The 54,502-nt window shown below is 40.6% G+C and overlaps 2 protein-coding genes across 7 annotated transcripts; one reads left to right on the top strand and one right to left on the bottom strand.

The window, feature by feature from the left end:
* Positions 1-36,654: 36,654 nt before the first annotated feature.
* On the top strand, positions 36,655-39,209 carry LOC131011392 (uncharacterized). Of its 5 annotated transcripts, none has more exons than XR_009096884.1 (5): positions 36,655-36,981; positions 37,317-37,416; positions 38,630-38,699; positions 38,772-38,879; positions 38,963-39,209. XR_009096884.1 is itself a non-coding variant. In XM_057939202.1 (5 exons), exons 1-5 carry the CDS (start codon positions 38,275-38,277, stop codon positions 39,041-39,043), a joined length of 378 nt encoding a protein of 125 aa, XP_057795185.1. In that variant the 5' UTR covers positions 38,206-38,274; the 3' UTR covers positions 39,044-39,209. The 5 variants fall into 5 exon arrangements, 3 of the variants coding, with proteins under 3 accessions (XP_057795185.1, XP_057795184.1, XP_057795183.1); XM_057939202.1 differs by lacking the exons at positions 36,655-36,981; positions 37,317-37,416 and adding exons at positions 38,206-38,357; positions 38,434-38,541 and having other exon boundaries at positions 39,035-39,209; XM_057939201.1 differs by lacking the exons at positions 36,655-36,981; positions 37,317-37,416 and adding exons at positions 38,206-38,357; positions 38,434-38,541.
* Positions 39,210-46,052: 6,843 nt separating this feature from the next.
* On the bottom strand, positions 46,053-48,946 carry LOC131011393 (exonuclease V, chloroplastic-like). Of its 2 annotated transcripts, XR_009096886.1 has the most exons (6): positions 48,455-48,946; positions 48,344-48,376; positions 47,989-48,206; positions 47,639-47,686; positions 46,982-47,058; positions 46,053-46,631 (listed from the first exon to the last, which is right to left on the bottom strand). XR_009096886.1 is itself a non-coding variant. In XM_057939203.1 (2 exons), the coding sequence occupies exons 1-2, from the start codon at positions 47,074-47,076 to the stop codon at positions 46,373-46,375; spliced, it is 354 nt and encodes a 117-aa protein (XP_057795186.1). In that variant the 5' UTR covers positions 47,077-47,617; the 3' UTR covers positions 46,053-46,372. The 2 variants fall into 2 exon arrangements, 1 of the variants encoding a protein (XP_057795186.1); XM_057939203.1 differs by lacking the exons at positions 47,639-47,686; positions 47,989-48,206; positions 48,344-48,376; positions 48,455-48,946 and having other exon boundaries at positions 46,982-47,617.
* Positions 48,947-54,502: the final 5,556 nt, after the last annotated feature.

The following is a 54,502-nucleotide window of genomic DNA, read 5'->3' as shown; positions in this document are numbered from 1 at the left end:
GCGCCGACTGTGGGAACGAATCAGAGCTACGTCATGAGTGCCGGATAGCTTATGTTAGGAAAAGTCAGTTCGTGTTGTTGGGTTCTGTTTTTGGTCGAGCATATCTCCCGATGATCTTCTCCGACGAAAATTCTGGCCGGCTGTTTCTCAATCCATGCCATCAGTTCTCCATTTGAGAAGGAGATTTGCCAAATCCAATTCAAAATTCTAGTGCTAGTGAAAATCCCTCAATCCACGTCCTCGATTTACAATGTTGGAACAGCCACACCTTGGCTGCGATAGAAGAATCAGGCAGAATTCTCTGCGCACGCCATTTGCTCGACAAAAGTCCTAAACCTGCAAAATAGAATAGAAGAAGAGAAATGGAAAGAAACTGTGCCGCGGCGCACCGCTGCCTTAAAAGCTATCTCAGCAGACCCTCCGGTGTCAAGTCTCGTTGCCGAGTGCTTCCCAAGGTTAACACATAAGTCCGTCAAATGTGCACTCACAGAAGACGGAGCGGAGACGCTTTACAATTCAAGAAGAGAAAGAAGGTGAAAATATGATCTGAAAATCAAAGGAAATTCGTGGGAATTGTGTAGAGAAGAAATTGCGGCTGTCCCCTGTTATGGAATGGAGCAGCATGTTTAATTTTTGAAGAGAATAGGTGTATGAGCTTCTATTTTCTTGAAAGAAAAGTAGCATATTTTCTGTCTCTTGTGCCCACGAATGGAGTCGCTGCACTCCCCTTTTTATTTGGAGATAAGGGAATTCAAGATTAAGAGGCAGCCCCCACCCCACTCCCCTAATCGTATGTTATGTTACTAATCATAAAAGAAATGGTCAAGGGCACAAATAAGCTCTACATTGAGCCACAATAAAGGTCCAAAGGTAATTAAATAAATGGGCTGTGTTCTATTCCTACAACAATCCCCCACAAATGGAACATAGCAGAAAAGAAGGAACATTGATGCATACATACAAATAATCTTGCGATTAGAATTTGTATATTAGTGTCGTGAGAAAACATGTGAATCTCATAAAGTGTATTTCTACTTGAACTTTCTAAAAATCTCATGTTGCCCCCCCCACAACACACATCATCCCTAAAGGTTACGTCTCCGCGATAAAACAAATTTGGCTATAACAACACCTTGGATCTCGTGTGTGCTCTAGGAAATAATTCCATAGAAGAAAGCCACCTCTTCACACACACTTAGGTGATTCTATGATAGTGCAATCTGACTCATCCAAAACACCTAGCGGATGGACTTAAATTTATACGAGGTCGTTCTAGGGCAGTAAGGTGATTCAAGTCGTCTCACACGGAAGGCTTAGCAGGGCTTTAATTGTATTACTCACAAAAAACGAAGGAAACCTAAACACTCTAATCGGGTAGTTGGGTCTGGCACTATCTCACTCTCCTAATCATCAAGACATAAATGAAAGAAAACAATAAGCATTAACTAGGCAATAGGCATGTAGTAACTAAGAACGTAGAGATTGAGCATAAAACCTATCAAACTAGGGTTATAATCTAGTACGCCGAACCGAACAATCATAAACCCATAAACAACGGTAAATTACTACCTAGGCATGAAGACAAATCGAGCATCAAACTTAAATTCAAAACGAACTTTAATTGCTATTTAGAAAGATTCCTTAACATTCAATCAAAGAGCATTCGCAGCGATCAACAAAGAACAACCAAATATTTAAATTATCAACGATCATCCACGTTATAGAAAATAATCTAAGATCTATCAATCACCAAAAGCATAAACAAATACTGAGACAAGCCAAAAGATTCAAATAAACTAAAGAGAAACAACTGAGTTCTTACAAATCGTACGATCCAAGTAAACTAATCCGATGGAATGTAAATTGACATAAACGATGATCCAATGAATCCAAGAGCTATTGTTGATGTTTTGAATCTCTAAAAACTAAGGAAAAAGTGTGGAAATCGCCCTAGAGGCTGCTGGGATCGAGAGTGGGGTCCAAAAACCTAAAAAATGGGTTTTAAACCCTAAAAAACGTAACTGCAGACCGCCCAGGGATGAAGGCCGCCGTGATACGGCGCCGCCGTGTATGCCTTTCGCAGACTGCAATGCGCAGCATTTTTGTTTTGGTCTGTTCTCCCTCGTTTCAAGTCGGATTTTAGATCCGTTTTTGTCTACGAACTCGTATCGAGACGAACTTCGATTCTTATTCAGACCATTCAACTAAATTCTGACTTTACTTTTGTCCACATATCAATCAATGTGAGCACAAATCCTGAGACAACAAAATTAGCACAAAAGCTCAAATCATTCAACTCTTAAGTGAAAGAGTGAAGGAATATTAAATTGAATTAATACTCGATTGCCCGATGATCGTTTCTTGGATTATTATTAATTTATCATACAACGATTAATCCTAACATGCTCCTATGAATTTAACAGCTGCACGTTGGAGTTCAGAAATACCTGAAGAATTCCTAAGAATTCGTCAATCTGTCGCTGAACAGGTCAGCCAACTTCAACGCTCCGTTTGACCCCTGAAACGACCTCCAATCGTATTTTGTGCAGAAATACGACTTCTTCGTCTTCGAGAGAGCTTTCCGTGGCCGCCTGATTCGTCTAAATCGGAGTTTTGTGGAGGAAGTTATGGCCGTGTTACGGAGACTGCCAGAACTTGGTTTCCTGCGAAAATCTGACTCCAGCTCTGATCTTCTCGACTGTATCCCGCTCAATTCCCAACGTTGGATGGACAACGAGCTATGGAAATTCCCAAGACAGAATGGCCACACACGTTTCCTGCGCCTCTCTCTGCTCTCAAAACCCTAATTTTATCAGTATGTTTTCCTGAGAGCTAACAGCTGTATTTAATAATACAGAAAACTGAGAGGGGGCGCCAGTTTCTATGTGAGGGCCGAAAATCTGCCCTACTTGGGCTAGGAGACATTGGGCCAGCCCAGGGACCAGATACAAGGAATAAAGATGGGCCTCAAATAAATTAATTTATCTATGGTCAGCCCAGACCATAATTAATTTATAAATATCAGTTCATTCCACTAGAGAACCGATACTGACTTACCCCTTTATTGCCGGTGATGAGTCGGGGCTTGTATTTAGACTTATTAAATCTCCGTATTTAAAATATCCGACATCCATTAATTAATTAGAGCTCTGACAGCTTAAATTAATTAATCTCTTAATAATTCCTTAAGCAGTACCACTCAAACTTTATTATTACGCCTGAACTTAATCAACCTGCAGGGTTTAGCGTAATAAACCTTATTGAGCTCCTTAAGGGGATGTCATTATCCTATACCGGATACGGGTACTAATACAGATAATCAAATATCATATATTAACCGCTATCACCCAAGATACAGAGTACTCGAGTTAGTATATAACTTTCACCCATAGTAAGTCAAAGTGATATACGAATTAATATATATATATCTGAATACTTATTAGTATTAAGATTTATAAGTCACCGAGATCTTGATTCTTCACTTAAGTCAGATAGAAGAATACATCTCAAACTGTGGTCCTATCAATACGTAATGACGTACCAGTATAGACAAGTAGCCAAGACAAACTACTTCCATCTATACTGCAGCCTAAACCAATAACTTGTCCTAGAGTTATTTCGGCTGTGATCATATTATATCTCTTAAGGTTATTCCAATTATATGGTCTTCTGTGATCTACAACACACCATATAATCTACTTATATAGAGATAAAGAACATACATATGCAATCATGAACACAATCAGATAGGAGATTAGATAGTGAACTTAGGAAACATTGTATACAAGCATAAAACGTTCTTGCTTTCAGTATACAAATCCAACAATCTCCCACTTATACTAAAGCAAACTTTTAGTATACAATGCGTCTATTTACCAATCACCTAACACTTCTCCCACTTATACTTAAAGTTTCCTAAGTGGGTGGCATCAATCTGGCATCAATCGCATTCCCATCTTTCAATGACCATTTGCGATAAGCCTTTTGTGAATGATCAGTAGGTTTCTCCAATATGTGAGAATTTATTCTTTGAGCACAAAAACCTCGATTTACGAATAATCGTATAACTTGGTACTTACTCTCCATGTGTTTAACCGCTTGTGGTTCTTGGATTCCTTAGAGTTCGCAACTGCACTTGAGGTATCACGAAGGTGATGCTCCCACGCAAACTAGGAATTACCCTTAGATCCTGGAGGTAGTGGTCAAACCAAAAGGTTTTACCTCCCAAGAAAAAAACACATAGCTCGAGGTAATTATTCTTTGTTCCGGTCAGCCTGGAAATCCGAAATCATATAATCCAAAAAGGAACTAAACTGTCTAATTGGTAAACTATCCTTATTCTCTAGTCAGGGACTTGAGAATATAATTTACCACAATTCAGTGTCCTTAACTAGGACTATACTGATATCTTACAATCATGCTAACTGCATAGCAAATATAAGATCTCGTACATAGCAATCCATACATGAAGCTATCTACTGCGGAAACGTAGAATACTGCCTTCATTTCCTCAACCTTAATAGGCATCTTAAGACATAGTCTTTAGATAAAGGAACGACATATCTAAAAGTTAGCAATCCTTTCTTGGCGGTATTCATACTACAACGAGTATTCTCAGTATCAATGTAAGACACTCGAGATAAGCCCAACATCCTTTTCTAGTGATCCCTTATTACTTTGATCACAAAGATGTATACTGTACCTCCTTAGTCTTTCATATGAGACTGTTCGGATAACCATTACTTTATGTCTTAACAATAGCTCCATATTGTCGCCAATTAGGAGGATATTGTTTACATAAAATGCAAGATAAACCACATCACCGATGACACGAGAGCGATTGACACGAGATGTTTCTCTCCCTCCCTCACGTAACCTCGATGGTTTAAGTGAGCTGCTATGGGTAAAATGATCCGAATGTTCTGAGCATGGTACTTGCGAAAATATCATCATAACCTATACCCTTACACTGGGCATAACCTTTCGCCACCAGTCTAGCTTCGGAAGCTACGACCTTGCTCATTCGGGCCTGTCATTATCTTGCATACTCACTTACAACCTAAGGCATGACTGCCTCCTGGTAGCAAGATTTTCTAGTATACACCCATATTCTTAATGGATTGCTCCATTGAGGTGTGCCAAGAATCTACATTCTCGTCTTCCACTAATTCCAAGTAGATATCTGGGTCGATTCTCTTATATTCACTACCAGGGATTGAATCAAAAGATTCTCCCAAGAACATAAATCGATCGAGTTGTCCCACAACCCTCCCACTACAATGGATCTGTGGTGGCACATGTGTGTCAACAGTGCGTGCAGTGTCTTGTGGTACAAAACTCTTGCACACTTGGCTTGGGTGATGGAATCGCCTGTCTAATGTTTTTCAATTTCTTGAAGCACACTATCTGACTTGGATTAGTGATTACTCCCATAGTCCACTTCTAAGAATCGTGTGTCATTGCTAATAACCACCTTCTGATTCTTTAGGACTAATTGCAAAGATACATTACTCATCATCGAACATATTTTTCCAAGAGTGACCTATTTCTTCTCTCCACCACACCATCTTATATAGGGATTACACGGTGTAGTAAGACTGGGTTGGAATCCCAAACACTGACAATGAATCAGAAAAGATCATTCCTAACACATTATTGGCCCTTTATCCCCTTTGTCATGAATGACCCGGTCTCCATCTTTTCCTCTATACAGGATTCGCAGGTTCCAAATGGTACAACCTGGATTAAATCCAATATACTATTTAGACACGAGCCTTTGGATCCTGTTAAGATAGATGTGACCTAATCTAGGGTATCAATATATGTGTAAGATCCTCATGAGAGATTAGCCTTAACTTTTCTCTTTCTTTTGTTCGATGATGTAAATGCAATATAAAGGTATTTTGTAGACAAGTTATAGTATGAAGAGAGATGTTCAAAATACCAGAATAGACAACTTTGTCATTTCTTATGATAGAAACACCACTATCAAAAATGACATAAGATCCATCTATTCAAAATTTTGGAACATGATAAGGAACCCTCAAAAACTAAACTATGTCTTTAGAACTTAAAGACAATGCTTCAATTGCAACAACTGCGACTCTAGTCACGTTGCCTATGAAGACAATCATCTCATCACTTCTCAGCTTCCTTGTCAGCTTAAAAGGCCATGGAAGGTGTAACAATCATTATCAGTTTCTCTCGTTATCCACTACTCACAACTGAGTAGAAAATGAGCTGATATGTCTCAGTTACTATAGCAAGTGAAGTACCTTAACCCTTTGCCTTGAGTATTGAATGAAAAAATCTTCAATACTCAATCTTATCACACCACTACTCCCACTATTTCCCTTGTCTTTCTTGCCCCTTGGACCCTTCTTCTTCCCGTCATTCGACGAAGAAGATGGCTCTCCTTTGGCAGTAACAAGTGCTTGCACATCTCTTTCCCACAACTTCCTTAGCCGTAACTAGAGCATTCAACAACTCAAAAAGAGTATTATCTTTCTTGCTCATAACAGCGTTGAGGCGGAAGTTCTTAATTAAAAGACTTGGGAAGAGAGTTCAGGATAATATCGACTTTTGCCTCACCGTCGATACTCCCACTGAGCAAGTCAAGTCCGTCAAGAATTGCATGACATGCTCGTGCACTGAACTGTGCTCACTCATAAAAATAACAAGATTACTCTCATCAAATTTAAATGAGCAGCTCAGTCTGATTCTCCGAACACTTTCTTGAGATTCAGCATGATGCTAATAGCATCGTCCATGCCCTGATGTTGGAGCTACAAGGTTTGTGACATTATACTCATAATATAGCATATAGCCACATTATTCGTTTTATGCCACCTTTTATGTAATTCATTTTTCTCATCAGTTGACTCATTGTTCGGACTATAAGAACGTGGAGTAGTAAGCAACACAAAAATTGTGTTTAATTTGTGATAAAGATAAAAATCCAAAACTGCGTTTCCATTTTATATATATGTAGACCGGTTAAAAGACTTTGTGCAAGAATAAATAAACAATAAGAGACATAGACATATCTGAAAGTAACGAACATAAAGCACATAGTTCGTAACAATAATATTGCAACCTTTTGATAAAACAATATTAATGAAACCTCCAACGGCTCAAAGAATCCCATGTGCAAGCCACGTTGGGTGGACGTTTACACACGAACTCCTCAACCAGACTATTCACCTAGTCATTTAATTTCCATGTCAACTTAACCTTTTGACAAAAGAAATTAATAGTTGGCACCTTAACTAGACCATATCATCATCAAGAAGGGACTCCTTTGGGAGTTGTACATTGTACTTGATATGATATCTAAGCAATGACCACATTTTAACCTTGAAAATTAAATTCTCGAAATTGACATACTCACTCGGACCATGCCGCTTTCAATTTAACTTTCTTGGTTATCTTATTTAATTCCATTCTCCAAAGTACTCGTGAAAATTACACAAGTAAGCCACGTTGGGTGGACGTTTACTGCATAACTCCCACTACTTGAATGGATTAAATATTTTTATAGAAACCTCTTCTGACAAACTTATGAAAAACAAATATGAAGTAAGCCACGTTGGGTGGACGTTTACTCACATTGCTAATCACTTTGTCTAGAGACCGCATGTGGAGGTCTACATAATTTTAAGAATAAAAATTAATAAGAAATAACAACAATTTAACTTTGAAATTAAATTCTTGAATTTGACATACTCACCCGGACCATGTCGCATTCAATTTAATTTCTTAGTTATCTTATTTAATTCCATCCTCTAAAGTACTCGTGAAAAATTATACGAGTAAGCCACGTTGTGTGGACGTTTACTGCATAACTCCCACTACTTTAATGGATTTAAATATTTTTATAGAAACCTCATCTGACAAACTTATGAAAGAACAAACATGAAGTAAGCCACGCTGTGTGGACGTTTACTCACATCGTCAATCACTTTGTCTAGAGGCCGCTTGTGGCAATCTAAACAATTTTTAATCATCTATAAAATTATTAATACAGCTTAGTCTTTTTCTTTCAAAAGGTTTGATCATGCTCAACACATAATCCTAAACATGCTCATCTAGAACGCAACATGTAAAACATGCTCGCAGAATTCTAAAACATGCTTAAGAAAACGATAAACCTAGCATGCTTGTCTAAGCGCAGTTAATAAACACATATTAACAAGCAAAGACAAAAACAGCATGCAACGAGCATAAAGGATTAACACCACGACATGCAAAGAACAGAATAAAAGAATAAAGTTCTTCGTGACCCATTTGTGGAATCCCAAATCTAATCTATTACATTTAAAACAAAAAAGAAAAGGCTCAAAAACGTAAAACTCGGCCCGAACAGCTTCATCAGGCCCGTCTTTGAAATTAAGGTTTGGGCCCCCTAGGGTTTGTAACACGCAGCTAGGGTTTGGAAACCCTAGCCGCCGCCGCCTCTATGCACAGCCGCCCCGGCGCGCGCGGCAGACCGGCGTGTGCCGCACCAGCAGCCCGGCGAGCGGGCAGCCCAGCGGCAGCAACCTCTGCGCGGCACCGGGCGAACAGCAACAGTCGACAGCAGCCTCCATCACGCCTCCAGCGCGCCTCCAGCGCGAGCACAGCAGCAGCAGAATCCGGCGATCTCGGCAGAGGCAGCAGCTCCAGCAGGCCTCTCGGCGTGGACAACAGCAGCGGCAGCAGCGGCAGTGCGTCGCCCGCTGGGCGCGCCGCGCACGAAGCGCGCAGGCGCGGCCCTGGGCGCGCACAGCCCCTGCCGGCTGCAGCCTTCTTCCTCGCCCGACCCGCATAGCAGCAGCCCGCCTCGCCTCGCCTTACCTGCGCACGTCCAGAACCGAGAGCAGCAGCGGCCGCACGGTCGCCTGCCTGGCGCGCTGCGCGCGGTGTGCACGCACCCGCGCGCGCGCTGCCCCATGGCGCCCGCAGCCCCTCGCTCCCAGTCACGTACGCCTCCTCCTTACACCGTTCTTCGTTTATTGATTCGTCGTCATCCTCGTTCCGTTTCTCGGTTTTACAGATTTACAACGGAAAAACAAATACAATTGAAATCCTAATCTAACCACGGATTTTCTCGTGGTGAAAAACGATTACAACGTCAAACGACGTATTCCACGAATCAACAGACCACGAAGAACAACAGCAGTTTTAAAAACAACGCACATTATTAATCGTTCATAAATTAACAATAGAGCCAAGAAATTAATCCTGGGCTTTGATACCAATTGAAGGAATATTAAATTGAATTAATACTCGATTGCCCGATGATCGTTTCTTGGATTATTATTAATTTATCATACAACGATTAATCCTAACATGCTCCTATGAATTTAACAGCTGCACGTTGGAGTTCAGAAATACCTGAAGAATTCCTAAGAATTCGTCAATCTGTCGCTGAACAGGTCAGCCAACTTCAACGCTCCGTTTGACCCCTGAAACGACCTCCAATCGTATTTTGTGCAGAAATACGTCTTCTTCGTCTTCGAGAGAGCTTTCCGTGGCTGCCTGATTCGTCTAAATCGGAGTTTTGTGGAGGAAGTTATGGCCGTTTTACGGAGACTGCCAGAACTTGGTTTCCTGCGAAAATCTGACTACAGCTCTGATCTTCTCGACTGTATCCCGCTCAATTCCCAACGTTGGATGGACAACGAGCTATGGAAATTCCCAAGACAGAATGGCCACACACGTTTCCTGCGCCTCTCTCTACTCTCAAAACCCTAATTTTATCAGTATGTTTTCCTGAGAGCTGACAGCTGTATTTAATAATACAGAAAACTGAGAGGGGGCGCCAGTTTCTATGTGAGGGCCGAAAATCTGCCCTACTTGGGCTAGGAGACATTGGGCCAGCCCAGGGACCAGATACAAGGAATAAAGATGGGCCTCAAATAAATTAATTTATCTATGGTCAGCCTAGACCATAATTAATTTATAAATATCAGTTCATTCCACTAGAGAACCGATACTGACTTACCCCTTTATTGCCGGTGATGAGTCGGGGCTTGTATTTAGACTTATTAAATCTCCGTATTTAAAATATCTGACATCCATTAATTAATTAGAGCTCTGACAGCTTAAATTAATTAATCTCTTAATAATTCCTTAAGCAGTACCACTCAAACTTTATTATTACGCCTGAACTTAATCAACCTGCAGGGTTTAGCGTAATAAACCTTATTGAGCTCCTTAAGGGGATGTCATTATCCTATACCGGATACGGGTACTAATACAGATAATCAAATATCATATATTAACCGCTATCACCCAAGATACAGAGTACTCGAGTTAGTATATAACTTTCACCCATAGTAAGTCAAAGTGATATACGAATTAATATATATATATCTGAATACTTATTAGTATTAAGATTTATAAGTCACCGAGATCTTGATTCTTCACTTAAGTCAGATAGAAGAATACATCTCAAACTGTGGTCCTATCAATACGTAATGACGTACCAGTATAGACAAGTAGCCAAGACAAACTACTTCCATCTATACTGCAGCCTAAACCAATAACTTGTCCTAGAGTTATTTCGGCTGTGATCATATTATATCTCTTAAGGTTATTCCAATTATATGGTCTTCTGTGATCTACAACACACCATATAATCTACTTATATAGAGATAAAGAACATACATATGCAATCATGAACACAATCAGATAGGAGATTAGATAGTGAACTTAGGAAACATTGTATACAAGCATAAAACGTTCTTGCTTTCAGTATACAAATCCAACAAAGAGACCAAAATAAAAGTCAATATAACATGTAAACACCCAGAGATTCATCACAAAATAGGGCTAAACAACCCCCCCACACTTGATCATTTGCTTGTCCTCAAGCAAAGTCACAACACTAAATGATAGTTCGCAAGAAAACCTTCCTCACCATTCACATCTCCAACCAATCAAAGTCTCTTAGCCATTACATTCCTCACGAGATGTTCATTGTTAAGATTTTAAGAAGCAACAACCACATGATATAATTCAATCCGATCAGACCCGATTCTCCGCTAGAGGTGAATTTCCTAATGTGATTGCCTTTATAATCAAATCCCATTTTCCTTGAAGATGATAAACAATCAAACCAAATATAATTTTATACATCTTTCTTTTCAAGGTGATGTTATTCCATTTTCAATAGATCGGCCAACTTTCGTGAGATCAACACTTTTGGAGGTAATCCAAAATGTTCTCACGTGGTTTTCCATGCTCATAACACTACCGTCAGAGGAGCAGAGAGTCAGAGCTATAGAAAACTTCACAACAAACCAACATTCAAACTCAAGGGATAAGATCGTAGGCTATCACAATGAAAACACTCCCTCTAGCATCTACCGGACAAATCACGTCAAGAATAGCTCATAAGGGTGTTGCATCCAAAACATTAAACAACTTACATCAAGTGAGGAATATGCATAGCCTGAGAGACAAAGATAGCAACCAAGCCAACACAATTCATGAAATTTACTTGTGAACAAATCATCAAAGTGTGCAATATTACTTGAAGCCAAGCAAAAATCAAGATAAAGGAGACCATTTGCCCCACTTAAGAAAGCCCAAAAACACAACAAAAAGGCACCCATAGGATCAACAAACACCCCCCCCAACACTTAAAATCTAGCACTGTCCTCAGTGCTCGCAAAAAGAGGGGTGAAAGAGAAAAACTTCCCTGAATATCGATCCAAGTGGCGAGCCGTAGTATCCCACGATGTTTGCCAATCCTCATCTATAAACCAAACAGTCCCCAACGCACCAACCTGCATGAAACAACAGAAACACAAACCCAAACAAAACGAAAGAAAAACGAAAATAAGGGAAAGCAAGAAAAACATGGGTTGCCTCCCATGCAGCGCTAGTTTTTAAGTCGCCAGCCCGACTAAGAGAATCCCTTAACCAAAATCCGATTGAAGCGCCAACTGCTTAAGTGCCTGTGTAAACACGTCTTCGTGAATTGCAGCTGCGGGTCCTCCAAATGAGCGCTCCATGCTCATATCATGAGATGGTCTTCTATCCACACATCCAAGGAGATCGAGTGACACAACCTCATCAAGCTTCTCTTCCAGTAGCAAGGCACACAGAAAGCCTTGCTCTATATCATCTTCCTCTTGTAATTTTTCCAGAAATTCCTGCTCAATGTCAGCCTCATCCTGCAAGTTAGCAAGGAATTCTTCCACAATCTCGTCCTCCTCCTGTAACTTATAAAGAAAGTCCTGCACAATACAGTCCTCATCCAAAACATCAAAAGTCTCAACATAAGAACAGTTTTGCAATAAGGGGGTACGAGTAGGAGATTTCTTATCAAAAACAGAGAAAGTTACAGACCTCCCTGCCCCCGCCATACTCAAATTTCCAGTACTCACATCAATACGAGTATGGGTGGTGGCCATAAAAGGTCGGCCAAGCAAAACGAGATGCCCATTCTCGCCTTTAATCCCTTTTCCCACATCAAGGACAACAAAATCAGCTAAAACACTAATCCCCCTCACAACAACCTCAACATCCTCAACAAGGCCCCGTGGGCTACTAATAGAGTCGTCAGTTAGCTCTATCTTCATATTCGTGTATTTAAGCTCTTTATTACCCAATTTCTCAAAAATATCAAGTGGCATCAAATTGACTGTCGCGCTCAAATCAAGCATTCCCAAGACCTTTTCAACCCCACCTAAACTAATATAAAAAATAAAGCTACCTGGATCTCCTTGCTTGGGTGGTGGTTGGTCTGGTGCAACAGTGACAGGTGGCAGTGGCTCACTGGGGCATTGGATAGCCTTGATTGCTTCCACGGTTTTGCTTCTCCATTTCCCCATGGTTATTGGGGCATTTTCCTTGACTACCGCCACGACATGAGCTTGATGCGGATGTTCGTCTTGATTTGGAAACTTCCCAGTTGGTTGTTGTTGCTGCAACTGATTCAAGGCCTCCGTTAGTTGCTCAACTATAGTATCGAGGCGCTTGATGGTAGTACTCTGAGCCTCCATCGCCTGTTTGCTAGCTTGCATGAAAGCTTGCATCTGATCCTCAAATAAAGGGCCTGGAGGTTGGTGCTACTGAGGTGGGTAGAACTGCTGCTGGTTCTGATAACCCATAGGCTGCTGGAATTGACAGTATTGAGAACTCTGCCCGTGTCCTTGCATGTGACCCTGGGGTTACCTACTCGAATACCCTTGTGCAGCAAAGACTTCTACTCCTCTTTCATAAGTACGCTCGCCCATCCTATAGCACTCGTTGGCTCCATGGCCATATTCGCCACATATGCCACAACCTCCTGCTGGTAGCGCGTGAGCGGGTGGAGCCTCCACCTAGTTCATCCCGAGGTGCTGTACTTGCCTCATCAAATCCGCTACTTGCTTCTGAAGCTCATTGTTTGGAGCTACTGCATTAGCTTCAACCCTCCTTCCTCTTACCAACTTTTGTTGGGAACTCGCGGCAAGTGTGTTGAAGATCTCCTTGAGTTCATCAGCTGTCTTCCGGGCAATGTTGCCTCCTGCCGTGCTATCTACCATAAATTGAGAAGTCTGCAGCAACCCGTCATAAAAGAGTTGCATCAACATCACTGGGGTTAACTGATGCTGCGGGCACTGGCGGAGGAGCTCCTGGAATCTCTCCCAAGCCTCATGAAGTGGCTCGTCGGCTCCTTGAACAAAGTTCATGATTTGAGTTCTAATCTCTTGTGTCTTGTAATTTGGGTAGAACTTCAACATAAACTTCTCACAGGCCTCTCCCCAAGTAGTGATAGAACTAGGCGATAAGGAGAGAAGCCAAGTCCTTGCCCGATCCTTAAGTGCATACTGGAAACATTTAAGCTTCAGCTGATCTTCTGTGATCTCCAACAGTGGAAAAGTTTGCACTTGGGTGCAGAAGTCCCGGATAAATTGCAGGGCATCTTCATTCGGCAGCCCATAGAAGAGGGGGAGCAGACTTGAATCATTGGGCTTCAGGTTGTAATTCCTGACTGCAGTAGGGAGTACAATAGCTGAGTTCGTGGCCTCTATGAAAGGCCGGGTAAAATCCCCCATGTACTGCAAATTTCTTCCTGCCATCTTCTCAACTCCAACGCTAGACAAAAGAGACTCGGTACCCTCTCCTAGGCTTCAAGCACCTCGCGTGCACGGTGAGTGTTGTCAAATAGAATGCCAAATTCCTGTTAAGACTTTAACTTCCTAGCAACACAACACTCAACAAAACAGATCAAACGCACCAGTGGGAGAAAGAAAATAACCGAGCAAAAATAAAAATAAAATAAACACGGAAAACAAAGTAGCACAACCAAACGCCTAAAGCCTTCCCCGGCAACGGCGCCAAAATTTGACTCATCCAAAACACCTAGCGGATGGACTCGAATTTATACGAGGTCGTTCTAGGGCAGTAAGGTGACTCAAGTCGTCTCACACGGAAGGCTTAGCAGGGCTTTAATTGTATTACTCACAAAAAACGAAGGAAACCTAAACACTCTAATCGGGTAGTTGGGTCTGGCACTATCTCACTCTCCTAATCATCAAGACATAAATGAAAGAAAACAATAAGCATTAACTAGGCAATAGGCATGTAGTAACTAAGAACGTAGAGATTGAGCATAAAACCTATCAAACTAGGGTTATAATCTAGTAGGCCGAACCGAACAATTATAAACCCATAAACAACGATAAATTACTACCTAGGCATGAAGACAAATCGAGCATCAAACTTAAATTCAAAACGAACTTTAATTGCTATTTAGAAAGATTCCTTAACATTCAATCAAAGAGCATTCGCAGCGATCAACAAAGAACAACCAAATATTTAAATTATCAACGATCATCCACGTTATAGAAAATAATCTAAGATCTATCAATCACCAAAAGCATAAACAAATACTGAGACAAGCCAAAAGATTCAAATAAACTAAAGAGAAACAAGTGAGTTCTTACAAATCGTACGATCCAAGTAAACTAATCCGATGGAATGTAAATTGACATAAACGATGATCCAATGAATCCAAGAGCTATTGTTGATGTTTTGAATCTCTAAAAACCAAGGAAAAAGTGTGGAAATCGCCCTAGAGGCTGCTGGGATCGAGAGTGGGGTCCAAAAACCTAAAAAATGGGTTTTAAACCCTCAAAAACGTAACTGCAGACCGCCCAGGGACGAAGGCCGCCGTCCCACGGCGGCCGCCGTGATACGGCACCGCCGTGTATGCCTTTCGCAGACTGCAATGCGCAGCATTTTTGTTTTGGCCCGTTCTCCCTCGTTTCAAGTCGGATTTTAGATCCGTTTTCGCCTACGAACTCATATCGAGACGAACTTCGATTCTTATTCAGACCATTCAACTAAATTCTGACTTTAATTTTGTCCACATATCAATCAATGTGAGCACAAAATCCTGAGACAACAAAATTAGCACAAAAGCTCAAATCATTCAACTCTTAAGTGAAAGAGACCAAAATAAAAGTCAATATAACATGTAAACACCCAGAGATTCATCACAAAATAGGGCTAAACACAATCGCCACAGAACTAAATACATTATACTCATACAATATATCAGAAGTGTTTCGCAAAACACAACTCCAAGAATCATTAAGAGCTAAATGCTCAACCTCAGAATCATAGTACAATGAAAAATCCACCGCGGTGGAATAACCTTCAACAGGCGATGATTTATCTATGGGCCTATGGCCAATGTTCTCCACAGCAGAACAACACAGTTTATTACATAAAATGCCATATAAATGAAATAAGCTCACATGGTTTCGTTTGACCTTTAGGTATCCACCAGGTTAGCTTCCTCCATTCAATGACTTCATCCCGATTCCGGTTGATAGCTCTTGCACTTACCTCTTGATGAGTGCTTTAGTGAACGGGTCAGCCAAGTTTTTCTCAGACCTTACAAAGTCTAAAGAAATGACTCCATCACCAAGCATTTCTCTCACCACTGCATGTCTTAGCCGAATGTGTCTCCTCTTTCCATTGTAGACACTGTTCTTAGCAATAGAGGTAGCAGCTTGTGAGTCACAATGAAGAGAAATAGGTGCCTGAGACCTCTTACCCAACGACACATCTGCCAACAGTTCTCGCAACCATTTCGCCTCATGACTCGCTAGCTCCAATGCTATGAATTCAGATTCCATCGTAGAACCTGCAATACAAGTTTATTTTCCAGATTTCCAAGAAATTGCACCACCTCCAAGAGTGAATACATATCCACTCGTGGAGCTTACCTCATCACTGTCTGATACCCAGTTTGCATCACAATAGCCTTCTAACACATTAGGAAATTTAGAGTAATGTAAACAGTAGTCAGCAGTTCCCTTAAGATATCTCAACAATCGATAAAGTGCAAACCAATGATCATTACTAGGATTATGTGTATATCGACTCAAACGGCTCACAGCATATGCAATATCAGGCCTAGTACAATTCATCAAGTACATCACACTTCCTAAAATTCTAGCACAACGTTCTTGAAAAACAGATTCACCAAGATTCTTTTTCAATTATAAACTAGAATCATAAGGAGTTTTCACAGGAACTAAATCATTGCAATCAAAGCGTTTGAGGACTTGTTCCACATAATGAGACTGACTCAATGCATAACCATGCTACGATTTTATCAATTTTATCCCGAGGATAACATCAGCTTCACCCATATCTTTCATATCAAAGACAGAAGATAAATAAGCTTTTGTCTCCAACACAATGTCTAAACACGTACCAAAAATCAACATATCGTCCACATATAGGCATATTAACACGCAGTCTGATCCACAGGTTTTAGAATATAAGCATGATTAAGAGCAATTGACACAAAAACCGTTAGAAAGTATAGTATTATGAAACTTTTCATACCACTGAATAGGGGCTTGTTTAAGACCATACAATGATTTTTTCAGTTTGCATACTTTATGTTCTTTTCCAGGTATGACACAACCCTCAGGTTGTTCAATATAAATTTCTTCATTCAAATCACCATTTAAAAAGGCTGTTTTCACATCCATTTGATGCACTATCAAGTTATGAATAGTAGCTAAAGCAAGTAGTGATCTGATAGTAGAGATTCGAGCAATAGGAGAGTAAGTGTCAAAGAAATCAACATCCTTTTTCTGAGAATATCCAACCACAACTAATCTTGCCTTATACCTATCAACTGTACCATCGGGCTTTAGTTTCTTCCTAAAAATCCATTTAGTTCTAATAGGTTTGAAACTAGCAGGCACATCAACAAGTTCCCAAGTATGATTATCATTAATGGAATCAAGTTCACTTTGTACAGCTTCTTTCCAAAGAGGAGCATCTATACTAGTCATGGCAGCTTGATAAGTAAGAAGATCCTCCTCAAGCAAAAAGGCATACACAGCAGATTCATCAATTTTCTCAGAATATTCAGCAACAAATGAAGTAATGAAATCATTACCAAATGATGTCTCTGTTCGTCTCCTCTTACTTCTTCTCAGTTCCGACATTTTCTCAGTTTCCTGGGCTGAACGATGAGAAGTCTTAGCTTGATTTTCCTATGAAGTACTAGAAACATTCTCAACAGTAATGTTAGTCTTCATAGGAAATATATGCTCAAAGAACTCAGCATCACGAGATTCATAGATAGAATGATCACTTAAAGATATAAATCTATATGCAACAGAGTTATGAGCATAACCAATGAACACATAGTCAAAGGTCTTTGATCCTACATTCACTTGTTTTGGATCATTCAATCTCACTTTAGCAAGGAACCCCCACACTCTCAAATATTTTAAGTTAGGCTGAAAGCCTTTCCACATTTCATAGGGGGTGTTGGGAACCTTGTGGAATATCCTAACCCTTGTTTTGATGATACCAAAATTCATAGGACTTATATGTAATAGACTAGAATCGTTTTGAACTCAAGTGTTAGAGTTCGTTTTTAGTTTAGTTGCGGTGTCGAAGACCGAAGACTGAAGACTGAAGAACGAAGACTGAAGACTGAAGACTGCAGTTACCAACTGAAGTATCAGTTGAAGAATCAGTTGAAGACTGATTATTTAATGCGCACAAAGGACTGATACTAAAGTCAAGTATCAGTTGAACATTCCTCCTAGGACTGATCTTCCAACGTTCAGAGGAATCCACGTACGCACAAGTACAGCCGCATTAAATGCAGAGATCTCAGAATATCTTATCTCTGCAGAGGTCATTCCTATCTGGTGGTTACTTTTCAGAGATATCACATCTCCTGTCCATCAAAGAGAGCCGTTTCCACACAGACAAGGAACCTCGAAGATTGAAGTCTCAGCCCAAATTCGAATTGCTCTCCAACGGAATAAATCTTGAGGACGATTTACGCCAACGGATCTATTCAAGAGTTCTCCTACAAATAGCGCTCGAGGTTCACTTCAATCTTCACCGATTCAACGACATAAGCTGAAGCTCTGCCGAAATTGCTACTCAGCCTAAAGCTTAACCGCCCAAAGCTTGAATCTAAGAAGAGAATTCCAAAGCCAAAATCAGTCACTGCTGATTACATACATTCTCTTAGACCCTAGGCATATATCTGTTTACCCAGAAGCCAAAGGTCAAACTTGCTTCAAAGAACTTGTTCTTTGTAAGTATAGTTGGCACTCGTTTAAGCCTCTCCCCCATAAGAGTGTTTGAGTGATTCTGTTCAGGAAGGTACTCTGAACTCTGAGTGAAAAGTCTGAGCACGAGGTGTGCTTAGCAGGGAAATCCTACGCGAGGTGTGTGGGTGCTGAAGAGGGGTTATCTTCAGTTTACGGTTGTGTGCACCAGGCAAGCACACGGGTACGGTTTGCAGTGCACCAGTGAAGCACTTGCGGAGTGGATTGTTGGTCTGATCAACCAGCCGTGGATGTAGGAAAGGGTTTTTCCGAACCACGTAAAAGTCTCTGTGTTATTTACAGCTTTCAGTTTTATATTCTTACTTGTGCTATTTCAATTGATAAAACTGAATACTGACTAACAGCAAAGAGAAACCTTAATCCAACAACCTGCTCCACCGAGGCTATTACGAAACTAAGTTTAATTTCCGTTGCGTATGATATCAATCTGTCTGAACTATCCTCTGATAGTAAGGAAGAGTGATATCATCTCTATCTTAGCAAACACGACTGAAGCCCTTACTTGGATCAGTTAAGTTCCAGCAACTTAACTGATAACTCATTACTGAAGAGCTTTCAGTATCAGTCGTCAACCCTGTTGGTCAAAACAGTTTTCAGTAAAAACAGGAGTCCTTGTTTGCGTGCAAAGTTTCGTTTCAATCTCTGACTGAGAACCCTCTGATTGAGGTCAGTAGATTGTTGTAAAAATAGCCTATAGGTGTATTCCCCCCCACACACCTATTCGAGACCCCCCGGACCTAACAATTGGTATCAGAGCAGGTTGTTCGCAAGAACTATCTGTCTCTGACTAGATTCTATTTGAACTAGATCCTTTGTCTTAAACGTCTCGAAAAAAGTTTTACTCTTTCTTTTTGTGCTTGCTAATTGCTCTATCTGCTGTTATCTGTTCTCTCTTTTTTTGATGGAGACTAACCACAGCAGATTATCTTCTCTACCTATGTTTAGTATTGAAAAATACGACATATGAAAGTTTCGGCTTGAAAGCTTCCTCACCGCCCAACATTGCCGAATGTGGGAAGTCATCACCAGCGGACCAATCACCATCACCGAAACGATCAAAAGGATTCCTGCTGATCTCCGACAGGATCCTTACGATGAGGTCCAGCCCAAGTCAAAGGCAGATTTCACCACAGAAGAAAGGAAGCAAGATGAGTTAGACAACCTCGCCAAAAGTATCATCTCCGGCACCGTTCCTGACAAGCATGTCATGAAGATCATCAAGTGCGGAACTGCAAAGGAGATGTGGGACATTCTGGAAAGAATGTGCGTAGGTTCTGAGGAAATCAAGGAGAATAAGCTATCCATAGCTTGCCAGAAATTCGACTCCTTCCTCATGCTCAAGAATGAATCTGTCGAGGAATTGGAACAAAGATTCAATCTCATCTTGAATGAAGTTCAATCCATTTCCAAACACAAATACACTCAACGAGAAATTAACCTGAAGATTCTTCGAGCACTGCCACGTGGAGAATGGCAGATCTACTCAGTCGCTCATCAACATAAGCCAGGATTCAGTCAGCTCCCGACAAACAAGCTTTTCTCCGATCTCATGGGAAATGAGTTCGACCTTCTGAGAAATCTTGGTAACAAGAAGGCTGGAGGATCAGACGAAGATGGTCCATCAACCTCAAAAGGGGTTGCACTGAAGGCCTCAACCAGAGAAGGCAAGAAGCAGATCAAGGAGCCAACGGAACTCAACCCAGAGGACTTCTTCAGTCAATATGCCTTGTTGACTGAAAGATTCAACAAGATGGAGTCCAAGTTCCGGAAGTATAGAAGGTTCCACAAGCAGCACTACAAAGGAAAAGAAAGAGAAGGGAACTCCAGACATTCCACAGATCGAAGCGGAGAAAGGAAGTCAACCACTTACGACATCAAAGATATGGAATGCTTTGGATGTAGAAAGAAAGGGCACTTTCGACATGAATGCCCTGATCTGACTCCAGCCGAGCGCAGAGAACTGAAAGCTAAGAAAGATCGTAGCTTTTCAAAGAAGAAAGCGATGGTGGCTGACGATGCTGACTCTTCCAAAGATACATCAGAATCATCCGACTTCGACAGTTCCAGCTCAGACGATGAGAGTCGAGCCCTGATGGCCAATGAATCAGAAAGCGTGGCTGACAACAGCTACGACAATGGAATGAATGGCTCAGAGCTAAACTCTCACTCAAAAACTCCATTTACTGATAACTTCCTGATGCTTTCAGGAGACCACTCAGAATCTGGAGATAGCTCATCCGATGAAACTGACGAGTTTGATCAGCTCATGACTGATCACTGTCAACTGAGGAAAATGTTCGAAGATCTCCTCAAGCAGAATCAGAAAATGGACAAGGAGATCAATGATGAACGAGCTAAAAATCAGACAATCATCTACTTTCCGGATGAAACTTGTCTTGATCAGCTAATCATGGAGAACAGCCGACTGGAAGAAGAGCTCAGAATCTCCAACTCAGAATGTGAAAGAGCATCTTATGAAATAAAGAGGCTCAATCACAAGCTGGAAGAAACAGTCAAGAACTGCATGATGCAGTCTCCCATGATGAGCAACTTTCCATCGAAAAGCTAGTCAACAGAATTGGAGGAAAGGTTGCAGCTGTCAAAGGAAAGGATATCATGATCATCTCAAAGGACGATCCTTCTGAAATCACAACCTCAGAAGAATCAAGAGATCATGATATGGATAAAGTTCGCAAGCGCAGACTGATGGCAAAATTTAATGTTCCACCTCCACGAAGCTACAGACGAGCTAAGGAGGCCCCCAACCAGATCATTCTATTGAAAAGACTGGAAAGCAGATTTCAGTCAAAGATCCGGGAAGGAACATCAGGAGTCAAGAAGAATCTTCCTCATCAACCCAGGGGGAAGAAAAGCCACATCAGTCAGAAACTGACATCCTCAGTTCAGTTTCAGAAGGAACAACATCCATGGAGATCAAGCAATGCTGAGTCCAGTCGAGCCATGCCACTTCCTCGACGACAAACTACTGGACTTCAGCCAAATCTCCACAAGTCTGCAAAGACTCGAGTATATCAGGGAAGATACTTTGCCGAGCAAAGAAGACCTCAACCACTCATCAGACAGAACTGCTACAAGAGTGAGGCCTTCAAAAGGATTTCTCAACAGAAGAATGCTCATGTGCCAGCTGAAGCGCCAACGACGTCAATTAGACAATCAACAAAGCGCAAGAGACCAGCCAGACCAACTCTGAAGCAGATATGGGTTCCAAAAGGAACTCGAGCTAACATCGAAGGACCCAAAGCTTGATTGGGTGCCTGAAGCAACTCTTCCTTGCAGGTGAATGTCAGGAAACATAAAAAGAAGGAAGAGGCCAAAGCTTCAATCAGAACGTGGTATCTGGATAGTGGCTGTTCGAAGTACATGACGGGCTACAAAGAATATCTATCTCAGTATGTTGAGAAAGCTGGATCCAAAGTTGCATTCGGAGACAACTCAATCGGAGAAACAAAAGGCTACGGTGTGCTCAACATGGGTAACGCCAGTATCAGTAATGTTAGCTTTGTTTCTGGTCTTAAACATAATCTGTTGTCTGTGAGTCAATTTTGTGACAGTGGTTTAACAGTGAAGATCAAGAAGGATGAATTCACTGTTAGAAACAATCAGAAGAAGGTGGTTCTGAAAGGATTCAGACAAGGAAGTCTCTACGTCGTTTCTTGGGAAGACAGCCCACCAGAAACATGCCTCATCAGCAAGAGCAGCTCGGAGCTCAATTGGCTATGGCACAAGAGACTCAACCATCTCAACTTCAAGACGATCAACAAACTTGCTAAACATCAACTGGTAGAAGGCCTTCCTTCTATTGTGTTCCAGAAGAAGCAAGAATGTGAAGCATGCCTCAGAGGAAAGCAGACGCGGATGTCATTCAAGTCAAAGTCAGGACACTCCTTTGAAAGGATTCTGCATCTACTTCACATGGATCTGTTTGGCCCGATCACTCCAAGAAGCTACAATGGTAGGAAGTATACCTTAGTAGTCGTTGATGATTATTCACGATATACTTGGGTTATATTTCTCTTCAAGAAGAAAGAGACACTGGAGGAACTGCCAAAGCTGCTGAGAAGACTGAGCGTTGAAAAGGAAGTCAACATCATCAGCATCAGATCAGATCGTGGGACTGAGTTCCTCAATACTGTCATTCGTAAGTATTGTGATGAACAAGGAATCAGTCATCAAACTTCTGCAGCAAGAACTCCACAGCAGAACGGAGTTGCAGAAAGAAGAAACCGGTCTCTAAAGGAAGCAGCAAGGACGATACTAGCCGAGTCAAAACTCCCCTTGAAGTTTTGGGCCGAAGCAGTCAACAATGCATGCTACACGCAGAATCGCTCCTTCCTCACTCAGAGACATGGAAAAACTCCATACGAGTTATGGAAGAACAGAAAGCCATCGATTGCGTACTTTTATGCTTTCGGTTCTAAGTGTTTCATACACAACAATGATAAGAAGAGGTTGAACACTTTCGATAGCAAGGCTGATCCAGGAGTCTTTCTTGGATACTCTGGAACACAACGTTCAAGCAAAGCCTATCGAGTGTTTAATACTCAAACTCTTTGTGTTGAAGAAACACCTCATGTGGTCTATGATGAGTCTACAGATGCTTTCAGGGAACAAGAAGCTGAAAAGTATGTTCAGATCGCTGAAGGTTCCAAAGCTGAAATCCACAACACCGAGCCCTCTACTGTCTTGATATGGGGACCAGGCAAAGATGAAGATGCTGAGTTGCTTTAGTATCAGAAGATCAACCAAAGGTCTGAAGTTCAGACTGGAGCCAATGAAGACGGCATCAGTCAAGGGGGAACTCCAGTTACTGAAGTTCGAGTTGAACGCGCAGAAGCCACTCCAGCTCAACTCTCCCCTGCTCCAGAAGGTGCTCAACACCCCAGAGCAATTCTGACCGAAGAAGCCCCACCTTCCCTGAAGAGATCAAGAAGTATCGAAGATGGTTTGAACTCCATTCAAAGGAAAACATCATTGGAGAACCATCAGATGGCGTCAAGACTCGGAGATCAATGTGCAACCTCGTCTTCGACATCAATCAGAACTGCATCAACGAAGATAAGAATTTCAGTTGTTTCTTATCAACTACAGAGCCCAAGGATATTGAACAAGCTCTGAAGTCTACTCAGTGGGTCATGGCAATGCTAGAAGAACTCAATGAATTCAACCGGAATTCAGTTTGGGAGCTTGTGGATCGACCAGACGACGCAAAGGTGATTGGCTTGAAATGGATTTTCAAGAACAAGGAAGACGAAGAAGGAAACGTTGTGAGAAACAAAGCAAGGCTAGTGGCTAAAGGATACAGTCAAGAAGAAGGAATCGACTACGACGAGACGTTCGCCCCAGTTGCCAGATTGGAAGCAGTCAGACTCTTCTTAGCCTTCGCAGCTCACAAAGGTTTCAAGGTACACCAAATGGATGTCAAGTGTGCATTTCTCAATGGAGTGCTCACAGATGAAGTCTATGTGGAACAACCTCCAGGGTTTTAGGTTGCTGGACCAGAAAAGGTGTACAAGCTGAAGAAAGCGCTCTATGGGTTGAAGCAAGCACCAAGAGCGTGGTATGATACTCTCTCGGAGTATCTGATTGAACAAGGCTTCAAAAAGGGATCTGTGGACAGAACTCTGTTCACTCTCAAAGAAGGTGAAGATCTCTTGCTTGTTCAGATTTATGTCGATGACATAATCTTCGGATCCAAATCCGAACGCATGTGCAAGAAGTTTGCTGACATCATGACCAACAAGTTTCAAATGTCCATGATGGGAGAAATGAATTTCTTTCTCGGATTGCAAGTCAAGCAGACCAACGAAGGAATACTGATCAGCCAGTCCAAGTATGCCAAGGAGCTGATAGCTAAGTTCGGTATTCAGCACATGAAGTCAGTCAAGATCCCAATGAACACAAACTGGAAAGTTGATCCAGGTTCAGAAGGAAACTCTGTTTCTTCGAAGAAGTACAGAGAAATCATTGGATCTTTGCTGTATTTGACTGCGAGCAGACCAGATATCGCATTTGCGGTCGGGGTATGTGCAAGATATCAATCAGATCCTAAGGACGCTCATTTGGATGCAGCTAAGCGGATTCTGAGATATCTCAAAGGCACGCCCAACTTAGGATTGTGGTATCCAGCAGACGACGACATCAAGCTCCCCGGATATTCAGATTCAGACTTCGGTGGATGCAAGCTTGATCGCAAATCAACCTCCGGAACATGTCAATTCCTAGGCAACAAGCTCATCTCTTGGTTTTCAAAGAAGCAGACTTCAGTCGCCACCTCTACAACTGAAGCTGAATACGTTGCTGCCGGAAGCTGCTGCTCACAAATCCTGTGGTTAGTCCATCAACTAAAGGACTATGGGATCGACGAAAATGAAGTTCCTATCTATTGCGACAGCTCCAGTGCTATTGCAATCTCCCATAATCCAGTTCACCACACCAGAGTAAAGCATATCGAAATTCGACATCACTTCATTCGTGATCATGTCGAAAAGAAGAATGTCTCTGTGGAATGGATTCCCACTGCTATTCAGAGAGCAGACCTACTGACCAAGGCTCTTCCAGAAGAGAGGTTCAATGATCTATGTGCAAAAATCGGCCTCATCAACCCTGAAGAGTGATGCTGTGTTTGAAAATCTTCTCAAACAGTCATACTGACTGGTGGTCAACCAACTGCTGCTTCTACGATCGCCGACGTGGAATGCAATAAGTCCGAATGCTCATCTGAAGAAGAAGTCATCCTGATGATTCAACCAGGATCACGTGGTATCAACTGACTACGATGTTCAGTTGATCAGTAAGTATTTTAAATGCTTACCTTTCAAAATCAGTTATTTCAGTTATGAGCTTTAAGTTTTTAGTTCAAAATCTTTTCTCTAACTGATCAGTTTCTTTCAAAAACTTTAACTGATTGTTGGAATTGTTGGATAATGGAATATCCGAGGAGGACAAGATTTTTATAAAGGGAAAATCTGTTTTGATTGAACTTGTCCTGATCTTATTGCCAAAAATCCTTCCAACCTTTTTGCCTCTGCAATAAAATTTCTTGAAAAGCTCATTGATATGACAGAATGCAATGATGCCTTTCAACTTTTTAGAAAACACAGTCCCTCGCAGTGACGGCGGACGCGCATTTTCTCTTCAATTGCATTTTAGGCACAGTTTTCGAAAAACCTTTTCATCTTCTTACATGGTTCAAATCTTGTCTATTTATACCATGCTGTCTTCACAGTTTTTCTGCATCAACTAACAACTCTCCACAACCTTCACTGTGAGAAAAATTTTCAATTGTTTCAAAAGTTGCAGAGAAAATTTGTTCCGACTAAAGGAGAAATCTATGACTGCAAAGTCATGGAGTGGAAGAATGATGCTCACATTCTTGGTCTTCACCGGACCCTTCCACTGGATCTCAACGTCTCTCCGGCGTCAAAGTTTGCTCTACCCTCACTTGTATCCAGCGAAGCGAGCGTCTTCCATCCTCATGCCCGGCACATGGATTGGAAGTTCCTGTCTATTTTGGACAGACTTCACCTGGTCCTCAGGAAGCTTCTCACCTTTTGGTAAAGCCTCCATGTGGTGCAACAGCAATGAGCAGGAGCTCGTTGCCCTCCGGCGCAAAATCGACAGTGCTAGTTCTCACGACTATCACTGATTCGATTCTCCATCTTGACCTCATCTTCTCTCTCATGTATGACGAGGCACGTTTTGATCCATTTCTTTCATCAACGCCTCGCCATACATTTCCTTCAATTCTCCTCCCTTCCTCTCGCACTCCTCTATTCTTCTCTCCTCGTCTGTCTCCTCCCTCTCCGGATCGTATGTATAGTTGCATCTCATGATTATATCTAACGATGCTATACATACTTTCCTTTCCTTCACACTGCTCTTCTCCATTTCTCAGTCTCTCCGCCTTCTCCGTCCTCTCTTTTTCATCCTTCTCCACCCACTCCTGACGTCCTCCTCCTTCTGCATATTCGGGACTCCTCCCCTTTTCAAGTCGTTTTCACAACTTGAAAATTGGAGTTGATGTCTCATTTGATTTCAGCTTCCATGGTCATCTCTCTTTTTGATGTTGCCAAAAAAGGGGAAAGAAGTCAGAGTCAGTGAGCAACCCTTTCTCTGGGTTACTCTTGTCCCTATTTCTTGACTGTAGATGGGATAGCTAAGGATCACCAGAAGTCAGAAGGATGACGTTTCAGAAGAGACCTCAATTCAACGGAACACAAGTGAGAGTGGAACAAGCTTAGGAACATGAAGACACGAAGACAGAAGATGAAGATCAAGAAGTTCAAGGCGCAGCCAAGCAGACTGCTGGAGTCCATGGGTTTTCCATGATGTTTTTGTTTTTCTTTTTACTCCAATGTAAGTCTTGCTCTGTACCTCGACTGATGGCTTATCAGTCTTTATTAATGAAATGAACTTCTTATTGATCTCAACCTGAAGACAATGACTCTTTGTCCAGGCTCTGATTATGGTTTTTCTGTCTTATTTTAGTTCTGTTTTTAGAACTGTTTTCGTTCTTGCTCTAAGTACAAGTTTTTAGGATCTATTGTTAAGGGGGAACTGCTTTCACCCCTTGTTTAGAACTTGTACTGTGAGTTCAGTCTTTTTGCTGTCTAGAACTGCTGTGTGGTTTTGGCATCATCAAAAAGGGGGAAATTGTTGGAAACCTTGTGGAATATCCTAACCCTTGTTTTGATGATACCAAAATTCATAGGACTTATATGTAATAGACTAGAATCGTTTTGAACTCAAGTGTTAGAGTTCGTTTATAGTTTAGTTGCGGTGTCGAAGACCGAAGACTGAAGACTGAAGAACGAAGTCTGAAGACTGAAGACTGCAGTTACCAACTGAAGTATCAGTTGAAGACTGATTATTTAATGCGCGCAAAGGACTGATACTAAAGTCAAGTATCAGTTTAACATTCATCCTAGGACTGATCTTCCAACGTTCAGAGGAATCCACGTACGCACAAGTACAGCCGCATTAAATGCAGAGATCTCAGAATATCTTATCTCTGCAGAGGTCATTCCTATCTGGTGGTTACTTTTCAGAGATGTCACATCTCCTGTCCATCAAAGAGAGCCGTTTCCACACAGACAAGGAACCTCGAAGATTGAAGTCTCAGCCCAAATTCGAATTGCTCTCCAACGGAAGAAATCTTGAGGATGATTTACGCCAACGGATCTATTCAAGAGTTCTCCTACAAATAGCGCTCGAGGTTCACTTCAATCTTCACCGATTAAACGACATAAGCTGAAGCTCTGCCGAAATTGCTACTCAGCCTAAAGCTTAACCGCCCAAAGCTTGAATCGAAGAAGAGAATTCCAAAGCCAAAATCAGTCACTGCTGATTACATACATTCTCTTAGACCCTAGGCATATATCTGTTTACCCAAAAGCCAAAGGTCAAACTTGCTTCAAAGAACTTGTTCTTTGTAAGTATAGTTGGCACTCGTTTAAACCTCTCCCCCATAAGAGTGTTTGAGTGATTCGGAGTTCAGGAAGGTACTCTGAACTCTGAGTGAAAAGTCTGAGCACGAGGTGTGCTTAGCAGGGAAATCCTACGCGAGGTGTGTGGGTGCTGAAGAGGGGTTATCTTCAGTTTACGGTTATGTGCACCAGGCAAGCACACGGGTACGGTTTGCAGTGCACCAGTGAATCACTTACGGAGTGGATTGTTGGTCTGATCAACCAGCCGTGGATGTAGGAAAGGGTTTTTCCGAACCACGTAAAAGTCTATGTGTTATTTACAGCTTTCAGTTTTATATTCTTACTTGTGCTATTTCAATTGATAAAACTGAACACTGACTAACAGCAAAGAGAAACCTTAATCCAACAACCTGCTCCACCGAAGCTATTACGAAACTAAGTTTAATTTTCGCTGCGTATGATATCAATCTGACTGAACTATCCTCTGATAGTAAGGAAGAGTGATATCATCTCTATCTTAGCAAACACGACTGAAGCCCTTACTTGGATCAGTTAAGTTCCAGCAACTTAACTGATAACTCATTACTGAAGAGCTTTCAGTATCAGTCGTCAACCCTGTTGGTCAAAACTATTTTCAGTAAAAACAGGAGTCCTTGTTTGCGTGCAAAGTTTCGTTTCAATCTCTGACTGAGATCCCTCTGATTGAGGTCAGTAGATTGTTGTAAAAATAGCCTATAGGTGTATCCCCCCCCCCATACACCTATTCGAGACCCCCCGGACCTAACAGGGGGTTTTTCCAATTTTCTTATGAGGCACACGGTTAAGAATATAACATGCAGATAAAGCAGCTTCCCCCCACATACTGTTAGGCAAACCAGAGCTAAGCAACATAGCATTAATCATGTTCTTAAGAGTTCTATTTTTCCTTTCAGCAATGCCATTTTGTTCAGGAGAATAAGGAGCAGTAAATTCATGTATAATCCCATGTTGTTCACAGAAATTTTTTAAGAAAAGAGTACTATATTCACCTCCTCTGTCTGATCTTAACCTCTTAATCTTCTTGTTCAATTGATTCTCTACTTCTGCCTTAAATTTAAGAAACGCATCAGTAGCTTCATCTTTGGTTCTTAAGAGGTACAAATGAGTATAACGAGAAAAGTCATCCACGAATAAAATATAGTACATTTTTCCTCTTTTACTAATTGTGCTTCTAAATTCAGCTAAGTCCGTGTGAATGAAATCAAGAAGCTCAGAGGATCTATGTTCCACAGACTTAAATGATTTTTTAGCAAATTTCGCTTCAACACATATTTCACATTTAACAACGTCTTTTTAGTTTGAAGTAGGAATTAATGCCATATTTCAAAGTTTCTTAATAGAATCATAATTAACATGTCCAAGTCTTGCATGCCAAACATCTAAAGACTCAATCAAGTAAGAAGAAGAAAGAGACACAGTTTGTGTGCACCCGGCAAGCACACAGTTTGGTTTGCAGTGCACCTGTTAAGCACTTGCGGAGTGGATTGTTGGTCTGATCAACCAACCGTGGATGTAGGAAAGGGTTTTTTCGAACCACGTAAAAGTCTCTGTGTTGTTTACAGCTTTCAGTTTTACATTCTTACTTGTGTTATTTCAATTGATAAACTGAACACTGATTAACTGCAAAGAGTAACCTAACAACCAACAACGTGCTCCACCAAGGCTATTGCGAAACTAAGTTTAATTTCCGCTGCGTATGATATCAGTCTGACTGATCTATCTTTTGATAGTCAGGAAGAGTGTTATCATCTCTGTCTTAGCAAACACGACTAAAGCCCTTACGTGCATCAGTTAAGTTCCAACAACTTAACTGATAACTCTTTACTCAAAAGCTTTTAGTATCAGTCGTCAATCCTATTTGGTCAAAACTGATTTCAGTAAATCAGGAGTCTGTGTTTGCATGCAAAGTTTCATTTTGATCTCTGACTGAGATCCCTCTGATTGAGGATTTGAAAAATAGCCCATAGGTGTATTCCCCCCCCCCCATACACCTATTCGAGACCCTCTGGACCTAATAATTGGTATCAAAGCAGGTTGTTCGCAAGAACACTCTGTATCTGATTAGGTTCTAATTGAACTAGATCCTTTTTCTCAAAGGTCTCGAAAAAGTTCTCTATTTCTTTTTGTGCCTGCTATCTGTTCTATTTGCTGTTATCTGTTCTCTCTTTTTTGATGGAGACTAACCACAGCAGATTATCTTCTCTACCTATGTTTAGTATTGAAAAATACAACATATGGAAGTTTTGGCTTGAAAGCTTCCTCACCGCCCAACATTGCCGAATGTGGGAAGTCATCACCAGCGGACCAATCACCATCATCGAAACCGTCAAGAAGGTTCCTGTTGATCCACAACAAGATCCTTATGATGAGGTCCCGCCCAAGCAAAAGGCAGACTTCACCACAGAAGAAAGGAAGCAAGATGAGCTAGACAACCTCGCCAAAAGCATCATCTCCGGCACCGTTTCCGACAAGCATGTCATGAAGATCATCAAGTGCGGAACTGCAAAGGAGATGTGGGACATTCTGGAAAGAATGTGCGTAGGTTCCGAAGAAATCAAGGAGAATAAGCTATCCATAGCTTGCCAGAAGTTCGACTCCTTCATCATGCTCAAGAATGAATCTGTCGAGGAAATGGAACTTAGATTCAACCAAATCTTAAATGAAGTTCAATCCATTTCTAAATACAAATACACTCAACGAGAAATAAACCTGAAGATTCTTCGAGCACTACGACGAGGAGAATGACAGATCTACTCAGTCGCTCATCAGCATAAGCCAGGATTCAGTCAGCTCCCGACAAACAAGCTTTTCTCCGATCTCATGGCAAATGAGTTCGACCTTCTGAGAAATCTTGGAATCAAGAAGGCTGGAGGATCAGACGAAGATGGTCCATCAACCTCAAGAGGAGCAGCACTGAAAGCCTCAACAAGAGAAGGCAAGAAGCAGATCAAGGAGCCAACGAAACTCAACCCTGAGGACTTCTTCAGTCAATATGCTTTGTTGACTGAAAGATTCAACAAGATGGAGTCCAAGTTCCGAAAGTACAGAAGGTTCCACAAGCAGCACTACAAAGGAAAGGAAAGATAAAGCAACTCCAGACATTCCACAGATCGAAGCGGAGAAAGGAAGTCAGCCGCTTACGACATCAAAGACATGGAATGCTTTGGATGTAGAAAGAAAGGGCACTTTCGAAATGAATGCCCTGATCTGACTCAAGCTGGGCGCAGAGAGCTGAAAGCTAAGAAAGTGATGGTTGCTGACGATGCTGATTCTTCCAAAGACACATCAGAATCATCCGACTTCGACAGTTCCAGCTCAGATGATGAGAGCCGAGCCCTGATGGCCAATGAATCAGAAAGCGTGGCTGACAACAGCTACGACAATGGAATGAATGGCTCAGAGGTAATCTCTCATACAAAAACTCCTTATACTGATAACTTCCTGATGCTTTCAGGAGACCACTCAGAATCTGGAGACAGCTCATCCGATGAAACTGACGAGTTTGATCAGCTCATGACTGATCACTGTCAGTTGAGGAAAATGTTCAAAGATCTCCTCAAGCAGAATCAGAAAATGGACAAGGAGATCAATGATGAACGAGCTAGGAATCAGACAATCATCTACTTTCCGGATAAAACTTGTCTTGATCAGCTAATCATGGAGAATAGCCGACTGGAGGAAAAGCTCAGAATCTCCAACTCAGAATGTGAGAGAGCATCTCATGAGATCAAGAGGCTCAATCACAAGCTGGAAGAAACAGTCAAGAACTGCATGATGCAGTCTCCCATCATGAGCAAGTTTCCATCAAAAGGCCTTGTTAAAAGCATTGGAGGAAAGGTTGCAGCTGACAAAGGAAAGAAGATCATGATCATTTCAAAGGACGATCCTTCTGAAATCACAACATCAGAAGAATGAAGAGATCATGATATGGATGAAGTTCGCAAACGCAAACTGATGGCAAAAACAAATGTTCCACCTCCACGGAGCTACAGACGAGCAAAGGAGGCCCCCAATCAGATCATCTTACTAAGAAGACTGGAAAGCAGATTTCAGTCAAAGATCGGGGAAGGAACATCAGGAATCAAGAAGAATCTTCCTCACCAGTCCAGGGGGAAGAAAGGCCACATCAGTTAAGGACTGACATCAGTTCAGTTTCAGAAGGAACAACATCCATGGAGACCAAACAATGTTGAGTCCAGTCGAGCTAAGCGACATCCACGACAACAAGCAACTGGACATCAAATGACTCATGTCACATGACATCAGTCAAGTCTCCATAAGTCTGCAAAGACTCGAGTATCTCAAGGAAGATACTTCGCCGAGCAAAGAAGACCTCAACCACTCATCAGACAGAACTCCTACAAGAGTGAGGCCTTCAAAGGAAATTCTCAACAGAAGAATGCTCGTGTGCCAACTGAAGCGCCAACAACGTCAGTCAGACGATCAACAAAGCGCAAGAGATCAGCCAGACCAATTCTGAAGCAGATATGGATTCCAAAGGGAACTCGAGCTAACATCGAAGGACCTAAATCTTGATTGGGTGCCTGAAGCAACTCTTTCTTACAGGTCAATGTCAGGAAACACAAAAGGAAGGAAGAGGTTAAAGCTTCAATCAGAACATGGTATCTGGATAGTGGCTGCTCGAAGCACATGACGGGCTACAAAGAATATCTATCTCAATATGTTAAGAAAGCTGGATCCAAAGTTGCATTCGGAGACAACTCAATCGGAGAAACAAAAGGCTACGGTGTGCTCAACATGGGTAACGCCAGTATCAGTAATGTTAGCTTTGTTTCTAGTCTTAAACATAATCTGTTGCCTGTGAGTCAATTTTGTGACAGCGGTTTCACAGTGAAGATCAAGAAGGATGAATTCACTGTTAGAAACAATCAAAAGAAGGTGGTTCTGAAAGGATTCAGACAAGGGAGTCTCTACGTCGTTTCATAGGAAGACAGCCCACCAGAAATATGTCTCATCAGCAAAAGCAGCTCGGAGCTCAACTGGCTGTGGCACAAGAGACTCAACCATCTCAACTTCAAGACGATCAACAAGCTTGCTAAATATCAACTGGTAGATGGTCTGCCTTCTATTGTGTTCCAGAAGAAGCAAGAATGTGAAGCATGCCAAAGAGGAAAGCAGACGCGAATGTCATTCAAGTCAAAGTCAAGACACTCCTCTGAAAGAATTCTGCATCTACTTCTCATGGATCTGTTTGGCCCTATCACTCCAAGAAGCTACAACGGTAGGAAGTACACCTTAGTAGTTGTGGATGACTATTCACGATATACTTGGGTCATCTTTTTCTTCAAGAAGAAAGAGACGCTGGAGGAACTGCCAAAGCTGCTGAGAAGACTGAGCGTTGAAAAGGAAGTCAACATCATCAGCATCAGATCAGATCGTGGGACTGAGTTCCTCAATACTGTCATTCGTGAGTATTGTGATGAACAAGGAATCAGTCATCAAACTTCTGCAGCAAGAACTCCACAGCAGAACGGAGTTGCAGATAGAAGAAATCGGTCTTTGAAGGAAGCAGCAAGGACGATGCTAGCCGAATCAAAACTCCCCTTGAGGTTTTGGGCCGAAGCAGTCAACAACGCATGCTACACGCAGAATCGCTCCTTCCTCACTCAGAGACATGGAAAAACTCCATACGAGCTATGGAAGAACAGAAAGCCTTTGATTGCCTACTTTCATGCTTTCGGTTCTAAGTGTTTCATCCACAACAATGAAAAGAAGATGTTAAGCACTTTCGATAGCAAGGCTGATCCAGGTGTCTTCCTTGGATACTCTGGAACAGAACGTTCAAGCAAAGCCTATCGAGTGTTTAATTCTCAAACTCTTTGTGTTGTAGAAACACCTCATGTGATCTTTGATGAGTCTACAGATGATTTCAGGGAACAAGAAGCTGAAAAGTGTGACCAGAACACTGAAGGTTCCAAAGCTGAAATCCACAACACCTAGCCCTCTACTGTCTTGGTGTGGGGACCAGGCAAAGATGAAGATACTGAGATGCTTCAGTATCAAAAGATCAGTCAAAGGTCTGAAGTTCAGACTGGAGCCAATGTAGATGGCATCAATCAAGGGAGAACTCCAATTGCTGAAGATCGAGTTGAACGTGCAGAAGCAGCTCCAGCTCAACTCTCCCCTGCTCCAGAAAGTGCTCAACACTTCAGAACCATTCTGACCGAAGAAGCCCCACCATCTCCAGAAGAGATCAAGAAGTATCGAAGATGGTTTGAACTTCACTCAAAGGAGAACATCATCGGAGAACCATCAAATGGCGTCAAGACTCGGAGATCAATGTGCAACCTCGTCTTCGACATCAATCAGAACTGCATCAACGAAGATAAGATTTTCAGTTGTTTCTTATCATCTACAGAGCCCAAGGACGTTGAAGAAGCTCTAAAGTCTACTCATTGGGTCATCGCAATGCTAGAAGAACTCAATGAATTCAACCAAAATTCAGTTTGGGAGCTTGTGGATCGACCAGACGATGCAAAAGTGATTGGCTTGAAATGGATTTTCAAGAACAAGAAAGACGAAGAAGGAAACGTTGTGAGAAACAAAGCAAGGCTTGTAGCAAAAGGATACAGTCAAGAAGAAGGAATCGACTACGACGAGACGTTCGCTCCAGTTGCCAGATTGGAAGCAGTCAGACTCTTCTTAGCCTTCGCAGCTCACAAATGTTTCAAGGTACACCAAATGGATGTCAAGTGTGCATTTCTCAATGGAGTGCTCACAGATGAAGTCTATGTGGAACAACCTCCAGGGTTTGAGGTTGCTGGACCAGAAAAGGTGTACAAGCTGAAGAAAGCGCTCTATGGATTGAAGCAAGCACCAAGAGCGTGGTATGATACTCTCTCGGAGTATCTTGTTGAACAAGGTTTCAAGAAAGGATCTGTGGACAGAACTCTGTTCACTCTCAAAGAAGGAGAAGATCTCTTGCTTGTTCAGATTTATGTCGATGACATAATTTTCGGATCCAAATCCGAACGCATGTGCAAGAAGTTTGCTGACATCATGACCAACAAGTTCCAAATGTCCATGATGGGAGAAATGAATTTCTTTCTCGGATTACAAGTCAAGCAGACTGACGAAGGAATACTGATCAGTCAGTCCAAGTATGCCAAGGAACTGATAGCCAAGTTCGGTATTCAGCACATGAAATCAGTTAAGATCCCAATGAACACAAACCGGAAAGTTGATCCAGGTTCAGAAGGAAAATCTGTTTCTTCGACGAAGTACAGAGAAATCATTGGATCTTTGCTGTATTTGACTGCGAGCAGACCAGACATCGCATTTGCAGTCGGGGTATGTGCAAGATATCAATCAGATCCAAAGGAAGCTCATTTGGATGCAGCAAAGCGTATACTAAGATATCTCAAAGGCACACCCAATTTAGGATTGTGGTATCCAGCAGACGACGATATCAAGCTCACCGGATATTCAGACTCAGACTTCGGTGGATGCAAGCTTGATCGCAAATCAACCTCCGGAACATGTCAATTCCTAGGCAACAAGCTCATCTCATGGTTTTCAAAGAAGCAGACTTCAGTAGCCACCTCTACAACTGAAGCTGAATATGTTGCTGCCGGAAGCTGCTGCTCACAAATCCTGTGGTTAGTCCATCAGTGTAAGGACTATGGGATCGACGAAAAGGAAGTCCCAATCTATTGCGACAGCTCCAGTGCTATTGCAATCTCCCAGAATCCAGCTCATCACACCAGAGTTAAGCATATTGCTATTCGACATCACTTCATCCGTGATCATGTCGAAAAGAAGAATATCTCTGTGGAATGGATTCTCACTGCTGTTCAGAGAGCGGACCTGCTGACCAAGGCTCTTCCAGAATAGAGATTCAACGATCTGTGTGGAAAGATCGGTCTCATCAACCCTGAAGAGTGATGCTGTGTTTGAAGACTTTCTCAAACAGTCATGCTGACTGGTGGTCAACCAACTGCTGATTCTACGATCGCCGATGAAGAAAGCAATGAAGTCAGAACGCTCATCTGAAGAAGAAGCTATCCTGATGATTCAACCAGGATCAAGTGGTATCGACTGACTACGATGTTCAGTCGATCAGTAGTATTTAAAAAAGCTTACTTTTAAAATCAGTTATTTCAGTTCAGAGTTTTGAGTTTCAGTTCAAAATCTTTCTCTAACTGATCAGTTTCTTTCAAAAACTTTAATTGATTGTTGGAAAATGGAATATCCGAGAAGGACAAGAGTTTTTAAAGGGAAAATCTGTTTTGATTGAACTTGTCCTGATCTTTTGCCAAAAATCTTTCCAACACTACAACAAAAACTCTAATAGAAATCGCTAAATAGAAATCGATTTTTGCTAAAAACCGGTTTCGTAGCTCCAAAAACCGGTTTCTTAAATATAACCGGTTTCTATTTCAAAAAAATGCGCTGATAGAAACTGGTTTTTTACTACCGGTTTCTATCATGTGGTGTTATAGATATATTATAAAATCGGTATTCGTTTAAATATTTTAAACCGGTCTGAAACCGGTTTTAAAACATAGAGTATTAAAAAAATGAAAAAATGAAAGAGGTGAAATAATTACGTATAGTGTAACAGTGCCCTAATTCTCCTCCCTCGCTGCACACATCTTCCGCCACCATTCTCCCCGCGCCACCCAGCCGATGTTACACCTTCCGGCGGCGGCGCCTCCATCCCGTCATCATTCTCTCGCTGATTTCTCATTATCGACATCTCTCCGCACTCGCTGATTCCTCAGATTTCGTAGGAATTTGAAGTCCCAATCGCTGAAGTCAGTTCCACAGATGAAGTTTCCATCGCTGATTCCTCATTATCGCCGAAGTCTCCATCTCTGAAGTCTCTATCACAGAAAAGTGCGCCTCCATTGCCAAAGTCAGTTCCATAGGTATTTATTTGTACTTCTTTCTCTCAATGTTGCCTTTGATTTTCTTTCTTTAGTGAATGTATTTTTCAATTTTTACTTGTCAAGTTTCAATGTATTTCCATTCTCTAATTTCGGTTGAAGTCTTAATTAGAATGTAGTATTGTTAGGGCTGCAATTTGTTCTTTTTCTTTCTGCACCAAAATTGGGGAGTAGGCTTTCATGTTTATTTTTTCTGTTCTTCTTTTTTGTTATAATGAAAAGATCCTCTTTTTGTTCTTCTTTCTGCACCAAAAATTTCGAGTAGGCAATTTGTGAGGAAAGTTTTGAAACAGATATCCTTGTTCTCTATGAAACAGATCACCGCTGCTCTTGCTCTGCTGTGTTTCGTCGCTGCTCTAGGCTTTGTAGCTGCTCTCTGCGTCTTTCTCTGGTCCGTCGTGCTTCGCCGCCTCTAAGGTTAGTTTTGCTACTCTTGAAGGGGCTGCCCTTTCTATCTAAGTGAGTGAATATCATGTTGCTGCTATTTTTCTTTGCTATTGCTGCTATGTGTGTTGTGTGCAGTGTGTAGATGTATGCCATTTTGTAAATGTTAAAGGGTGATTCTCGCTAACTATGAGGACCCATACATATATTATATAGTTCAAAGCTAGGTATGAGATTTGTAAATGTACACCAGTACAGAAATTATGTAATTCTTTAACATACAAATTATGCAGTGTGGACCCAAATTTGAACCACTTTCAGCGACAATTCATTTACATAATTATATATTACTGGTTATTATATATAGTTTTAGCTTGCAACCAGTGCTGACTTATTAGGCAAATAAATCTTAAACTAGTGGCCTTTATATATAAGTTGTTTAGTTTATCTTATTTTAATCTAGCACTATGTTCTTAATTAGTACTAATCAATTTGATGCAGTACAGAAACTAGCTAACTCCTTTGAATGTATGGTTCAAATGAAATGAAAAGCCTAGTGTTATAGCCGACCCTTATCAATCTAAAACAAAAAATACTCCTCATGCAGTGTGTAGAAATTATGTTAAAGGGTGATATTTAGGACTGGTGATCTTGTACTCTCCAGAAGAGAATTGAGATGTACATTTTTTTTTGTACTCTCCAGAAGTTAGCCAAAAATTAAAATAAGTGGTGATTTCTTCTGGAAAAGATTTACAAATTTTATAAGACACTACTAATTATTGTGGTTCACAATATGATGTTATCTTGACCATTAAGTTTAGATTTGTTGATCCTTAGAACATAGGACATGTACCATCCACTAAAAAGGATACAAAATCGATCAATGAAAGAATGGAACGAAGAGCACAAGATTTAGCAAATCGACTTGTTGGTACATTGTCCAATCAATTTGTATTGGTTCCATGTAATGTGGAGTAAGTAAAAACTTATATATTATTTTCCAATGTTTAATACTTGCATGCACTCATTATTTGTCGTGATTACATTTAGTGAGCATTGGATTCTTACTGTGATCGACCCTCACAAGGAGGAGATTGGTATATTGGACCCATTTTATAGTGGTATTCATGATAGTACTTGGAAAAAAGTTATTGAATGGTAAGTCATTGTTGTTTTACTATTTCTTACTATGTATTTTATAATTTATTAGTCCTTGAATTAAACTCTTTATGTCTCATATATGAAGGGCGTTAAAGATGTTCAATGCCACGATGCAGAGGAAAGGAAGAAAGACACTAAACTGGTCAATACCTAAGGTATGTAACTTCATAAAAATAAAATAAATGATAAGGAATAAACTTTTCATTAACAATTTAATTTGAATGTAGGTTCCTAAACAACCTGACAACTCTCAGTGTGGTTTTTATGTCATGAGATATATGAAAGATATTATTGAGTCTGCTAATTTTGAGAGGATTAGCTCGCTGCAATTATTGGTACGTAATTATTATAATTATATCTTGTTGAACATATTTGATGGTTTGTCATATTCTTATGACGCATATCTATTACTTTACAGATCAATAGCAAAAGTTATTCTAGTGTGGAGATTGATGAAGTGCGGAGGGAGTGGGCTGATTGTGTTTTGCAGGTAATATGATCAAAGCTAACTTGGATGCAAAGAGGAAAGAAGACCATATTGAGTTTTTGAAAAATTGAGGCTTCAAGAACATTTGATTTTGAGAGTTGATATTAGATTTTGTCTTCCTAGAAACTTGATATTAGACTTTCTATTGTTATATTGATAGTTGAAACTTGGTGCGAGACATTGGAGATGATTGTAACGTACACTGGTGCTAATTGATTGTGTAATTCGATATTTGTTGTTATTAGTTATATATAATTTTATTTAAAAAATTGTTTTTATAGGGCCTACAAAATGTATTTAAAAATTATTTTTTTTCCTTTAATTTAGCTACGAAACCGCCGGTTTCTATAAGTGAATTCTTTGCGGTTTTTTTTATGGTAACAGACACCATTAATTGTTGTGCTAATAGAAACCGGTTATAAACCGGCTTCTAATATATCTTTCTATCAGCGCCCACTTATAGCGGTGTCTATTACCGCAAAAGACACCGCTAAAAAGTCACGCTAATAGAAACCGGTGTCATAAGCACTTACGAAATCGGTTAATAACCGATTTCTATTAGCGCCTTTTTTAAGACACTTATAACACTGGTGCCTAAGAAACCGGTCATTTTAGTACATAGTTAACCGGTTTCTATCAGCATTTTTGTTGTAGTGCAACCCCCTTTGCCTCTGTGATAAAATTTCTTGAAAAGCTCATTGACATGATAGAATGCAATGATAACTCTCAACTTTTTGAAGTCTCAGTCCCCTGCAGTGACGGCGGACGTGAATTTTTCTTCAAATACATTTTAGGCACAATTTTCGAAAAACTTTTCATCTTCTTACGTGGTACACATCTTATTGATTTATACCATGTTGTCTTCACTATTTTTCTGCATCAGCTAACAACTCTCCACAGCCTTCACTGTGAGAAAAACTTTCAATCTTTCCAAAAGTTGCAGAGAAAAATTGTTCCGACTAAAGGAGAAATCTATGACTGCAAAGTCATGGAGTGGAAGAATGACGCTCACATACTTGGTCTTCACCGGACCCTTCCACTGGATATCAACGTCTCTCCGATGTCAAAGTTTGCTCTACCCTCACTTGTATCCAGCGAAGCGAGTGTCTTCCATCCTCATGCCCGGCACATTGGCTTGAAGTACATGTCTGAAGAAGACAGACTTCACCTGGTTCTCAGGAAAGCCTCTCGCCTTTTGGTGAAGCTTCGATGTGGTGCAACAGCAATGAGCAGAAGCTCACTGCCATCCGGCGCAATATCGACAGTGCTAGTCCTCACGACTAACACTGATTCGATTTTTCATCCTCACTTTCTCTTTTCTCCATGTATGACGAGGCGCGTTTTGATATACTTCTTTTATCAAAGCCTCGCCATGCATTTCCTTCACTTCTTCTCCCCACTTCTCGCACTCCTATAATTCTTCTCTTCTCGTCTGTCTATTCTTCCTCCAGATTGTATGCATAGCTGCATCTCATGTTTATCTCTAACATGCTATGCATACTTTCCTTTCCTTCACCCTGCTCTTCTCCATCTCTCCGTCTCCATCGTTTCTCTGTCTCTCTTCTCATCTCTCCACCTCTCCACTGGCGTCCTCTTCCTTTTGCATCTCGGGATCACTTCTCCATTTCCAAGCTCTCCCACGAATGCTTGAGAATCGGAGTTGAAGTCCCATCCGATCATAGCTTCCATCACCAGCTCTCTTTTTGATGTTGCCAAAAAGGGGGAAAGTCAAAAGTCAGAGAGAAACCTTCCCTAAGGTTGCTCATGTCCTTTCTTTCTTGACTGAAGATGAGATAGCAAGGATCACCAGAAGTTGTAAGGATGACGTTCCAGTAAAGACCTCAACTCAACGAAAAACAAGTGAGAGTGGAACAAGCTTAGGAACATGAAGACACGAAGATAGAAGATGAAGATCAAGAAGTTCAAGGCGCAGCCAAGCAGACTGCTGGAGTCCATGGGTTTCTCATGTTGTTTTTGTTTTTCTTTTTTACTCCAATGTAAGTCTTGCTCTGTACCTAGAGTGATGGCTTATCAGTCTTTTATTAATGAAAAGAACTTCTTTTTTATCTCAACCTGAAGACACTGACTCTTTGTCCAGGCTCTGATTATGTTTTTTTGTCTTCTCCTTGTTCTGTTTTTAGAACTGTTTCGTTCTTAACTCTAAGTACAAGTTGTTAGGTTCTATTGTTAAGGGGGAACTGTTTTCACCCCAGGTTTAGAACTTGTACTGTGAGTTTAGTCTTTTTGTTGTCTAGAACTGTTGTGTGGTTTTGGCATCATCAAAAAGGGGGAAATTGTTGGGAACATTGTGGAATATCCTAACCCTTGTTTTGATGATACCAAAATTCATAGGACTTAATTGTAATAGATTAGAATTGCTTTGAACTCAAGTGTTAGAGTTCGGTTCTAGTTTAGCTTGCGGTGTCGAAGACTGAAGACTGAAGACTGAAGAACGAAGGACTGAAGACTGAAGACTGCAGATACCAACTGAAGTATCAGTTGAAGAATCAGTTGAAGACTGATTATGTAATGCGCGCAATGGACTGATACTAAAATCAAGTATCAGTTGAACATTCCTCCTAGGACTGATCTTCCAACGTTCAGAGGAAGCCACGTACTCACCAAGTACAGTCGCATTAAATGCAGAGATCTCAGGATATCCTTATCTCTGCAGAGGTCATTCCTATCTGGTGGTTACTTTTCAGAGACGTCACATCTCCTGTCCATCAAGAGAGCCGTTTCCACCCAGACAATGAACCTCGAAGATTGAAGCCTCAGCCCAAATTCGAATTTCTCTCCAACGGAAGAAATCTTGATGACGTTCTACGCCAACGGATCTATTCAAGAGTTCTCCTACAAATAGCACTCGAGGATCACTTCAACCTTCACCGATTCAACGACATAAGCTGAAGCTCTGTCGAAATTGCTACTCAGCCTAAAGCTTAATCTCCCCAAAGCTTGAATCGAAGAAGAGAATTCCAAAGCCAAAATCAGTCACTGCTGATTACACATATTCTCTTAGACCTTAGGCAAACCTCTGTTTACCCAGAAGTCAAACGTCAAACTTGCTTCAAAGAACTTGTTCTTTGTAGTGAAGTTGGCACTCGTTCAAACCTCCCCCCCAAAAGAGTGTTTGAGTGATTCGGAGTTCAGGAAGGTACTCTGACTCTGAGTGAGAAGTCTTAGCACGGGTTGTGCTGAGCAGAGAAATCTGACGCGAGTGAAGCGTGGGTCCTGAAGAAGGATTTTCTTCAGTGGTACGGTTGTGTGCACCCGGCAAGCACACAGTTTGGTTTGCAGTGCACCTGTTAAGCACTTGCGGAGTGGATTGTTGGTCTGATCAACCAACCGTGGATGTAGAAAAGGGTTTTTCCGAACCACGTAAAAGTCTCTGTGTTGTTTACAGCTTTCAGTTTTACATTCTTACTTGTGTTATTTCAATTGATAAACTGAACACTGATTAACTGCAAAGAGTAACCTAACAACCAACAACGTGCTCCACCAAGGCTATTGCGAAACTAAGTTTAATTTCTGCTGCGTATGATATCAGTCTGACTGATCTATCTTTTGATAGTCAAGAAGAGTGTTATCATCTCTGTCTTAGCAAACACGACTGAAGTCTTTACGTGCATCAGTTAAGTTCCAACAACTTAACTGATAACTCTTTACTGAAGAGCTTTCAGTATCAGTCGTCAATCCTGTTTGGTCAAAACTGTTTTCAGTAAAACAGGAGTCTGTTTTGCATGCAAAGTTTCGTTTTGATCTCTGATTGAGATCCATCTGATTGAGGATTTGAAAAATAGTCCATAGGTGTATTCCCCCCCCCCCATATACCTATTCGAGACCCTCTGGACCTAACAAGCCCCTTATTAAAAATAATAATAAAAATAATTATAATTTTACTATTATACCCTCATAGCCCCCATTTAAAGTTTAATATAAATTAATAAGTTTTCAAAAATTAATTTTAAAGAAGGTTACGTATATAATCTCAAAAATTTTATAACTCCAACTTAAATATTTCTAAATAACTTTTTATAGCCCCAACTCAAAGAACATCAATGGAGAAGAACATAAATATTTACTTTTCAGTGCCAATGGAACAAAACTTGATTTCACTAGCAAGAAATTAATTTCTTGCGCCGCCGCCGGTCCACCCCCAGCCCCACCGGCCGATTATGAAAATATGCTTCTACCGGTGGAACAACGCCGAAGATTCATTTTATGTTACGTTTCTGCTATGTTTTCTGTTTCTCGTGTAGTTTCCCGAAGATTCATTTTTTTTTCCTCAATGATTTAAGATTGTTTCAGAGGAGTCATCCAAATGAATATGATTGAATTACGAAGGGAATTAATTCTCTCTAATTGACATTCTCGAAACGTGATTATTTATCGATTTTTGGTATCTATTTTGTCGATTAGAGTTTAGACGAGTCATCCAAATAGCTGCATTTAGTCGATTTTTGGTATCTGTTTTGTCATAACTTTCATTTTTTGAACTCTCTCGTTGTTTGCAGTGATTTGTTGATATTGTTGGCTTAGTGTATAATTTTGTTGATAATTGTCACGACAAATCAACTTAATTGTTGCCTTGGAGCTTCGAGTGAAGGGCAAAGAGCAATCCGCCTGCCTTTCTCATAATGCTCCAAACACATATTGCTTTGTTGCAATATAATCGAATCATCGTTATCCTCTGATGTTTTCAGACATCTGCAACAAGGCATACATACCATATATCGCCATTGCCATTAAACATTCAATGTTAACTTTGCACTCAATTTCTAAGTATACATTCATGAAAATGTAATGCTGCATTTGTGTTGTTTGCGTGTTGCCACTGTTGAGTTGGGGGTTATACCGATGGAATTATTAGAGTTATTTATCAGTATTTTTAATATTACATTAGGATGGGGGCTATATGATTTATCTGTATTAGATCAGGATGCAGACTATATGATTTCTGTGAAAAAATTATACGTGATGTACTTTCAAATTAATTTTTATAGCTTATAATTTATTACAAATTTAAAATAGAGGCTATAAGGGTATAATTGTACAATCATAATTAATTTTATTATTTTTCTAAATAAGAGGCTATAGTGAGAAAATTGGGGGTTGTGTTTAAAATTACCCCTCCCCTAAATCGTGTGTTCTGTTACTATCCATAAAAGAAACTAGTGTGTAACCCGTCGAATTTCGACGGGACGGGAATTATTTGATGTTATAGTTTATAAATAAAAAATCCACCTCCTTTTCATAATATATTTATAAATGATGAATATTATTCAATAAAATAATTGTTAACATAACATATGTCAACGTTACATATCAAATTAAAATAAAAAATTAAATTAAAGAGGACTTTCATCCCTAACATGACTTAACGAAACGTATATTCGAAAAAATTATTTGCCACTTACTACTATTTGCCACTCATATCCACAACCCGCGGATGCCTGCCACCCGCTATGCGTCGGATACCCGTCACCCACTACCCGTCGAATACCGACCGAGACTTGAGAGGTAGGGGTGTTGTTGCTTCTCGGCGTCGACATCCTGCAATCAACCACCCAACAAATGCAATAAATCACCCAACAAATAAATCACCACGAAACTGTAGCAAATTTTAGAGAAAATTTCAACTTCTTGTACACTACTATTTGCCACTCATACATGCGACCCGCGGATAACCGCTACCCGTCGGATATCCACCAACCCACTATTCGTCGGATATCCGCCACCCGCCAGATACCCGCCCCGTCGGATACCCGCCGAGGCTTGAGAGGCAGGGGCGCTGCTGTTTCTCGGCGTCGACATCCTACAATCAACCACCCAAAAAATGCAATAAACCACTAATAATACATTTTCACGGCATGTTGATAAATATTTGTACTTGTATATAATATATATACTCATAATAGTCCAATATACTATAAATTATATGAACCCGTTTACGTTTACAAATATAATTTATTATAATAAATTGGCTATTCTTCTAAAAAAATTGAACATTGTAAAATTAATATCATTAATAAATAGTATAAATAAAAATATTAAAAATAAAGAAAATTCCACGTAGAATATTTTAATAAATTTTTATAATCAGTTAGAATGTGTATACTCGTGGTTAAATAATACTCCCTCCGTCCCAATAAATGTGGCCACTTTGGTTTTCGGCACGGAGATTAAGGAGTTGTAGATTAGTATTTTAAGTGTGTGGGTAAAGTAGGAGAGAGAATGTAATAAAGTGATAAAATAGGAGAGAAAATGTGATAAAGTAGGAGAGAGAATGTAATAAAGTGATAAAGTAGGAGAGAGAATGTGATAAAGTAGGAGAGAGAATGTAATAAAGTGATAAAGTAGGAGATATAATGTGATAAAGTAAGAGATTGAATGTGATAAATATTTCCATTTTGGGAAAGTGGCCACTTTTAGTGGGACAAACCAAAATGGAAAGGTGGCCACATTTATTGGGACGGAGGGAGTATATAAATAACAATAGACTTAAAAGTTGAAAATGTTCCTCATAAGTATGTTGATTGATGTTCAGACATATCTATAATGTATACACGTAGTCATTCCAAATTTTATTAATTATCTGAACCTATTTAAAATATAAATTTTTACGATACTTATTTATTCTTCTCAGTAAAAATTGAACATTATAAGTAATTATTAATAATAAAATAATATAAATATTAAAATTGAAAAAATATGATGTCTTTTATTTATAGCATTTATCTCAAAATATGACATTTATAGCAAAACTTTTTATTTTGCCAAAATTAAATTAATAAGTATTTATTATTTATGATTTTTTTAACTTGTGGAATCGCATGAGAAATGAATGTGAAATTCAAAATGTGTTAGAGAATAGTAAAAAAAAAATATTTCATGAACCATTTATTTGGTCAGATTAAATTAAATAAATTATTTATTTGACCAAACTTTATATTGATTTGAGAGAATAAAACGTACTTTTGAAGTAGGCAATACATAATTATACCTAACACAAGAACAAAACAAAAGAGAGAATATGTAAATTTCTATTTCAATTATCGGACACTTCAAATAATACATAAATAAGTTCTGGGCTGAACTTTACAATGCAGCAGCAAATGCAATCCAATTTCACAATTTAATATTTGACATTTGATCCTATGTTATAACAATCAACAACAATCATGAACTATACAACAATATTAAACTGATCAACAAATTAAACCACGTAGTAAATCCTCCAAATGGGAGAGATTAACAGCAACAACCCTAGCAAGAATCAAGTAGATTCAATAAATCCAACTACTCCTTTTCTTTGAGAAGCTGAGTATGAATAATGGCTTACTTAGGAGTCGGATCAGGTGAAGGAATGTCTTCACTTTTCGTTTTGCTTGGAGAATCATCTGGGTCCGAGTTAATTGGACATACAGAGGCAAACTTGTAGAACTTGCATTTCCAGAGCTCCTCCATAGGAGGGTAACTGGCTTCTCTATTGCCCAACCAAAACTCGAGACATAACTTCATTTGAACCTTGACCAGATCATAGTCATACTCAAATTCATCTTCCCCTAATAAGGAATGATCTTCCTGTAACTCGTATCTGTTTAAGGAAAAGCACGTCTTATAACAACTTATGTGATGGAAACTCTAAACTAAAATACAGGCAACAGAATTATGCATGAAGAAAATGTTGAAATCTAATTTAACAGGGCATGCACCCATAATAAATTAATAAGAATATGGGAAAAGTTTATACCAAATGAGAGACTTCCATTTTCATCCCATACTTCATTCACCAAGAACTGACATCATATACGAACTCCAAAGAACCCAGCTGAGTTATCAATTTATTTTGATGCAAAACGACAATATGTTTTGGAATAAGAAAATTAAGCCCAACCCATTGACACTGCAGAAAGACAAATCACTCCAAAGCTAATGCAAGCTCACCTCAACAATAGCTGGTCATGAGTCATAGGCAGCGAGCAGCAACTATTTTCAAAATACCGTACCACGTCGCTCAGAGTCTGCATAAACAACCACATGAATGTGAAATTAAAGTAAGTTTAACCCTAATAACTTAATCTCATACGCCACCGTTTTTCAAAAAAATAAACACATTAAGATACTTTTCAAAGCCCAATAAATTTCACCTGTCATTTGCAAACATATCAAAATTCAATGTTCTTTCTATTAAAGACAGCTTTTCAGTAATTTTCTTCACTCATCATCACTATATTTTCCTGAGCAATCAATATATCTTAGAATTGGATTCAAGCAATATCAGATCTCAGAACATATTTTAATGGCAGATTTAAACATGATTCATACCAATAGCATACATCAATCGCCAAAATCATAACTCAGAACATATTTTAATAGCATATTTAAAAATGATTCATTCCAATAGCACACATCAATCGCCAAAATCAGAACCCAGAACATATTTTAATGGCAGATTTCAATATGATCCATTCCAATAGCATACATCAATTGCCAAAATCCACACAATAAACATGCTCAATAAAGCTGGAAACTTTTCACATTTGACCAATTTTAACATTAAGAATGGAAAATTATGGTGACTGAGAGAGGGAGAGAGATTACCATTGCAAGCCTGGGCAGATGGATTCACTGGAAACTGGAAACGATTTCCTGCAAAAAAAGAAAAAGAAAAAAGAATTAAAGTAAAAATTAACATAGCACAAAAAATCTTCAATAGCAGGAAGAAGAAGAAACACAATATTTAGCATTTGAACTAATTAATTTATAGGTGAAAGTCTAGGTTATAAAGTTTCTATTACTATTAAATTTTTACCTAAAAAGTGGTTGATTATATGTAAATAAATCATATGATTGTATATATTTTAATTCTTTCCAAAATTTATGTCTTCTAAAATCGACCACTAATCATTCTATATTTACAAAAACACAATCTTTCCTAATAGAATACTTACCATGGCTGACGTATCTGCTAGGGATAGCGGCGGACTGAGGGGCGGCAACGCCAACTTATCGAAGGAGACAGGTCGGGGCGAGGCGGTGAGGGCTGGAGTGCGACGCATCGATGCTTCTTAGCGCCTGCTTGAAATAACCCATCTCTTTTTTTCCCTTTCCTCACTATCTTATCAACCCTAATTTCCCTCCAGAATCAAGCAATCATTGAATCCCCTATCTACAACACAACAGAAAATTGAGAAAACGGAAAAAGAAACGGAGGAATTCAACATAATACGATTCCGAGAATCAATGAATTGTAAATGTATCGTTGAGATTCATTATGCCACAAGAGGAGAGGGGGAGGGAGATCACCTGAGAAATTCGAGGAAACTAAGAAATTTGTGCCTGCAATGAGCAAAAAAATATGAAACGAAGATTGACAAATATATGTTGCGGGTCAAGACAAGAGGACCGACGAAAAACCTTTAGTCCAAATGTGCGAGACACCCATTGACGGTGGTGGTGACAAGCTCGGGGCAGCCATTGGCGACGGCTGTGCCATGGCTGAGGTCAGCGGAAAGGAGAGCTTGTGTGGAGATGGGAGGGGGGAGATGCGGAGGGTGCCGGCGCGGCGCGGTGGCGGACGACAATGGCCGTGGTCTTGAGCCACTGCGGCCGTAGGGTTCTGTAGATAGGGGGAAGGGCAAGGGAGAATCGGGGATTGAGACGACGGTGGCGGTCTTCACCGTTACTTGTCGGGAACTGCAGGAAGGGAGGAGTGGGCGGATTGCATGAAAGAGAGGGAGGAGCGGCGATTTCGCCGTCCCCGAGGAAGGCGGCGGACTGTGTTGTGTGCGGGAGTCAGTCGAAGGCGATGATGGAGGTGACCAGTACGGCGAATTGAGGTGGGGATAGGAGAGTCGGATGTGAGAGAAAGGGGAAGATGAATTGAATTGCGGCGGGTTGAGAGAGTTGGAAGAGGAATTGGTTTTAGGTTTAGGGGAGAGACAAATATTGATTTTGTGTTTATAAAATAAAACAATCTACGTGGATGTAATTTGCCACGTAGGATGTATATTTTAAAGCTAGAAGCTCTAGAATTATAGCGATTTTGAATACTGAATTCTTAGACATGCCACATAGGATCTAAAATCAAGGGGAGGCCAGGAATCCCAAACCGTATTATATATTTGATGCAGCGATTTTGAATACTGAATTCTTAGACATGCCACATAGGATCTAAAATCAAGGGGAGGCCAGGAATCCCAAACCGTATTATATATTTTGATTTGATTTGATGGTCAAGGGCACAAATAAGCTCTATATTGGGCCACAATAAAGGTCCAAAGGTAGTTAAATAAATGGACTGTGTTCTATTCCTACAACATACAATCCCATGCCAAAATTAGAAGCATTCTAACCCATCTCTTTCTCGCATTTTTCTCCAATGAAACTAGTCTTTCTCTCTGAATCAGAGGGTTGCTCGCCAAGCCATCTCTCACTCTCGCTCAGTCTTCTCACCGGTTTCGCCGCGAATGGCTCTGGTACCCGGCTAAGGGCGACGCAACTCGCCTGTTTTCTTTTCTCAAACCGGCGAATGGTCGACTTTGCTTTCGACGTAGGTCGAGCGCTAGCTACCTCCCTGTTCAAGCGGCTCACCGTTGACTAATGGACGGCCCGCCCCGTCGCGAGATTGCCACCCCAACCCCTCCGCAGCCAGTGAATCACCGCCCCTCTGCAGCCGGCGCAGAGCTCGATCCTGGATCGCAATTTCCAGCGAACCCCATCTCTACAATTCTTGCTTCGCGCAGCCTGTATCAGGAAAAATCGAAGAAAATCTGTGGGTTGCAGCCTGAATCAGAGGGTTGCTCACCAAGCCATCTGTACGAGGGCGACACCAATGGGTTGAACAGGGTCTCCTATTTTCGAGCATCGTATCGCCCCATTCCTCTTGATGGAGTCAAAGCTGCCACCGCTTTGGGTTGAAACAGGGCAAGTTGATGATATTCACAGCTTCGAAACTTAGTTAATCGGGTCTTATTGCACTAAATGAGTTGGCAAAGATTCGGACCATGGATGAGCATTATGAAGCTAAGTTTTTAATCTCCTTTGGCTTTGTTGATTTTTTGTGAATCAATCATGTTTCTCTTACAACTATCCTAGTTGGCGTTGATTTAAACACTTGAGTGTTGATGTTAATTAACTAAGACGTGGGCTTAACATGATATTCGTGGGAGAATCGAATAGTAGAGGGTTGTTCTGGGGATTTTGTTCTTGAAATATTTGCATGATTGATAGTTTGATTTTCAGTTTAAGTTGCCCCATGAATCTATCATAATGATGAATATTTGTCAATGAAAGTTTGGGACCAATATTGCTAGATTTTACTAAGATTCTGCTATAATTTTGGGACTAATATTGGGATTGATTTTGCTGCAATTTTGCTATGATTTTGCACTGTCACGTTGAGAAGGCAGCATATGAAAAGGGTTAAATTGCATTCGAAATTACCTTCAAATCTCTACATGAAAGAAATTATGATGCTTATTATTTTATCTTATGGGACACGGGTGCTGGTACTTTCCAGCTCTGATATAGCCTGTGCCGCCTCACTCTATCCTTGTTCCTAGTTTCCCAAATCCAAAAACATTTCCATGATTTTATCCATTAATGTGAGAGCTCTGATTTCCCTTTTTTTGTTGTGGGCTAAAAGATGCAGATATTGAACCCCTAAAATTGCATAAAATCGGGCGAGGAACTAGATGCACGATTCGAACAGAACCTCTGTCAGCTTCTGGCCAATTGCTCCACTCTGGTTCCGCTGCTGCTAAGTAAAAGGGCTTGATCTTTGTTGTAGGGATCTTGAGGCGTGAAAGCCAAAGCTATGAAATAAACTCAGTCCCAGATATGGGTAGACTGAGGCTATGGAAGTTGGGCCATAATTTTCACTCTGCTTCTCTTATTGATGCGTGCTTAATTGCAGAGTATGCTTCATGCTTTGGGAAAAGAATAATGTGTCTGGATGCTTCATTTGATGAAGAGTTGATAGTGTGTGGGGATGTTCATGGTAATCTGCTACTATTTTCTTCGCCAAGTAGAACACCTAGATGGGTGTGGCTTGATAGTGTGTTGGGAGTGAAGAATTGCTTGAACTTTTACTGCATGTCAACGAGAAGAAGAAAGAGATACGTTTTCTTCCTAGCGCTACGAAGCTCTACCATTTTCTTGATCATGCCCGAGTTGATCTCTATGGCAGCCACCCGAAGCAAGGGCCTCCAATTTCTTGTTATAGAGCTGTGCTCAATTAATTCTCGAAGGTTATGACGTTTACTTGAATTCACTACACTGCCTTCTTGTTTTCATATTTGATTGGGGATCTATTGGGGTGTTTTACATTCATTTAATTTGGTCATTTTTCTCAAAATTCAAGCAGTGTGCTCTTCGATCAATAATGATCTTAGGAAGAATTTGTCACACCCCAATTCTTGAAGGAATAAACTATAATCGAAGTGCGACTAAAATCATAGAAATAAACAAGGGAAGAACCTTGTGAAATTCAGATAATATGATAAAAAGGTTGGGCAACGCCCCTTTGAATGAAGAAAGATAGAAATCAAGTGATACTAATCAATCAACAACATTCTAAACTTCAGGATCACAAGTTTGGTTTCATGCTTCTGATAACCAACGTTAAATAACATAGAGCTAAAAGTTGAGAGTCTACGCTCGATAAGAAACATAATTCAGAATTTAACATAAAGGTCTTAAGTTAGAGAAACATAAGACAAATAAGAGCTAGTGCAACAACGGAAGACAAAATACGGAGTTGAACCCTAGCCTCAGCTCTGCCCCGTCAGCACCGGCCAATCAACCTGAAAACATTTGAAAGTAATTTTGGGCTAAGTACAAATGTACTTAGTGGGCTAGCATTTTTATAAACATTTCATAAGCATAAGAGCAGTTTATCCAATTATACTTGACATGACTTAGAAGGTTTTTAAATTGAAATAACTTCTAAGCATGTTAAAACATTTTATTATATTGCGCGCAATAGTCACACTCCCTTTTCGTTACTCGCTGTGATCCCGGACCTTTTAGCCACCGACGGATCCATTACTCCTACTTTACTTGAACTGAGGGCGTAACCCAGCCAAGTTCCCATTTGGGACCCAATGCTCCGGAACACATCCCGTCGAGCACCCTTATAACGCCTCATACATGATTAGTGCCCGAATGGAGATCAACCCACCGAGTCAGCTAATAGGTGTACACAATTCTCAAATAACGTGTTAGGTCAAGAGAGAACCTCGATCGATTAACTTATGCGAGCCTTAAACAGAGCAGAGTGCACAAAATATTTTATCGGATAAACAGTTTTCATTTCATTGAAACATTTAAGCTCAATAGCTAAATCATACATTTGGAAAATAAGCTCACCTGATTAGGCAAAGCCTGTCGTTTAATCTTAACTCTGAATCGGAATAGCAGTGCTAGTCCTCACGATCCACAAAGCCTACAAGAAATCTATAATCTTAATAGGTCTCCTGAATCTAATCTTAAGTCATAGTGAAGTGCTTATCATCCTATGATTCACTTAGCGGGGTTTTCAAAATTTAATAAATATTTGAAAACTAAATTCTTGAGTCAAGGACACCAACAATATCCTTGCTCGATTTTCTTAAATAATTGGATTTATAAATAAAACCAATTTAATCAAAATGATTTTATTTGCAAAATATTTTAATGCAAATTTCTTTCATGCTTTTAAAACACATAACTAAGTAAATACATTCGACATATGCACATAATACAAATAATATTATTATGCAAACTATTCTTTAAAAATAATTAAATAAACTCAAATAAAGAGTCAAATTAATAAATCAATTAAACAAGTCCAACAATTAAATGGAAGCCCATATTATTTCAAAAATTCGCAGCCCAAAAAGTAAATAGCAGTCCACCATTTAAACTAAAATTTCAGCCCAGATTTTAATTAAAACGGCCCATTTGTAAAATAATTTAAGGAGGCCCAATGGCCCAAAAATTCTTCCTCTTCTTTTACATGCACACACACCCACACACACAGAAACACACGCACACACTCACACCACACAGACCGATGCAGACACACCCTCATCCACCGGCTCCCCTTCTCTTCTCCCTCATCTCCAGCCAACACCGGCCCTCCTCCGGCGCAGCAACAACCGCGGGGAACCCCGATCATTGCCACGTCACCCTCTGACCTCTCTCTCTCGTCCCTCTCCCACGGGATACACACACGACGCACCACCGCAGGCCGCCGACTCCCTCTGAAATCCGGCGGCCGCAGCGGCATTGAAACCACCGCCGCCACCGCTCGCCCAAACCCAAAGCCCTAAATCACCTCACTTCCCTCCTAACCTTCCTCTCTCTCTAAATCCCACTGGAACCCTAGATCCCCAAAATCTAGATTGACTGCGCCCTACCTTCAATTTCCGGCAGCGACGCCGCCACACACGACGCCGTCTCCGCCCCATCTCTCTCTCTCCCTCCCTCTCCCTCTCTGGCTTCGACAGACAGCAGCTGCCAGGCCGCTGCCGCCACCGAGCTCCGACCCAGCCAACAGAACACACGCACCCTCGGCTTCATTCTCTCTCTCTCTCTACGCGCTCCGGCCAGACAGCAGCTCGGAGCTACCGCTGACCGCCGCCTTCCCTCTCTCCCCTGACTCGACTCTCACCACAGCAAGCATACATTCAACAGTCAACAATCAAGGCTCAAGTTCAACACAAGAATCAAGTTCGAATTTTTTTCCAAATTACAGGTCTTGATTTATTATGTAAAAACATTGTAAAAGCACAATTATGTAGTATACAGGTTTATGCAGTTGGTACTCATACTTGTTGGTTTGTAAAATCTTAATGGTGTTTGAATCATGCTGCGTCAATGAAAGAGATTGAAAGAGGGGTTTAAAGGCAAAACCTTGATTCAATGAGTTCTGCTATGGTGATCTTATATCTGCAGAAAAGATTTGCAGAAAATGGTTAAGAGCTTGTTCTTGTTGATTCAAGAGAAATAATGGGAGAATGAGATCTTTACCTATTTGAATTTCGTTGCTGGGGTGAAGAATAGATGAACAAGGGAGATATTTAAGGGAGTAGGATGAACAGTTAAGGTACTTGCTGCAGTAGAAAGCATGGTAGCAAGCATGGGTGAAGGAGTGAAAAGAGGAGCTAAGGCATGGGTGAGCATAGGTGAATAGAGTGGCTGAGGGAGCATGGCGTGCTGGTGCTGCTGTACTTGGCAGTGGTGACATGGTGACAGCAGCAAATGTGTGTTGTGGTTTGGGCTTATCATGGAAGTTGATTGGGCTCATTTGGAAAAACATAAAAATGGTTCTTGGGCTAGTTTATTTATCAAAATTATTCATGACAACAAGACTCAAATAAGACTTAATAAAACCCAACACATTCAAATAACATAGACTTTAATTTAAATCATGTAGTATTAAAAATAATATTAGCATATAGAATTAATCACATATTCATA

This window comes from Salvia miltiorrhiza, chromosome 2 (genome assembly GCF_028751815.1).
Source record: "Salvia miltiorrhiza cultivar Shanhuang (shh) chromosome 2, IMPLAD_Smil_shh, whole genome shotgun sequence".
NCBI lineage: Eukaryota > Viridiplantae > Streptophyta > Magnoliopsida > Lamiales > Lamiaceae > Salvia > Salvia miltiorrhiza.
This window is presented reverse-complemented; position numbering and strand designations above follow the sequence as displayed.

Coding starts and splice junctions, on each gene's coding strand:
- LOC131011392 (XM_057939200.1), top strand. CDS start 38,275: ATGGAACGAAGAGCACAAGATTTAGCAAATCGACTTGTTGGTACATTG. Junction 38,358..38,433: donor TTGGTTCCATGTAATGTGGA/GTAAGTAAAAAC, acceptor GATTACATTTAG/TGAGCATTGGATTCTTACTG. Junction 38,700..38,771: donor TAAACTGGTCAATACCTAAG/GTATGTAACTTC, acceptor ATTTGAATGTAG/GTTCCTAAACAACCTGACAA.
- LOC131011393 (XM_057939203.1), bottom strand. CDS start 47,076: ATGTGGTTGTTTATGCAGACTCTGAGCGACGTGGTACGGTATTTTGAA. Junction 46,632..46,981: donor CATGACCAGCTATTGTTGAG/GTGAGCTTGCAT, acceptor TTCCTTAAACAG/ATACGAGTTACAGGAAGATC.